This window comes from Etheostoma cragini, chromosome 1, assembly GCF_013103735.1.
Source record: "Etheostoma cragini isolate CJK2018 chromosome 1, CSU_Ecrag_1.0, whole genome shotgun sequence".
NCBI lineage: Eukaryota > Metazoa > Chordata > Actinopteri > Perciformes > Percidae > Etheostoma > Etheostoma cragini.
Window position 1 is genome coordinate 10,967,702 of NC_048407.1, and position 65,781 is coordinate 11,033,482.

Here is a 65,781-nt window from a genome sequence, read left to right on the forward strand (position 1 = left end):
CTTCACAAGCTCTTATTTCCTTGTCAAGGTCTTGCCACAGCAACAGCAGCCATAGTAACATGATTGACATTTATGTAGGCACCATTTCCTCTCAGAAAGAAGCACCATGTCCTCAGTCTCCTGAGGGAGAAAAGTTTCAGTTTAGCTAATGCCAAAAACGACTCCAGTAAAAGTGAGAAGCTGTGGCGATAAATGAAACTGTAATATATCTGGTAATAATAACTGTTGTAATATTCACAATGTCTCCCTGTGTTAATGTTTTTAAAGTCTGAAACTCATTTGCATAGTTGACTATAAGAAGCTTCATAGAGTTGCTCTCCTTTTTCACTTGTACTCATCAGTTCTCTCATAGGAAAATAGTCTGCTGACTTTGTTTTACAAGGTAAGGCATATTTTAGGAGATTATGAGACAATGCATATTGGTTAAACCTTTACAGTTTAGGATTGACAGAGCACAGTTTTTATCTCTCCTATATTGCTATGCAATTTCACACCAGACCTTTTAATGGGGAGATACCCCAGTAAATTTGACGTGTTGCTTTCTTTTTAGCAGGCAGTGCTTTGCTTTCAAGCTGTTTTTACTGCTATCTGTGGCAATTGTCATCTTAAAAGAAAAATCCCACTTTCAAAAATTTAACAGTAAACAACTGCAATTGGTTATATTTGCATCATGAGAAAGCTAAGCTGCCTAGGCTAAAATTGAATACTCAACTTGCACATGCATATAGACCTTAATAAACCACTTGCACATACTCCATATGTATATGCATACTCTCATGCATATACATACATACATTCATACATACATACATACATCTACATACTGTATTTATGAATGCATGCACATACAGGATATACATGCATACACATGTGTGCATGCTTGACGTGAGAATGTTTGTGAGTACATAATAATACATTTTATTTGAAGGCACTCAAGGACGCTGGACAGGGTATTCATACATTAAAAACAGCAAAAAAAATACTTTACAACAAAAACAACACAAAAAGGCAGAACAATAGACATTCAAGTGGAATAGGCAGTTTTAAACAGATACTTGAAATGGGGGAATGAATCACTGTTTCTGAGTTGGGGTGGTAATTAGTTCCAGAGACGGGGAGCAGAGCGGCTGAATCCTCTGCCCCCCATTGTTGTGAGACTGGCGGAGGGGACAGAGAAAGGATCTGAGGGAGCAAGAGGGAGTGGGACGCTGGATGAGATCAGACAAAATGGGGGAGCGAGATTGTGGATGGCCTTGAATGGAAACAGGAGGACTTTGAATTGTATATGGAACTGGACCAGGAGTCAGTGCAGCTGTTGGAGGAACGGAGTGATGTGGTGGAGGGAAGGGGTTCAAGTTATGATGCGGGCAGCCAAATTCTAGACCAATTGAAATTTGTGTAAGAATTTGTGAGCGAGACCGAAGAGGAGAGAGTCACAGTAATCCAGACGTGAATCTAGAAGTGTGGGGGGTAAGGGAGGGGCGGAGGGGATTGATGTTTCGTAGGTGGAAGTAGGCAGACCGGGTAATGTTATTGATATGGGTAGTGTGGTGTCAAGGATGACACCTAGACTCTTAACCTTGGGGGAGGGTGACACGGAGCAGTTTTCAATAGTGAGAGAAATACTGTCTGTTTTGGATAGAGTGGATTTGGTACCAATAAGGAGAACCTTGGTTTAATTTGAGGACTATTTGGGTGAGCCAGGTTTTTATTTTGGAGATTTGCGGAAGATATTGCCAAGGGGAAGCAGAGAAATTATGAAGAATAGGGGCCCCAGGACAGAGCCCTGGGGCACACCTGAAGTAACAAAGAAGGGAATGCATTTACAAGACTTAAGTTGAAAGAACTGGGTGCGGCCAGAGAGGTAAGATGTGAACCATTCTGACCAGTCTGATGGAAGATAGCCTTTTGAAGAGGGTAGTCTGACAGAGGGTGTCAAAGGTTGCACTCAGGTCAAGGAGCATGAGGATGGTGAGGAGTCCAGAATCAGCTGCCATGAGGAGGTCGTTGGGGATGTTGACGAGTGCTGTTTCAGTGCTATGGAGGGGGCGGAAACCGGACTGGTACTGTTCATACAGGTTATTGTGGGATAGGTGAGAATGGAGTTGAGAGGCAACTGTTATTTCAAGAATCTTGGAGTTGAAGGGTAGATTCGATATAGGACAGAAGTTGTTCAAGTTTGATGGGTCGGCACCAGTTTTTTTCAAAATAGGGGTGATGGCAGCAGTTTTGAAGGATGTAGGGACAGTTCCAGTGGTGAGAGAGGAGTGGATGACAGGAAAGATGAGGGGGACCAGAGAAGTAAGGCAAGCTTTGACAAGTTGTGTGGGGAAGGGGTTAGTCTAAAAGTAGATTGCTTGGATTTCCTGGTGAGTTCTGTGATTTCTGAGATAGCAGGGAATTAGAAGGAGGAGAATGAGTGTGTGGATGGGTGAAAGTCATCTGAGATGCTGAGGTGAGTGATTGATCCAAGATGCTGGTGGATGTTCTTGATTTTTTCTGTGAAAAAGGACGTAACCGAGTTGCAGAAGGAGGTAGTATACAAGAGAGGGGGAAGAAAAGCCTGGGGTTGGGTGATATTGTTAAGTAGGGAAAACAGTGACTTGGAGTTTTCTTTGTTGGCAGTGATTATTCTGGAGTAGTAGTGGGTTTTGGTGCTGGCAATGGAGTCCTTGTAACGTAAGATGTGGTTATTGTACATTGTACATTGTACAGTTTTTCTATGGAGACGTTGAAGTTGCCGACCTTTGGCTTTCATGAGACAAAGATCGGGGGTGAACCAAGGGGTGGAGACGGGAAAAGAAACAGATCTGTTTGTTAACAGTGAGAATTGAGGATATTATGGAGTCCAGTGTTGTATTGAGAGACAAGATCATCCGGGGTGGAGAGATTGTGAGTGTCGGGAAGGCCGGAGGAGTGGATACTTGATGTGAGAGTGGCGGGGTTGACATTTTTTATATTCCAAAATGAATTAAGGCTTGGTATTTTTGAGAAGGAGAGATTGAGTTTCACTGTAAATGAGAGGAGAAAGTGGTCAATGAGTTCATCCGTTCTAAGGTCAGAAGGGGTGACACCGGAGCAGCAGATTAAGTCAAGAATATGTCCTTTGGAGTGTGTGGGAAAAGTGGAATGTTGCTGACATCCAAAACTGTCTAAGCAGGAGGTGAAGTCTTTGGTGAGAGGCAGATTGAATTTGTCCATGTGTAAATTGAAATTGCCTGGCAGTATTATGTTTAGTGAGAAAAGGAGCAAAGTCATTTCACCGGCGAGGCTTTCTCTTTCTCGCGGTAGATTATTCCTCCACAGCTGGAGCCAGACAGATGTAGACAAACCCACTAGGAGTGGAGTTGTTGAGTTGAGAAAAGTCGTTGGGCTGTGGCCATGACTCGGTTAAACAAAGGAAATCTAGTTTCTAGAAATGAAGTACTGGATGAGATGTCCCTTGTCTGTGAGGTGACGTCTGATTTGAGTGTGAGTATGTATGCATTTATCTGCTTGCATGCATGTGTATCTATGTACACTATGTTCATATGTAAATGCATGTGCATGTACTGTATGTGCAAGTGCTTTATACTGGTGCATAATGTAAAAGTCAAGTATTCAATTTTGGCCTAAGCAGCTCCTCATAGAAAGCAGTGCACTGAAGATGAACACTATAGGAACAGTAGATTTCATTGTCAGCCGTCTGAAAAGCTTATTCTGTCCTGAAGCCATTTCTATTTACATTCTTTTTTTCTGTGTCTACAAAGCTGTACCAATGGCAGTGCTGATTTGTCTACACAGTAGAGCTCTACTCTCCCATTCTCTCCCAGTGTATGATCTTTACCTCTTGCTGTCTTTTGACTTCTCGCATGTAGGAGGTAAAGGCACAGGCAGCTGTTGCTTGAGAAATCTGTGAGCACTTATTGTTTTCTCACTGCTGGAGAATTGCTGCCCCTGGCAGAAAAAAAAATTAATCAACCTTATTTATTGTTTTTAGCCCTGAACAAACAAATGTGAGCAATAAGCAGATATTGACTCATTGTTTGCTTGTTTCATGTGTGAAACCAAAGCCACTCTTGTCTTTGTCCATTGAAAAAGTCTCTAGACCCGGCAACCGGTTGTCTTAGCCTATCATGAAAAAAATTAAACAAACGAGATAAATGCCAATTTGTAAGCTTTAGAGATTGTGTTGCCGTTGGACAGATTCAGGGTAGCAGTTTACCCCTTGCTTTCCAATCTCTATGTTAAGCTAAGAGGAAAATATTAGAGTGGTAGGATCTACCTTTTGGCAAAAAATAAAATAATGAGAGAAGCAAAAAAAGTATATTTCCCAAAATATCAAATGATTTGTTTAATAGAAGTATTAAAAGAGTACTCAGTCGATGTAGCATTGTTCCACTATAGACCAATGATGAAAATCAATGCAGCAGAACCAGAGATATCGTTTGTTTTATGGCACACTTTCTCCGCATACCTTAACGTTGCTCCACAAAGAAGCCCAGCAGTTCTTTCTGGGATTCGGGTGTGTTATGCAAGTTGCGTTAGTATTCTTACGCAGAGATAAGGAGCGGGCTACAGATGTATGGTAAGTATGTTCACTTCTTTCTAACCACCTAACCTCCGGCAAACAGAAAATGTGTAAAAATGGTGGAGGTCACTGGGAACCAAAAGCTCATCCATGAGCAGCTACCCTTCCCCTTCTGCTGCAAACAAATACCACTAGAGGAAATGGCTTTATGCATACACATGACAAGTAGCCGTGTGTGTCGTCCATGGTCACCGGTGGGTATCGACTGGTTTGTGATACTGGGTATCGACTGGTTTGTGAGGGAGGGTGACAATGAGCCATGGGTTGTAGTTATCCCCCTACCAACCAACCTCAATCACGAAGTATCACCTTGAGATTATAAGAAGAACTGTAGCTTTTTTAACGTGCAAAATCCCCCCTGAATTCAGTTTCTCAGATGATTTTGTATTTTAGTGCTGAGGCCTACAACACAAATTGTCTATGCTGACACCAGATTAGCTCTTAAAACAAATCATGACAGGTTTCCTTTCGGTAAAACTGGATGATACAATATATGCACCCAGTAAAAAGTGCTAAAATGTGTATGCTTGAGCTCAGTGATGGATTTAAAACTGAAAAAGCTGAGCTTTCATTCGGCCGTCAGGAAAAACTGCCTGCTTCAGCAGTTCTATTACCTCTTTAAAAATGAGCCGCTCTGTGATAATTGCCAGAAATATTAGAGTAATAAACTGTTTTCACCTGTTAAACAAAAGCTAGAAATCATATTCGTGTTTGCTGGGTGGACAGGTACGTCCCATTAATGTTGTTGAATTGAGCCTTGCTATTGATGACTGTATATCAAGTATTACCTTTGTGAGCTGCTTTCTATTAACATGTGTATCATTATACCATTAAAGCATTTATTCTTGATAAAATATATTGCCACATTGAATTTCAAAGTGGAACGTATGAATACAACTCTTAATCTGGATGGAGATGCTAGAAAGACAGTCAACTTCACAACTCGTGTGTTTGTTTGCACTCATTTTAAGTAAGAACAGAAGGTGTGGGGGTAGATTCCTTTTTTTTAAACTGAGATTGCTTTTTGGATACTTTGGTTTAAAGAGCGTGTTTTCCTTACTCATCGCCCAGCTTTCACTCTGTTATCTGGTTAAACAGAACTTTCTTTGGGCGCCCAGAAAATATTTATAAAATCAACACACCACTGTTTGCTTTCTGTGTCTCTTTGCAATGCTCTACTTTTTAAAGTCAATTTAAAAACACTGGAAGTCACATCACATGAATCTTTTATAAACCTGAGAGAGCCGATAAAGTAAAAGATAAAAGAAGCTCTGCTCACGGCGCACTCTGGACACTCAGATCAATCAAATGTCGGACAGACGGACTCATCTCTGTTAGGAATCTTAATCTGAGCGTCTGTGACTCAGCCAGTTCCTCTGAGGAGGGCATCAAGTGCCAAAATGCTGTTGTTACATGCAAACTAATCTGTTGCTTTTGCTGACCCACAGAAATGTTGAGAGATTCAACTGAAGCTTGTTTAGAACTCACTTAGACAAAGACAGGTTTATACATCTCCCTTATTATATAATGCTATAACCACATGCTCAAAACCAGAACGGAACACAAAGTGCAGACACAGAGAGGAGTTCAACAATCAATGTAAAGAAAAGAAAAATACAAGTCAAATATGCAAAAATGTGAAAAAATGGTGAACAGGGTGTGGAGGCTGGGAGCCGGTGTCCATGGGTAATGAAGGGACAAAAGACAGAAGAAAGATGAGGCTGAGAGTGGCAGATGAGCGGACGAGCATTGGCACGGCTAAAAGGAACGAAAGAACAAAAGGTCAGTCAAAACAGGAAAAAAGGCAGTGAGCAAAATTTAAAACATACAGGATACAAATGCCAGTCAGCCAAGTAGTTACCACTGAGGTCTGTCAGACGCCGGAAATTCCGCTGGATGACGCTTTTTTGGACGGATGTCCATTACATTCCGCTTTCTTTGTGTTGGAACGTTAAACTCCAGTGGATTTATAAGGATTATGTTTAACTGCTCCTCAGATCTCTGCAGGGTAAATCCAGACAATCTGTCCAATCTGAGTTACTGTTACACAATTTAAACAACCTTTAACTTAACAAACTTTAACAAACTTTAAACATACATTTTCCATTTCCCATTTTGCAGCAGTGGCTCTGCCCAGCGCTTAGTACCGCCCGAGAGGCTTGTGATAGGTTAAAAGAAATACCAATAAACCAGAGCATGTTTTTCTCCCATCCTGGGATGCCATGTGGACCACCCAGACCCTCCTAAGACGCGAGGAGAGGAATCAAGGTGAGGAATTGAGGATGCACAATCTGGAAACTGGGGAAGGGCTCGGGTTATATACTGCAGCAGGAGGAGGAGGGAACCACGCCCAGCCTCTCTCACCTGCCCAGACAAGGGAGACAAGACACAGAACAACAGGTGCTGGTAATATAAAGAGACAAATGAAGAGCCAAAGCTGCAGATACTGATGATGATGATGATGATGATGATGATGATGATGATGATGATGATGATTATGACACCTACACCTTTTGGTAAAATGTCCGTGGTGATGATTTCTTCTGGATAGTGCAATATATCATCTCAGGAAGGGAACTTATGGTTTGTGACTTTGATTGTGATTGTGATTTTTTAATTGAACCTGGGACAGCAGACAGAGATCTCTGTTTCTTGTCTGACAAATGTTTCACCACAGCAGCTGGATGGCTGGTGTGTTACAGGTCCATGTGGGCTGGGCACTTTTATGTGCATGACAGAATAAATAGCATAACTGATAGTCACAGATACTGTTGATCACATCTTGCTCAGTCTCAGTCTAACTGGAGCATTTGTACCTTGTCAAACACACTTTTCCACTCCAGCTCCCTCAGTCCCACTTTTCTTTGTTGTTGATAAGTCGGTGTCAATGCGCCACAAATATTATTAAACAAGACATCTTGCAGGGAATTAATTTCTAAAGCCAAATGCATTTAGGCCTGCATCAGTTATGTCACTTGGTACCTTGGCATTTGATTATTTCCCTTTGCTCTCCTTCTTCGTCCATAAGCAACGACAACTATCATTCTCAAGGACTTTGTAAATTAGCACTCTAACAAACTGCTTTAATCTGAATGATCTCTATGGGTTGTTTTGTGTATTTGTGGTAAAACCACTCTTCATTGGTACAATTTATATTACACTCTGCAAAGCTTAGTCTGATGCAAAATATGATGTTTTATTTTGTTTTTGTTAAGTGAGATCCCCTCAGATTAGTTGTTACCCTGGCAACAACTACTCTTCCTGTGGTCCATAATGTGACAAACACGTCCTCGGTATAAAGCACACATATCACTTAGTGACATTCCAAGGCTTTGGAAAAGAAATGGTTAGGCGTTGTCACATTAATAAAGCCCCCTCTCCCTCCATCTCTGCCCACGCAGCGCTGTCGCTCTTCTCTTTCTTGTGCCCGAGGTTGATGTCAGAGAGGGAGAGCACCATATTAAAGTGGCCTGACAATTCTACTTTTCCAAAGGTGGAAATGAGGGACGGACTTAGAATACCAATAGCCATAGATCAAATGAATGGTGGGGATTTTGAGTGCCTTATCTCACTCAGTCAGTCAGTTTGGAGTTGGCGCCTGCTACAGAGACCCAGAGAGAGGACTATGGCCTCCGAGATCCTCGCAGCTACCCCTCTGCAGGGGATAGAGGTACATCTACACACACATATTACATTCACTTTGCCTCCAATATGTTATTATATTTGTATAGCTTTTTTAAAGAATTTTCTACTGAAGCTGTGTTTTGCTAATCCTCTGCTGACAGACTTTTCAGAGAAACTTAATCCGACTCTAGTTTGTGTAGCATTTTTAAGGAGGAAATTTGATTTTTTTCTTTTTTAAGACAGGGCATTAAGCCCACTAATCCCTGTTTTCTGCTGCTGTCGCTCTGGAATGATTTCTGACAGGTATTAACAGTAGGACCGGTGTGTGAAGCTCTTCTTAACTAGCTCCAATGAGTCCACATTTTTAACTTGGAGGTAAGCAAAGACTTAAAAAGACCCAGAAATCTATTCAGCTGTAATGTGTTAAATCAGCCCTCGATGGAGAAAAGGGAGCCCGCGAATTTCCATTCAATTCCTTAGTTATTGAGCAGTGAGTGGGATTTGATGGAGAAGGCAGCTTGTCAACCAGAAATGTGATTAAGCTCTGAAATATTCTCTGTCTACTGCTATCTTCACCAAGCACTCCCTTCAGTTGAAGGAATGAAAAGGGGAAATTATCTGCTTTGAATTGCCTTCATATAATCTCAAATTTAAATTCTTGGATCTGTACTTTTGCCAGCAGTTCATCTTCCTTTCAACAGTTACAGTGCAGAATATTACGCTGCATAAATGGAAAAAAATGGATTTGCATGCTCTTTCCATGTTGAGTGAAGAAATGAGCTGTTAAGCCACATTTCCTAACACCTGTTATCACTTGAAATGATATTATTGATTTTAATAACAGTTAATGGTGTTCTGTTTCTTTTTATCAACATGTAGACGTACTGTTCACCTGAAAAACAGTAATGTCAGAAATATACAAAAACAAATTTCCTTCTGCAGGTTATCTTTTCTGCTACAATCAATTGTCCTGTTTAAAAATGTCTACATTTGTTTGGTTACCTAACCTCTAAAAAACCTTTCCAGTGGCTTTGTTTCGTGTCCCTGTCAGATAATTTTGCTCAGAACTGTGAAAAAATAAATAACAACCAATAATAATGTTAATAATAACAACACCCAGCTTGACTAGAATTCCTTGGCAAGCTGTATATAATCAGTGCACATTAGCTCACAGTGAAAATAAAGCTCCACATAACATTGTCCTCCCACATTGTCATTTTCACACAGTGCTTTAGGGAAAAAATATCCCCAGACATTCCTTGATTTTGTAATAGAGAAATATTAGAAGACTTATAGAGGCACAACAACGAATGGAGCATAAGGGAAATCTAGCTTAAACCATGTGTCTGCTGGTAGAAATGCAATAACTCCTGAGTGAACATAATATTATTACCATCTTCCTGATTTGATTGGAAAGATAATCACATTTTTGGGCTTAATATCTGACTTTAATGAAGAAGACAAAGAGTCCACAGCCATGCTCTGGGAGGCTTTGCATGGCATGGCCAAACATCAACCTGAGCATGCTTATATGTTCACAGACCATGCTAACGTGTTGATGTCCAGGTATAATGTTCACCATGTTGAGCATGCTAACATTTGCTAATTAGTACTAAATACAAAGTACATGAGCCTGATGAGAATGTCAATACTTTTAATTATGACATTTCTTCAGAAAACCAGATATTGGACAAATTAAAAAACTTAAGTGATTACATTGAAAGTTAAGGAATCACCGAAGTCATTGCATTCATATTGAGGGGGACACAAATGTCAATATCCATTGGCATGGCAATCCATTCAAAAATAACCAATTATTTCTCAAATATCACACAAACCCTCATGATGACACAAGAAAGTCAGAGGACCGCTAAAGTCCTTAGCTTTCACATGAATGTCTGTGGTGCTAATCCATGGAGCAGATGTTGATATATTTCCCTGAACAAGTGAAAACTTTGAACCTGCTGGTGGAACTAGAGGAAAAGTCAGAGGCGAACGAAGATCACTAGGATTCATCATCCGGGGACCATCAATGTCTGCAGAATATGCAAGGTAATGCATCCAATATTTGTTGAGGTATTTCAGTCTTGACCAAAGTGGTTACTCGACCAAAAGACATATGGCTAATAATAACATAATAATCATTGCAGACAATATCTTACTAAGGGTCTCAATAACACCTTAATGTGACATTAGTGGCGTTATGTATTCTTAATAATAATAGGAATTTCAGACAATTCTTTTGCAGCACATACAAAACATATGTAGAAAAAATACTGCCGTTCTCTCAATATCTTCTGTACATGCAACTTTGACCTTTAAATGCCACTATAGCAAAACTATATCTACGGCTTTAATGAACATACTCGACTAGGATATGTATAGCTCCCATGACAACATTAATACCAGTCAACTACAGGCATACAACATGTGACACTCAAAGAAAAAGTTGGAGAACACAGTTTTTTCCGAGGCGAGATGTTGCTGTCTTGCATCATGCATGTGCCCTGACATCCGTTTGCCTGTGATGATATCATCTTCTTCTTTTCTTTCTCATGGTGTATTTCATAAGATCTGGAATCAGATACTGAAGTGAGAGGAATGTCTCATTTATTTAAGTCTTTGCTGAAATGTCCTCATGCAGCCTCATGAAAAAGATATTAGAGCTCAAAGAAAAGCTTGAAATTGCACTTGATGTAACACATTTCAACATTGGAACCTCTTTTCTATCAAAAAATACTGCAGAGTACACTGCCTTAAGCAATGATGTGGGACATTTATTTCCTGTATTCTTTTTTAGTATTGCAGAGAGGTGTGGGATACTGTCCACTGAGTAGAAAGCAAAGGAGACTCTGGGCATATAGCTGTGCAGAGTATGGATTCTAGCTTTTGTCATATAGTCTCCGGAGGGAGACAAACCAAACGCTGTGAGGAAAACATGTGGACAATGTGAAAAATCAACACAGAAATGCATCACCAAATTCAGGATGATGAATTAAAGGGCTGAACATGAAGGGAAGGGGTGGGATCTGTGGGTATGTTGGCAGCCAGGATCAATATACTTTATGTAGTAGTGCCACTACTTTTGCAACAACAGTATTTTTGACAGCTTGACTTGACAGCGTTGTGTTTGTGAAGATCTTAAACAATTTCTGTCACTTGCATCTCCTCCCATTGCAGGATTCATAATTATGCAGAATGCTGTCATTAACTCCCCTGGTTATCACCAAAGGTTACACTTATTTGCCACACTGGAATCAACTGGGGAGATACTAGAGATACAATGAGCTTGGCTTGAACAAAGTGAATAATCCATTGTGTCAAGAGACAGAAGTGAGATACAACGCAGTGCATGAAACAATATTAGAATGCTGTGCAGGGTGTGTGATCCCTCCCAAGGTGCCATAATAAAGCTAATGGCTCATTTAGAAAACAGGATTGTTTTAATTAAATATTACTTTTTAAGCACTTCATCAATCTTGCTTAAATGGCATGAAATCAAAGGCAGGGTTGGTAACTTTTCCAATATACATGTTTTCATACATTGTTTGAAATGGTCTTCACACTCCAACAGCAACAAAAAAACATATTTATTTAATGTACACAAGAACACACACACACACAAACACACACACACACACAACTTTTAACACAAGATTTACTGGGTTTATGTCCACGAAAAGACATTTTCAAAATCATAAAATGTTCTCATAGAATCAGCATTTGTCACGTGAAGATCAGTAACTTATTAAATACAATCTGTGACTCAGTTCAGCTACAGCGTCCAACAGTAAACACTGAGATTTCAAAGTCTTTAACAATAGAGCCTGAAGCTCAACACTCTTGTAATCCCTCAGTATGTACACCTCACGTTTGAGTGATGTGTACATACTGGTTATGTTTCTGAAAAATGTGATGCAATGTAAAACTTAAAAAAAGTCAGATTCACAAAACTACAATAGTTCAAACTACCAATATTTACAACTGCACGTTGGACAATGACCCCTTGTGTTACATAATATGACGGCTCAGTGTTCTGTGTGTCTAAAGAGGGGTTTGTGTAAGAGAAATTTCAACTGCCAAGTACACAAACCTTGTGGATTGTGTGGCCTGACAAATAATGAAAGACATTTTTTTTTCAACACTGCTACTTTTCCCTCTGAATTTCTGCGATTGTAAAACATAAAATCCTGAAAGTTAAAATTGAACAGGAAAGTTGCGCTTTAAATAGCATCATTTTTCATTTTGAAATATTTATATGTATAATTATTTTTGTTTAGTATTTTATATTTTGTATTTAGTATGTAGTATTGTTTTCATTATTTTATTTTAGTTGTATTTTTTATATTTTTTATCATTATTTATTATTTATTCATTATTTTTTTCTCTGACCGAGGGCTTGGCCCTGACCGACACTAAACAAACAAATGCTTGGATCTGTTGTCATTAATTTCATTGGTTCGTAGATGTCTCCACAATCTCGTCCTATCTCGCGATACTGCACATCCTTTCCCAATGAGCAGCAGATTCTGAGCTGTATTCAGTCGCTGTTGTGGCTGAGAGGCAGCACAGTCGGTCTGCTCGGTTGAACCTTGGTTCAGCCTGAGGCAAAACAAGAATCTTTGAAACTAACCGACCAAGCGAAAATAACTATTTCTGGGGTTCCCTGAACCAACTCCGGCTCTGTACGATATCTTTAATCCTGCAGGTAAGGTTGCTAACGTTATGTCTTGTTGGCTCTCTCTGTCCAAACACTCGTGTGCAGTGCTAGCTGATATTTTCACAGTTCAGTTTCACATCAGCGAGGCAACATTTAAATCCCACTAGTCGTCGTTTCCTCTGCTGTCACATCTTAACGTTACCTTCGTGAAACGCTTGACCGTTAAAAGTCTTTAACACAAGCTTTAGCTTATCGGCTTGTATTAACGGAACCCGAGAGGGAATACAGCAACTTCAAAGCTCAGTGTCTGGAATGCCATACCCTGTTAGCTTGCATGCTAACGATACATCTGCTTAAAATAAAGTAGCAGTTTGCTGGCTCACCGGCCAGCTGGCTACGTCTTTCTGCCAGATCAACACCAAAAATATCAGCGTTTTACAACATTGTCCTGTTGGATAGCTTGTGATTATGTGTCTTTGCGAGGGAGCCATGTCAGTTTTTTTTTTGTGAATGGACCATATCAGAAACTGACAAACTTATAGTGTGCCACCGGTTAGATAACACCCAGTCGTCTCACTTAAGATACTTTTGCTGTTGTTTGGGATGTTTCTGTGTATAAGGGGTAAAGGTCATTTTCTTGTGTGTAGGCACTTCTCCAACCACAAAGAATTTCCGTTATCCAGTTTATTTCCCCCTACAAGCGCCACGCATTACTGCAGCTTGTCTGTTATTACATGTTGAAGGTAAAATACCACTTATGTGCAATTGTGCATCTTGAAATACAGTAATCAGAGATCCAATGATGTCAAATTATGCAGGGTATACACATCTTGCATTGTCTAGCCACACCAGTCTTTTATATATTTTCATAGATTTATTGTATAATAGCTTTTGTGTTTTAACTGTGTTTAACAGCTGTTAACAGTGTGCATGGTTAGTGGGAATTAGGCTTCTATGCTGACACAAGTTTTTGTACTCAGCTTTATTTTTATTACATATTATGCATATATATTTATACTTATATTGTGTATACTCTGATACTTTATTTTTGTAACCTTATTATATTTAGAGAAAGTGGTTGCTTGTTTGTGATCAGGCTTGTTTTGGGTACACCGGCAAGGAGATATTTGTCACTGACAGTAGCCTACAGTAAAAAAACAACAACTCTAAACGTGATTTTTTTAATTTTATTTAATTTTTTCACTTGCGGTGCTTATTTGTCTGCTCCGTGCTAAGTGTGTGATTCATGAATGTGCATTTCAGAGTGTCCTGGGCTCCTATTGTGTCCTCAACACAACAAATAACCTCATGTCTCTGCTACCAAATAGCTTGTTGAATAAAAAGGAGCGAGTAGAACAACTTAATTTTCATGGCTGATTTAGGGAGGTCAAGTTTTAAATTGTAATGATGAATGTTGAACATTAGGTCTTTCTGCAACTGCTATGATTTGGTTTTTATATGTCAAACTACACCACTGGCTATAACTAATAATAATAATAATAATAATAATAAGTAGTAAGTAGTTTTTGTGTTATGGCGTCTGACTATCAAATACCTCAAATGCTTTACATTTTGCTCAACAACCAGCTGAAGCATGTTTTAATATCTCTTACCAGAACTGTTGCACTCCAAATCAGTGTGAGCACAACCCCCAATAACCCACCTGGACTTTTGCTAAGCCACTGAGGTTATTTTAGCATGTCTGGCAGGGGTCACTACTAACAGTTGCCAAATTTAGACAACATTAACAATTCAATTTAGTCTGGTTGATGCTGTTGACAACCACTTTTTGCATGTTTTAAAACAAAAATAAAAGTATCGTTTCCCCGATTTGCTGAATCTCTAAATATGTATACGTGGTCAACTGTAATCGCAGTAGGATCAGCGCGGAGGCAGCTCCCCCAAATGAATGAAAAGCGAAAACCTGAGAAGTGGAGCAAATAAATCGGGTGATAGAAGAAACCCTTAGAAAAGACGGAATGCAGTATATGTGTGTGGAACAGTGGGGGGTAGATATTACGTTCTAATACTTAATAGGAAGTGAGGAGATTCTGAATTCAACATGAAATACCAACAACCAATTTCACCCCGAAAAAGAGTATTGAAATCTATAACTCTCAGCACCTGGCAAATGAATCCTTTAGCCGCTGGTATTGATCAACCGCTCTATACGCCTACTATAGATCTATTAAGGCCATTTCCTACTGTGGTGCCAAGTGTACCTTTTTAAAAGTTATTCTTCCATCAGAAAACACCGTCCAGCATGTGTTTTTTAAAATCCTATTCCACACCTTTCACAGATGTAGCATTAATCTCTGAGCATGTTGCTGTGTTGTTTGGTGTCTTTCAATGCCAGAGTCTACTTGCACCATTTCACCATATCCTTATAATTCTGTGGTATCAAACATTTCACCGTTACAGTAGTCTTGAACCCCTATTTCCACTTCAGGTTGTCATCTCCCGTAAATATTAGACATTGGGCCCTAACGAGTGTTATCTGCTGAATTTGGCAGAGTGCAGTTTTGTGTTGCACGGCTTTGATTTATTGTTGATGTATGCCCTTCCAAAGCCATTTCAGTCTCTTCTCTGATGAGTGTCCTTAATCAGCACATTTCAGCACACAGCATGAATCAGTCAAGTGTCCTTGTGACTTAAGTTGTCTCTTCTTGTTTCTAACAGGTACAGTACGCATTTGTACAGGACAGAGAGCTGTCAAATGGTGACAGTGTTTTATGATAAACTTTACTCATTTGTACCCCTTTTCTTGGGCACTTTTACAGCGTAGTGGAAGCAAAGTAGAAACCAGAAATGCAACTTTTCCAATCCTTGGCTGTATACACTGTTGTAATTACTAGCCTTCAACCTAAGACCATTGCTCTCTCACCTGTTCTCTGAATCAGACAGATGTCTTTTAAATAAATTTGATTCCCTATTATTATGCCTAAGCTTTTTTTCCAAAGTCTGAACATGTCTGTCTCAACAAGAATCAACAGCAGAAAGATCTAAGTCTAGGCCTGATTACATATTTTAGTGTGTGCGTGAAGCCTGGAGCTAGCATTTCTGAAGCATTGGTCACTGTTAGGCTGGAGGAAAATCTGATTCGTTTTTCAAATTGGATCTTTAAGACCGACTGTCCGCAAGTGTTCAGATCAGATTTGTGTGTTCAGAGTACATTACCAACCTATCTGAAAGGTTGGCTGTGGTAACAATGTTACGGCTTTTGGTAACTACATAGTTACGCTGGTGGCGCATCTTTCTATCTGCTCCGTACTTCTGTCACTCTTGATTTGATGTTGTTGTGTGTGTCGTCCTGTGTCTTCCGAGCAACAGTTCATTTCGAATTCCAAAGTAAGTATAGCAAATAAGTGTCATATGCACATTGTTTTACTCTCTTGTTCCAATACTGTTATTGTCTGTACTATCCACACCTTAAAATAAGAAGTGTCTAATGTTTTCACTGTCATGGGAACTAAACCACTTCCAACTTGGGCGTGCTTGGTGTCAACTTCCCGTTTGTCTCAACATGAGGGCTAGCTTTAATGCACTCATGCATTCAACTAGCTTGATAATAGGTTAGAGACATTGTCAACCTCTCCAATTAGTTCTTATTTGTATGGCAAAGATACTCTAGAATGCTTAGAATCGTCAGTGGTAATCAACTGCCCGGCCTCAGTGCCTTCATGGTTTAAAAGGCGAGTTCAACTTTAATTTCCTGACGACTCAAAAGTTCCCAGCCCAACAAGCACTTCCTAATGGCTGCTTTTCATAGTTTTTCTAGCCTACATTCTGTGTTAATTCTTGGCAGTGGGTTGGAGGGGTTGGACGAGTCCAGCCTCTCTGTGGGACACCACTGTTGTAAACTCTTGCCCTGTGACCCTCACAGTACAGGCAGCCATGGCCCGCTTCAAAGGCAACACGCAGACCGCTCATGTCTGCATACTCTGAAGCCACAACCCTCCCCCAGACACGTTCCTCTTCACCCTTGTCTATACTAAATACCAACCACCCCCTCCAACAAAAGAGTCCCAGTTGCTCTCAAGCACACAGACAGCCGATACGGACCTATGCCCCTCCTCAATATCAACCATACTTTTAGGCTTTTAGTGAATGAGTCTTTAAAAAAAAAATTTTTTTTAACACAGATTTTGTATTTAGCCAGGATTAAGAGACAGGCTTTCCAGGGAATTGTAACCCGGGGAGCGAGGTCCTCTGGTTGGCTGGCTCATCAACCCTGGATTTGGTTTGTTTCACGATTTTGACTCACGATTCGATACAAACCTCGATTCTTTCTTTTTCCTTAGGGGGTATGGAGGTTGGAGGAGAGTTTTTATTTTTCTGCCACAAGGCATCGTTTGTCATTGATTACATGTCACTTTGCAAACCACAACAGACTTTATTTATTGTTATTGAATGATTTCAATATTGATCAATCCAGCACCAAAGATTGTTTTGTACCTTAAAATAATGTTTCTGAAATCGTTTCAGTGGTTTATCAACCTGTTGGAATGAGACATAAAAATACTCGTAATGGTAACAGTAATGGAGAACTCCACTTCCTGAAAGGGGACCAAAGAGGAAAAATGCGTATGTGCCTTCTGTAAAGGTGCTGGTTGACATGTAGCCAATGCTAATGTCCTTGGTCCGTAACGTTAGCTAACTCTTGGTGGGTAACAGAAGGTTACGACATCGTTCAACACACAGTTATTTTTAGTATGATTGTTTTGACCACTGTTAACAACTCTGGTCTAACCCACAAATTCATCAGTAATGTTAACTGTATATAGATGACTAATGTAATGATAATTTAGCTAGCTAGCTCTATCTGTCTGTCTCACTCTCCCAGTGCGGGGAGGCTTTAGTTGGGATTAGAGCTGACAACACCCCCGGCCTGGGGACACATCCACAGTCAGCCCCCAGCCAGCTAGCAGCCATCCACTATCATTACACCCCCGGCCTGGGGACACATCCACAGTCAGCCCCCAGCCAGCTAGCAGCCATCCCGGTCAGGACTTAATTCCGGTGCTAAGGACGCTAACGGAAGTTTACTGAACCGTCGGAAACAGACCCAGGCACCAGAGTCAGAACAGTGGGCATTCGTAACATTACACCTCCAGTAACTTTACCGCGCCCCCCCCCCCTTTCGCTTTTAGCCGTCTTTACAGTTAGCTAAATTTACCGGACTAAAAGGGAGCGAAGGCACCAAAAGGACTAATAGTAATTTAAAGATTAGCATGGGATCTGGATGGAAGGGTCGTGTCTCGGTTCTTCCTGTTGGTTTCACATTGCATATCTTTACAGCCTTAGTGAAGGGCTTGCGCCTTTGCCTTCTGTTCTGTCTAACACAGTATCCAGACCCAAGACCCCCTCTACCCTGCTCCTTTATACACAAGGGTTAACCAGACATTTAAGCCAATATTGTAGTGTTGTTCTTCTCAGCCACAACTGTGTCTTGTGACAGTCTGACTTGCAAGTATCTATTCAATGGCAGAGAATAGTGATGCCACTGTGTTGTCTCTCGAGCTGTGTTCTGTGCAACCAAAGTTAATAACACTTCTACTGACCAGCTGAATGCTTCTCACTTCATTTACTCACTGCGGACTTATTGTGTCATTCACTTGTTCAAACAATTGTAGCCCATAATCGAATTGAGTTTTGAAAAAAAGTATCTTGGCACAAGCTACACAAACGGCATGTTTGTCTGCTCTGTCTTTAGTTGTTGGTGTTTGTGCCAATAGAGTGTGTGTGTGTGTATATATTGACACTTTGTTGTTGTTTTTTTGCTGCTTTATATTCATTTTGCATTTACCTAAAAAATCCTGTAAGTTTCTATCGTGGTCTTATAGCGCATTCCATTTTTACGCAAAATTTTGATTATCCAAGCTCAGATTTGAACAACCACTGAGTACCCCGAGCTAAAAATGCAACCCAGCTGCCCCGTGTATTAACACTTGTGAAAGCTGTAGTAACATACAGTTATTAGCACTTCTGTGTCATTTGTGTCTCACTAAATCAGTCGTACATATTCTACCTGTGATTGTTATGCTGTTTGTATGCACAAAAAAAAAGGTGTAATGCATTGATACAAACTGGCATTGCTCACCAAAATTGCGGACTACCGCTTACTGTGCCTCCGCAGTAGAGATTTTGGAACAGTAGGTACACTGTATTATATGTGGCAAACTGCTTCAGTTATACATGTATCTAAATAACTTTAAACGCTCATCTCTTGCTCTGACCAAAAGTAAGTAGTTTTTCGAAATTTAGGTAACTGCATATGTGATCTACTTTAGGGGCGACTTGTAGCTAGCACAATTATGAGTATAAAGAACAGGAATTTTCTTTCGTTGCCAAAAGAGAACAAAACTACTTTGTTAAATGTGGTGAGTTTAACACATAAACGTGCACTGGCACTCTGTGGGGTCGGTGAACCGCGCTGACCCGATTTATTGGCGGGCCGATATTATTGGCTGATATTAGGCATTTGCTGAACTATCGGTATTGAAATTTATGATGGCCGATTATTTTTTTTTAATGTGTTGTAGGTAGATGTTACCAGTAGTCTCAGTGTGGTGCGTAACCGGAAGGACGAATCAAACGTTGATTGGGATTGAAGATGGGGTGTTTTTATTAACCCAAATAAGGCCAAAAAGGCAAAATACCAAAAAGAGCAAAATCAATACAAATCAAGGACTTTGAAAACTAGAAAAGAAATAGACATGTGAGTCAAATAGATAAATGTAATGGCGTAAACAGAAGAACAGCTGCTCACAAATTGCCTTTTGACTGCAATTATATTGGCTTTCACTAGATTTACGTCTCACCACATCCAGCCACACTCTCGTTACTGAAACCTCCCTCTCAAATATCCTCGTAGCGCACCTCTGTAATGGACTAAACCATTCCCACTCATCCTACAGGGGTGGCTCATGTGGGAAATATGCAAACGGCTTTAAAAACAGACAAAACAGTACTCCACAAAATAAAACACGTGTGATAATATACATACACCTCAAACAGGTTTAACCTCCCCACAAGATATCTAGGTTTCACCACATAAACAGTTTAACATTTTAAACTGATAGCTTGCGGTCACCCCGGAAGACCGCCCGTCTATAAATACACCGGTGCATACGGCAAACTCCCTTTTACGATTACGTCAGGGGACGCAGGTAAGATGACACAAATGTTTGGATGTGATTTGTGTTACGATTAAATTTAAATAAATAACTGTTAGATTAACAAAGGAATAATGGTCTTGTGGTTATTGTTTCTAAGGAACATATAACAAGATAAAATGGTAATGATGAACAATGTATAAAGATGATTAACAGATTGTGGAAGTAATGGAGTCAGCGTTGCATGCATGCCTATCACCGTAGTTTTAGCTGTTAAATACGTGCACTAAAATAACTACGTGACAACAGTAGGACTATGGAAATGAATGGAGTTACTGATAAATTTAGACACAAAACCTAAAAGGTAACAAAACAAACATGTGTCACACACCCAAACACCATGAGAGTATTTTAAAGTCAGTGTTCAGACGTTGGAGGTACAAGTAGCGCTTCGCTACGGTGACGGCCGGTATAAGCACTGTCACATTATGTTTAATAAGTGATTCTGATAAATTAATATTATAAAATTATCCGATAGTCAACCATGCTACAAGTGTTGGCTTTCTTAGTTTGTCCACCAGAGGGCGCTCTACAGCGTCTTTATTGGCAACACTCTTTATATTTTTTTTGTTATTTTAAATTTGTTCAACGGGCTCTTATTTTGAGCTTTACATATTTATAACATATTTTTTATTTTCCTCTGTTCTGTAGTGACAATAAAACAAGTTATAATAACTCATAATTAACTACAAATTACCAATGTTAGGGAAATCAGTTTTTTTTGTTATGCGTTTCTGTTTTATTTCCGGATTTTTAAATAACCAAATATTTGTATCTGTATCGGCCTTAAAAATCCTTGATCGGTCGGGCTCTAATCCCCACGTCAGATTAGACCCACATCACTGTTGAGCTCTGAGTAAGGTATACTTAAGTCCAATTTCCCTCATCTTATTTCAGTATAAATTTAGTGCATAATGTTCTAAAGCCAGAATCAAGAATTATTGATCGGCAGGAGATTAAACTATATATAACAGTTTTTATAGCCGGATAATAGTTTGAGCCATTTTTAAGCACGAATGCTAAATCTTCTCTGGTTCCAGCTTCTCTTATTTGAAGATTTGCTGCTTTGCTTTGTCTTATCTGATAGCAATCTGAATTTGTTTTTTTTACTGTTTGTCAGACAAAGGAAGTAGTCCTCCTTGGACTCTGGCAAGTTATTATAGGTATTTGTCACTAATCTACTATAATTGATCAATGATAAATATAATAATGATAAAAGTAGAAGTACTGATTTAACTTCTGTACTCAAGTTAAAGTAGCAATTTCAGGCTTGGAAATTACCTTAAAGTCTAAAAGTAAAAAGAGCCTTATGAATGACAACCATTTTTTATGCAAAGCTACCTGGACAACATGAATGTTAATAGAGTGCTCGCTGAGAAACTTCAGTCAACAAAAGGCTCTTTATTCTTTCTATGCCATTGTCTACATTTTAAATGGATGTCTGCCAATAGGCCTAAAACATCCCATATTTATTGTGACAGAGACTGGGACTTCAGGTTAATACTATTCTGACTGAGTAGCAAGATATAAATTCAGTTATGATTCTTTGAGAATATTCTGATCCAATTGGATAAAATTCAGTATTGATGACGCAAACAATAACGGTAACTCCAGTGAAAGGATTTGAAACTTGTTAGTGAGGACTAGATTAGGACTGTATCTAAAGCTGACTCTGGTTTCCAACTTGGCCCAGGTGTGTCTGTTCAACACGGACGGAGACAACTTCTCTGTTTTGATGCTTCATTATAATCAAGTAACAGTATAAACGTGTGGTTCTGCAAAGAAATAACATTGTAAAGGCTACCATACACAATGATGGGTGTGGGTGTGGGTGTGGGGGTGGGTGTGCAAATATTAACAATAAACCCACTATTAATTACATCATCATGGTTTGAGGTGTGTGTCCGCGCTGTTCTCCAAAGTGCACTAACAGTCACACCTGATAGACGACCTTTAGTACAAAACTAAACTAACGAGGCAATTTTGTAAAATGTAAGCAGGAGAAATTACCGCTATTCGTGTTTAAAATGCAAGAAGTAAAATTAAAAAGTCTCCACAAAAATAAATAGTAAACTAAAAATATCTGAAAAATCGACTTAAGTACAATAACGATGTATTTGTACTTCATTACGTCCCATCTCTTGTTACAAGCCTACTCTATCAAAGCTCAGTAGCCCTCGTCTGTCACATGATCATTTTAAAAACAAACAGAAAAGTAAAAGTCTCCAAACAACAGTGACTCCTGCATTATGTAGTTAAATTATTGAACAGTTGCCAGTTTCAGCAGTTGACCACAATGTCGGTACAGCTCAGTTGAAGAGCATCACAGTCATGCTTTGGCCCTGCTCCCATGCTCAAAAGTGTGTGCTGCACTGAACTGTGATTTATTTAAATGTTTTTGGTTCCCTCTCAAAGCAGGAAAGTAGTTGTCCAGATATTATATTTATGAAGGACTTCTCTTTTCCACCCAGTTTGATAATTGAAGCGCTGAGTACATAAAACCGGTCGTGAAATGTCTCTGGGCTGCCATTTTACTTCACTCTCATAAGTGCAATCTACTCTTACTACCCACTGTGGATAAAGGATGTCTTAGTTAATTGTTTTAATAGCCATCTTTACAACTCGACACCCTCCAATATCGCAAAACTGGGAGACTCTGAAGCTCTCTCATCTTCCCTGAACAAAATTAGCCTTCCACTACCCTCCTTCGCTATGCCTCTGTGACATTCACACTTGATTAGTTTTGCAAATTATATTTTCCTGCTTTTTAAGGTAGGAAGCGCGACCTTGGCCCCAGAGACCCGCTAAGTCTTTATTGCATTGGCTGGACATTTTAAGCCAGGAGGCGGTCCCAGTAGTATTTTGCTGCAGCCAATGCTCATGCTTCATCTGCACTTGTTTTAGCATTTCATGTCTGGACACTTGGTTAAAAGAGTCCCCATTTGTGAGTTGATTTACAGTAAAGCTAGCAAATCCTTTAGCCACTTGACTTCATTTAGCTTACTGGTATAACAAAATGTAACAGTCCTCATAAAAGTTATTATTAAACCTGTGTTTGGGCTTGTATGAAATGTCCACAATGAAAAAAGTCTGTTTCTTACGTAAGGCTTTAACTGGGTTACATGTAGCAAAAGGCTGATATTGATTGCTCTCACGGTTATCTAACCATTTCCGTTTTTTTTTAATATGACCAAAAGGTTAGCTATAATCGGCCTTTTTCACAGGAGACATTTTGACCTGTCATTTACTAGGAAAAAGCACAGGTGTTTCTATTATTAACAGATTGGGAAATTACCTTCTCCCCAGCCACAGTGACTGGTGGAGGCCTAATTTTACAAACTACTTGTATTTTTTTATTAGCCACTTTTTCCGGAAGTCAAATTCATAAAAAAAACACTAGCATGTTTTGAAATACATAACACCCCAAATCCCCGAAAAAGTGATTCCATTAAGTCATGACCATGAGCCAGTATACACATACCAGGACCCTGAAGCTGAAGAAGCCAAATGAAATCATCAGTTTGACTTATTATCTATATACTGATAGACATTTGCAATACTGTAACTTCTGAAGAAGTTTGTCATGATTTAATGCTCATCTTTCAATATTTGAGATTGATGCATCATGTCTGGTTAATTATGGTTTGTAGCTGAACTCCCATTGCCATCCTGGGTTTTCCTTTTGCCACTAAACTGGTCAGGAGATATTTTGCTTAAATGGTTTGAAAAAAAAAACATACACATGTTTTGACCAATCAAAAAGTAAAACCCACGATATACAATATCTGTCAGATGACATGTAGTACCTCCTATTTGCACTCTTACACTAGAGATGTCCTGTGCTAATTTATTTGAGTGACGAGGTACTTTATGACCTCGTCATGGTCATTTCTTTTTGCAAGAGAGGTTTATAATTCCTTTTTTACATTTTATTTTACATCTGCCTTCTCATTATGAATGCAGCTGAAGTCTATAAGGCACAGGAATGCTGACTGCAGAAAAAAGGGAGTGAATTGGCTGTCTCTGTACAGATCCACATATGAAGAAGTGCAGCTAAATGAACAGGCTTTGCTGTACCATCGAAGCACATGTCTCGTCTCCACTCCGCTGCTTCTCCACTCCCAGTACCTACTGTACCCGAGCCCATGCCTGAGTAGCACATTTGCCATTCAGCTCAGCTCTGAAAGCCCTGTTAGCAATGACGAATTTGATGGACCAAGGCTATCTCAATGTCATATCTTCAACCCGCTTTATCCTTCTAATGTAAAAAGGACACCGTGATTATACAATCAAGTGAAGAGCCTTGGTTGTGGTTTGCAGGCCAGAATAATTCTCTCTCCGTCTGTCTGTGTACTCGCATTTGTTGGACCATGTGGACACAGCGTACCTTTCATTTCTTCAACCATCTTCTTGAAAAGGATGATGTTTGTTCATATCCAAAAACCTTGTTGCCCGTTTGGAACCCATGATGTCTGTTTCTCGTGGGTGGGCACAGCAGAGAAAGGGGAGGTAACCTTGCCCCTTATGAGGCAAAGATTCAAAAATGGCACATCTGAGCTTTCATTTTCTCAAATGCAGAACAGGATATCCAGGGCTCGGTTTACACCTATCACCATTTTTAGCCATTGGGGGACCATTGGCAGGCTGGGGGAACTCATATTAATGGTAAAATAACCTCATTATGATTTTTTTATGCCTTGGGACCTTTAACATATTCCTGTGTGATCCTATACACACTTACGCCGGAAGGATGAACTGAAAGGGTAGGAAATTGCCTTAGAGTTACGGAGAGAGGCAGAATGGAGCAATTACAGGGAAGGGAGAAAACATATGATTGACAGGACACTGCTGCCCTGACTGGAGTTACAATTTGCTTGGAAAGGCCACTTATTGGTAACCCTGCAGAATATAGCAAAGACAATGTCAGCTAGAAAGAACCATTTAGGCGTTCCTCTCCCATATGCCAGACATGTTCAACATTGTTGCTGGATTTCTGGTAAATTCTCCACCTCTGGGAGACAAACGTGCTTAACATGTTAACTCTCACGACAGACTGTCTCGGATACATCAATTGTGACCATTTAGATCTTGAACTTTCTTTCTCAAATTGAATATGGAAGTCTGGTAATAAAAGATTGAATTAAAAAACTTTTAGTCTTCTGTGACTGAATGAGACGGTAGAAGGCTAAATCCAATTTCATTGCAAAGTAACGGTTCATTTTCACTGCAACAGGACTGCCGTTATCAAATCAACAAGTTTGGCTGGAGTTACACCAAGAAAAAAACATAGTGTGTTTAAATCTTTGAGTCAAACTTTTTTGTTTCTGCATTCATTCCTGCAAAGGCCGCTGGTGATCCAATCATGTCATGAGGAAGCTGGCCTTAGATTCCTCTTGGAGAATTGTATGCACCGCTTCCTCTCCTGCAAAGGAATAATAACAAAGATAACTGCTCTGCTTCCTGCCTCAGTCCCATTTCCTTCTTCATAAGGAAACTTTATCTTTTCGTCCCCACACCTTCAGTACTGTTCCCCCTCCCACCAAAGCACAGACCCAGAAACAGAATCTCATGTCATCCATAAATCTCCGTACATTTAAGTTTCCATAATTCACACGATTCCTTTTTTCGGCACAAAAGCCGATTCTAAAGACAATATTCTTTGTTTTCAAGTAGTAGGGAATTCACGCGGAACCGTCGCAACTCTGTTAAGCCCGCCCACCGACTATATACACGATGTGATTGGCCTGACCAGAATTAGTTTTTTCCAGTTCACAAGCCAACGGAGAGTTGCTAGACTGACCCGGGCTGTTATATACATTTGCTTCCGCTACGGTGTGTCTACATTTCTACGCTAATGCGTTACTTAATAATGCTGTAAATGTGGCCTGCATTTGGACATTACTGGACGTGAGACCACTGCCTAACTTGAGTGTGCCTGTTGTGATAAATCACCTGAAACATTATGGTGTCCCACTTTCCTCTTTTCTATTTTTGTCTCACGTGGAATCAGTTTTTTTCAGTCAGAAGTCCTGACATTTTAAGAACAAGTCTCTCTGATTGAGGAATAAGGAAAATATACGCAGAATTCTGAGAGGAGAAGAGTACCACCCTGCCACCCTCCTCTCTCAGAAACACTTTGTTCCCCCGTCTTTATTTCTTCATTCCATCATATCTGCCGATTGAGCGATATATACCATCAAAGCCTTTTTTGAAGCTTCCCACTCTCTTCCAAAATCCTTTTGATTTTCGACAGCATGAGCTGCTTAATATTCCAAACTAGTCGGTGGCCTTTTCAGAGAACTAACAAGGTTCTGAAGATGCAAGTCTTGTCTCCATGTGAAAGGCAGCCGGGGCACAGCGTTCTGCCTTTTCCAAGCTCACGCCGAGGTGTGTGTGCAACCAACAAGTTCAGAGCTGTACCGTCGGACACACAGAGGCCAGTAGGACATGTTCCCGTGTCAGTTTCTTTCTGCACCAGCGCCCATCCTCTGTCCCTTCAAAGACAAAACATGTTTATGTGCACTCTAGGTATGGCTTTTTTATTCAATTATTTTAGTTTTTTGGAAATCATAGTTTTTTTGTTTTGATTAATTTAATTTACATTTTGTAGCCTAAACTATGAATTAATTGAATGAATTACACGAATTAACTCATGGGCTCTGTGCATCACTGTCTCTTCTTTTTATAATTTTCTAAAATGTATTTATAGTTTAGTTTTTTTCTGTGGTCGCGCTCTGTCTTTCTTTTGTTCTGTGTCCTGCTTAATTTTTCTGATGGATGATTGTGTGTTTGTTTAAATTTTCTGAAAAAATAATAAACTGTTAATCATAAAACAAATATGTGGGACTATGAGCTTCGATCTGGGATAATAATTCTGTTATTTATTTATATATATATGTGTGTATGTGTGTATGTGTGTGTGTGTGTGTGTGTGTGTGTGTGTGTGTGTGTGTGTGTGTGTGTGTGTGTATATATATATATATATATATATATATGTATATGTGTGTGTATGTGTTCTTACTTAAAATACAGGGCGTATAAATTTACACACCCCTATGTTAAATTCCCATAGAAGCAGGCACATTTTTATTTTTAAAGGCCAGTGATTTCATGGATCCAGGATGCTATGCATCCTGATAAAGTTCCCTTGGCCTTTGGAATTAAAATAACCCCACATCATCACATACCCTTCACCATACATAGAGATAGGCATGGGGAACTTGCCATAAGATCATGCAAATTAAATCAGTTATTAAGCTAACTGAAATAGCACCATGCCAATCTGTATGGTGAAGGGTGTGTTATGATAGGGGGTTAGAAAGAAAATTTGTGTCTTTAAAAGAATGGATTTCCCTAAATCTTTTTGAATTAAGGCATTAAGATCAAGTTCCAAAAGGTGTTTTTTTTATTTTAAATCTACTTTAGCATGGGTGTGTAAACTTTCTCAAGCCACTGTAATTAATAATTTGTCTATGTCGTTAATTACTGTTGCTAAAGGTTTGCTGTGTGTTTTATTTGTTGCTTCTGTGATATAAGTTATTGCTGGAATCCAATGGTGAAGTCTTTCCATTGGCTTCCTTTGCAGAATGAAAGCGGAGTTCACTACAGACAGCACCACTAAGTCTTGACAGGCACCAAGGGTATTTACTCAGCTTCCAAAAAACTTCCCAACTCTATTTTACTTTCATCTTGGCTCCTCTTGCTAGCTTGCCTTTGACGCCTCCCACTCCAAGTCTTATTCTTTCATCCTGTTTCTTCAGTTAAGAGTTGCAGTGCAAAGCAGGAGTGGCTCTTGGAGACGCTTCATTTTTCACTTTTTTCTGTTTGTACTGCGTTTGCACGCCGACTCCCCCTGCCTCCCCAGGGCCTGTTTGTGCATGTTCCCTCACCCTTTAACTTGGACAATCTAATGTTAAAATAACCGTGATCTAATGACTGAATGCAAAAAGAAGTGGAAGAATGTTGTTTTATGGAAAAATAGTCTCTGCATGGGAAAGAAGAGAGCAAACCGGGGGTTTATAGCGGAACACAATCTGGGCACAAAAAGGGAGCGACAGCCCCTAAATATATGCAAAGTACCACTAAATAACGTCACAATTTACTGTTTATATCCCTGAACACTTGTGACAACCACAACGCATCTCCTAGCATGTGATGCAGGCCCACTGAAACACTCTTTGTTTGCTCAATCCAGTGTGAAAATGACCCTAATGTTTTGAGTGTTGGGAGGGGTTGGCATGGGGCCTGTGCTTTTCAGAGAATATGCCTTGCGTTGGTGACTAGATTAGGCGCCCAGGTTTGTTGTTTTTTTTGGGGGGGGGGGGAATTTTACTTTGGAAAATGGAATATGTTGTTTTCTGGTCTATTTCTTTAATTTAATTATACAAGTATCAACATAGAAATGTTGTATTTTTTTATTGCAGTTCATAGATGTACCCCAGATTGTCTCAATTTAATCGCTTTTGACAGGTTAAAATGGATATCCCATGAGCGAGTTTCAATTATTTTTAAAAAGGGCATGTAACATTTGGTATAAAACATGCAAAATTTAAATGATTTATTCTCCTTTTCAGTGACATATTTAAACTTGTAGATGTAACTTTGTTTTGGTTCTTCTTTCATCTTTGTACGCACACACTAATTCATTATTTAGGTAATATCTCAAACTAAATGCCAAGTAGCCCATTTCCACAGTTTTAGCTTCTCAAATGTGGGGATTTGCTACTGTGTGCGTGTGTGTGTGGAAGTGATCACATTTCATCAGGTTGCTCTAGCTCTGTGAGCAAAAAACTCTGTTACTTGAGCTCTTCACTTTGCAAACAGAATTCTTGGATATTGCTTCGGGCATCAGATGGTCAACGATGCCTGGCACCGGGGTGGCATCAGTGGTGCGATCATTCAGTGTTTGGCCAGCCAATGACTCCCCAGAGAAATTGGATGTGTTATGAATGCCCAACAGATGGGTCCCCATCTCTCTTTTTACCCCAACCACAGGTCTTGATAGATTGCTGCTTGTGTCAGGATGGCAGCAAATGAGGGGCGACTAAAATAATGAATGACCTAATATCACTTGAGTCAAGTCGCAGTATAAGGAATATCCTCAGTCTAATGTTCAAAATGCATTCACAGGAGACAGCCATAAAGTTGATGTTCATGATTCATATGCAAAGTGTCAACGCTTTGCGTGAGAGAGGTCGATTAAACGGGGCAATATGTAAAGGTTATGAAAATGGTGTCAGCAACGTGCTAAGCTTTGAGAGCCACATGCTAAGCCACCTTGAAGAGGAGCTGGAGGGCTTCTTGGCTTGCATTGCCCTTGATAACGCAGCCTTAAGAGATTATTTCTAAATCTCATACTTGCCTGGTTCAACTTCACCTTTAGAAATGAAATTTATGTCTGACAATGTAATTACAGATTATTTGATTATATTAGCCAACAAGTTTGGTTTTCTTGTAGTGTTTTTTTTAGCAATAGTTTATACCATGGCCACATAAGGTGCTCATTTCTGATTAAAAGATGTCAGAACACTTAATTCAGAACACCTCAAACAGTCCATTATTCTTCACAACCCAATTACACTAAGTTTTTAAAGTTTTGAAAACCAGACTAAACTATATTTTACATATATTGTTACAATAAAAAATACAGTAAACTGACAAAAATGATCACATTATTTAAATTGAATCATTTAAACTTCTTAAATCTATATCTGCTTTCCTCCAGGACATTTACTGTAATAAATCAACATATATTTGATTCCCATTGACATGCAGGGTATAGTGGAAAAATGTAATAAATCATTTAAAAAAATTACAAATTATTGAGAAAATCAATGAGGGTAGCAGTCAAATATTTCACAAGTCCCCCCGTTTCGCCATAACTCAGTGTACCGAAATGCGTGTGATCATTGTAGTCATGTAGTCATATGGCTTTTGGTCTCGACCGAGTCAAGGTGTCTTTATTATGTTTATAATAATATTGGAGGGAAAGTCAAACAGCTTGGACGGGGATGTTGTTTAGCTTTTCACAAGTTTAGTCAGCTGGCTAATACTACTCCAACATTTGCTAATGTTAGCACAACTGCGTTAGCCTAGCGTGGTAGGTAATTATTACGATTGCCTTCAGAGTTTCCTTTATCTGTGTCCATGTTGTCAACGTAAGAACTGTGGCATTGGAGAAGGTGTAAATCTCGCGCCAGGCCATATCCATATCTGCAGCACGTCTCCATGGTAAACAGCTTCTGGCATGTTAGATCAAGGTAGTTAAGAGAAGTCTGCAATTCACCAATAATTGGTGGCATTAGCCTCTATATATGCTAGTGGGTGCACCAACCTCCTAGGGGCTGAAAACAGGTGCCCTTAAATTGCCTGCCTCATACTTCCCTGCTGGAGTACCGCGTGCAGAGGGAACACCCCTTTTGTGGTCAAACAAAGAAAAATTATTTTTGGTGCCTGGAATGTGCGCACTCTGATGGACAGCGCCTCCAGTTACAGAGCTGAAGGATGAACTGCCATCATTGCCAGAGAACTGCCAAGGAGGAGGATTGATTAGAAGCAGTATCGGGGGAAGACTGAACCTTGACAGCCTGAATGAAACCACCCCCCAGCAACTACTTCAGGACTCTCTTGAGGAAAGTCTTCAGCAAGAATATCCTGACAACGTCAAAGAACACTGGGGCCTTCTCAAATACACCATCCATGACTCATGCTAATCCACCCTTGGTTATCAGTCCTGGAAACATCTGGACTGGTTCGATGAAAATGACACATAGATAGAAGAACTAATCTCCATAAAACAAAAATCCTTCAGAGTGTGGCAAAATTATGTAACATGTGAGGCCGAAAGGGCAGCACACTCTAGAGCCAAGGCTGACATTCGGAGGTTGATGAGGGAGCTCAAGAACAATTGGTGGAGAGAAAAGGCTCTAGAACTACAGAGACTGGCAGATTCAGGTGATATCAGAGGCTTTTTCAATGCCGGTAAGGCTGTCTATGACCCTAGCCACCGCAGCTAAATTCCCTGCAATCAAAAGATGGACAGACTCTCTTAAAAGACAATGACTCCATCAACGCACATTGGAAGGACCACTTTCAGGAACCAGACATTGGCGATCATATCCCGCAGAGTCCCATCAGAGAAGACATGGGGGAACTTCTACCCTAACTGAGGTCCACAACCACAACAAGGACCATGGCTCTGGCACCTCATCCACCATCTACTATGCAAGATCTGGGAAAGGGAAAGAGCTCCCCTCAGAGCTCTGGGAGGCCCAGTTTTTTACCATATTCAAGAAAGGGGACAAGGCTGAATTTGGAAACTACAGGGGCATCTTGGTCTTGTTAACAACAGGTGAAGTCCTTGCTTGTGTCCTCGCCAACCGCCTGCTACCACTATCTGAGGAGGCACTCCCTGAATTACAGTGTGTGGCTTTCGTCCATTCAGGGGAAGAACTGACATGATCTTTTCTGATTGCTAGCTACAACAAAAGTGTCGGGAACAAGGACTGCCTCTGTACTAGACCTTTATAGACTTGACAAAGGCCTTTGACTCCGTGGATCGGCAGGCATTGTGGAGCATACCATCCAGGTATGGATGTCATGACAAATACATCTGTGTACTGAGGCTACAGGATGACGGCATGTCAGCCACAGTGCTCAGCGAATGTGGCTCTGAACCTGGGCAACTTACTGTAGATACTGGCGTCAAACGGGGATGTATCATTGCACCCCCCACCTTTTTTATTTGCCATCTTCATTGCAGTGAAACTCCACCTCACTGACCAAGAGTTGCCACAGTGGTCCCAATACTTACAGGACGATGCCAGGCTCTTTTACCTGAACAGGTTCAAAGCCAAGAGCAAAGTCAAGAATACCACTGTCGGGGAGCTGCAATACTCCGATGATAACGCCATTGCTGCACACTCCCCTGAAGACCTCCAGGGCATCCCAAGGCATACAGAGCCCAGGTGTTGGCCTTAAACATCAAGAAAACTCAGGTTCTGTATCACCTGCAAATTTATCCAAAAAATTGAATCATCACTCAAACAGTATTAACTAAAATAGAAATGTTTAACCTTCATGAAGTCAGGATGCTTTGCTGGACTGTCTTATATGACTTGTTAAGAAACTAAAATGTCATAATTTCTTCTGATGTAACAGAACAATAAAACACTTAGGGTAAAACTGTTACACATTTAATCTGGAAACAAAAGTGGTCTGAGAACCACAATTTGGCAACTCAAGGTTTTCTTTCTGCATGTCTTTGCTTTAAGAAAGGCTACTAAAGAGAAAATCCTAATTGAGAATTCTAATGGCATATCCACGCTTGCAGACTCAGCTCCTGCAACATTTTGTGTGTTAAGTGAAAAGCAGATACCACAGATTGTGTAATGGTCCTTTTGGTTTAACACAGAATATATGGTATTTTGAATGGCCACAAAACCGGTATGTATAGACCATTGTGTTATTCTTGACTATCTGCTTTTGGCTTCTGTATAAGTAGATGCCTGCGCAGCCTCTCAACTGAGATGCTTCTTTAAGCAAGAAAACACTATATCCAGATGTTCAGCGAGAAGAGATATCTAGAATGAAATGTTGCCTAGAAAATGCATTGATGGCAGGAATGGTGCAGGATAAGCTCCAGGAATAATAAGTTGCGCTAGGCTGACGTTGACTCTCATTTTCTACTTCTCACCATCTGCCTGCAGCACACCTGCCTCAAAAAAGCAGCAGTACGCCCATACAGTACTCAGGGAATATTGATTAAGACTGCTGACATTTCTACTTCCTTTTCACTCTGTCTGGGTACAGCCTGTGCCATCTTTCACAGGAAGGCAGGTTACACAAACGCCCGCATCCTCCCTTTGTGCCATCGGAGCATAATTATGTCAGAAAGATTGAATGTAATTTGTTTCTTAGACCTTAAATAATTTGCTTCTCTAGCCAGTGTTGTGGTACAGTAAGTCTGATAACAGACAAAAGGCTGAAAAACCGATCTCTCTGCATCTAATGTAGCACACCAGCTGTAGTGTGGTAATGGTGGTGTTTTGTTTCTAGCCACAGGCACTCTGCAATATTTACTGTCACATTCTTAAGGTCTGGCTTTAACCTGTAGTTGAGAAAGAATGATAACAGCAAAAATGTGTATCTAAATTAAGTTTCACGCTTTGACTTCTGTAACTTATTCTTAATTGGATTGCATTCTTTTGTAAGATATTAATGTCATATTTTTGGCCTTCTGTCTGTCAGCTATGCAATAACAGAGGGAGCTCAGCTGGTTTTATTTCTACAATATCGAATTTAAGTGCTTTGTCAATGAGCACATTTCATAAAAAGATCAATATTCTCTTTGATATGGAGATTTAGCACCTTCTTTAGTTTTAATAGTCTGTTTCAACAGGGGCTAGAAATACATTGGTGAGATTAATTGCATTGTAAAGTATCCATGTCACTCTCAGCGCATTTGCACAGATAGATTGGTTGTACATTAATGACCCTGCTGTCAGAAAGCCTATAAATTCATCATGGCTGCAATTACAATTATGTATTTGTTTCCCTCGTTTAAATTTATAGTGTCAGAATCTGTGGAGCATTGATTTAAGGTTATAATTGCCTACAATGAAAAAGAATTGCAACAGTTGATAATTGATAGATAATATAATTATAATATAATAGATAATAATTTCCCTCAAACGTTTGTATTGAAAGCTGCTTAGTGTGCAGGAGCAATCACTAATAAATGTGAAGAATGTGGAGCCTGCATAGACTAAGATGTTCAGATTACTGAAGAAGTCATTCTTCTGCATAATTATCTAATCATATTTAAATTTGTCAGCCATGTGAATATTTAACATGTTGGAGACCGGCGACCTGGCCATTGTTTCTAACTTTCCCTCAATGCAACGTCACTCTCCACTGTGATTCGACCCAGAATAGCAATAAGCAAACATTTGAAATTGATGGAAATGAATGTGGTTAAGTAACAAATGTTAGGTTGGTGGAAACTTTGGTTTGGTTGGACGTAAAGAGCAACACAGGCCTATAGGGAAGGGGTTCCCAACCTGTGAGTCAGGTGGACCAACAGAGGAAGTCACAAGATGAATCTAGGAGTCATAAATTGGAGTCAAAAATAATAAAATACAAAATTCCGCTACGTTATCTTTTTTGTTGTTGTAAAATACAGTACAGTGTACCTCTTAAAATGACTCTAACAAAACAATCAGAGAAGGGAAAAAGACTAATATTCATCTCATTGACATGCAGCTAGTGACAAGGGGGCACAAGTAGAGCTGGGTGATATATCAATGTTGTATTGATATCACAATATGAGACTAGATATTGTCTTAGATTTTGGATAAATTGTTATATCATAATATGGTAAGTGTTGTCTTTACCTGATTTTAAAGGCTTTATTACAGTAAAGTGATCTCCTTTTCTGAACTTACCAGATGGTTCATGCTATTCTATTATTTACCTTTACCCACTAAGTCATTTCCGGAGAATATTTATCAAAAATGTCACTGTGTAATTAACATTTTGTTGAAGCACCAAAGTAAACACTGCAATATCGACATTGAGGTATATGGTTAACAATATCATGATATTTGATTTTCTTTATGTCGTCCAGCCCTAGGCACAAGTAGATATGGCTTTGAATTAAGGATCAAGAGTTTAAAAAAGAACCAATGTTCTAAGGGCTGCTATCCGGGGCTTTGGGTCTTGTTTAATGGCAAGCGATAAGACTTGAGTAATCTCATCAAGTTATATCAAAGTTTAAAGGCTACTTTATACATAACACATTGTTCACGAAGAGAGAAAAAAAGGCATGAATTGAAACAGCATGAATCAAACCAATGAACGACAATACCTAGAAATATGTTTTTTGTGCCTATAGGTTCTTAATCAGGCCTTTTTTTTAAATATATACGCTCATACTTTAAGCAACAATGATGGAATTCCACTTTCTGCTCTGTCATGTATAGATGCTGAGGGAACTGAAAGCAGAAAATACCTGAGGAGCTGCGGAAAGACGGTGGTGAATGTCGACAGGATGTCCAGCCAGTGGGCCGTTTCTTTGTGAATGGATTAGAGGTCAGTTTCAGTATCATTTCAGTCCTCCAGTCAGGGCAAAATACATTGGTACATGCCCCAATTGGTATACACAGAATATATATTTATGCTAGGGCTGCACAATATGAGGAAAATATGCGATAACGTTGAATATTGTGATAACGAGATTGCATGGAGATTACTACGATAAACGGTTGTTAAAGTGTACTCGGCTCTGCCTTTCCACGGCTTACAGTATCCTGATGAAATGAAACAAATTGCCTGTTGAATTTAAAACAAATGAAAGTAAATTATTTTCAACATTATTTAGTTGAACAAATTGAACATTGAATTGAATATGAAAGGCACTACTAAAAAAAAAAAAAAAAACTAAAAAAACCACACTGACACGTACATTGTAAAGGTATACCAGTTTTCTATTGGTATTTTCTTTAGAAAACAAAAAATCTCTTTTGCAATATGTTGCTGCCTTTCACAACGTCTTTATTTCGGAAGTTCAGATCCAGTGAAAATAAAAATGACAATAAAAAACATATACTTTGGAGCCCTAATTTATAAAGTTATATATTTAGATGACAGTTAGCATTGAAGGTCCCATTGCATGGTGCTCTTTGGATGCTTTTATATAGACCTTAGTGGTCCCCTAATACTTAGACCTTAGTGGTCCCTTAATACTGTATCTGAAGTCTCTTTTATATAGACCTTAGTGGTCCCTAATACTGTATCTGAAGTCTCTTTTATATAGACCTTAGTGGTCCCCTAATACTGTATCTGAAGTCTCTTTTATATAGATTTTAGTGGTCCCCTAATACTGTATCTGAAGTCTCTTTTATATAGACCTTAGTGATCCCCTAATACTGTATCTGAAGTCTCTTTTATTTAGGCCTAAGTGGTCTCCTAATACTGTATCTGAAAGTGTCCTTCCCCAAATTCAGCCATGGTGCAGAACGACAGCCAATAGAGCCAGTCCTACAATCAGCGTTCCTTAGTATGTGCCATATCTGAGTGTGTAGCTTTTGAGGAGGATGGGGGGGCAGGGTGGAGAGGGGTGGGGGGTACGTGGCCTTGGCCAACTGTCACTTTGCTCGTTTGACAGCCATGATGTGTCTCTGTCTCTCTCTCTCTCTCTCTCTCTCCCTCTCTTTCATGGGTGGGCCAAATTCTCTGGGCGGGCAAAGCAGAGCAAAGGGGAGGTAAGATCGGCCCATCTGAGCTTTCATTTTCTCAAAGCAGAGGAAGAGGCACCCGCCTCATACAACACTTATAGTTATAGAGTTATAATCTCTGGATAATGGTAGACCACGGCTGATGTTTGAGAGCGCTATGTCACATGGTCAGTGGGCTGTAATCATTTGTGTATTTTGAAATCATTAACAATCCTAGTGAACGTACTTTAGACCAAGAAAACAAGTTCAATACTTGTTTTCATGGTAACAATGTCAATACATATTGCACAACTCATTGTACAATTTGTTTGATAGTCAAGTTATAAGAAGTCACTTTATTGTTTCAGTTATGGAATGCTATTGTTCAATACAAAAGAGTTAAGGATGGCGTTTAGCCAGTTGCACAACTTGGCTTATTTGTTAGTTGTTTGGTAAACACTAAGCTCACAGGGACAAATTAAGAGGGGCGGGTCAATGCAGAAAGGAAATAAAGATAATTGTGTAAGTTGATTCTAGTTAGAAGGAACTGTTCTGGTGCTTTTGTGTAATAGTACTCCAAAGGGTTGGGCTTCATGTCTACTTAATTAACTGACATAAACATGAGATGCACTGTCATTAGAAACCAATAATATCATATATCACAAGATCATGTTGCCCATGCCTAAAAACAATAGGGACTATTTAGAAATTGGGGACAATCAAACCCCCAAACCCACAATGGATGTACAGTGCTATTTCCTCTCCAACTTCTGGAGATGGCACCGTTTGTATTCTTGTTGCATTCTTGATTTTTTTTTTTTTTTTTCTTAGTTTATGCGTACTTTTCTAGATTTAAATTTTATTTATGTTGTAGGACAAGGCAGCTGGCATGACCTGCCTCTAAAACGATGCGGAAGGTCTTGTTTACATTAAATACATTTCCTCTCTTGTCTCCTCTCCATTTGATTAAGCGTTTGCTTAATCCCTCAGTAGGCCTCAGCTTTAAGCTTGTTGGTAATGACCTGCTTAATCCTTCTACTAGAGATAAAACGCACAAGCGCATTAATTTTAAAGCAGTTTACTCACTTCTAGGCTGCATCTAAAGGAAGCTTTTATCATTGAGCAGTGATGCAACTTTATTTGTTGCTCTGTTGTGTTGGTGAAGGTTAGCTGAGCATCTGCGTCTCTTTTAAGCGATGCATGAAGAAAGGTCGCCGTACCTTCCTTGTAGGTCTGGAGTAACAGAGGTTCTGGTCTTTAGTGTGTATTTTACAGATTCATGATGGATCATACTCGAAACCAATTGTTTCACTCTGAATATTTAATAAATGATTAATCCTTTAAGTTATTTTTTAAGCAAACATTCTCTGGTTCCAGTTTCAGTTGTAAGGATTTACTGGTTATTTTTGTCATATGGTATGGTAAACTGAACGTGTTTAGGTCTGTCGGGCAGTATAACAAGTCATTTGTAGACGTGATGTTGGGCTTTAGCAAATTATGCTTTTTAGGGCTGCAATTAAAGTTTTTTTCCAGAGTCGAGTCATCTGTTGAATATATTTTCTCGATATTGTTTGGTCTATAAATGTCCAAAAATGGTGAAAAATGTTGATCAGTGTTTATCAAAAGCAGAAGATGATGTCCTATTATGTCTTTTTTTTTTCACAATTCAAAGATATTCAGTTAACTGTCACAGAGGAGAGAATAAACTAGAATTTATTCACATTTAAGATTTTTTAACTTTTGTCTTGAACCATTGACTCATACCAACTAATTGATTAATTGATTACACTTTGCAGCTCTAGTGATTTTCTCTATTTTTTGTCATTATCTAGACCAAACAAATCAACTACTGTAGAAGATATTCTGAAGATTTGGTTATTATGAAACTAATTGTCTGTTGCAGCATTGGTGTCTTTAGATCCTCCGTTCCGTGAACATGCGGACCTCTCTGCTTGCCGTGGCTGCAGCTCTGTGGTTTCAGTCAGAGAGAAGGCCTGAAGACAGTTGTAACTGCAGACACTGCACAGCATTTATAAAATAACAATGGTTAACTTGCTGTGGCTACTAAGTTTACTTTACAGACAAGCAAGCAATTCACCTTGACTTATTGCCATATTACACAATCACAAGAGACGTAAAGGCAAATAATAGAATAGTTACAACAGTCTGGTATGTTCAGAAAATGACCTCACTTTTGTTGTAATGCAGCCTTTAAAACCATGAAAAGACACCAGTTATGCCATAATATGATATTATGATATCCAAAATCGGAGACGATATCTAGTGTCATATCACGATATCAATATATTGCCCAGCTCTAGGGATAAATATGCAATGCTATTTTTCCCCTGTCAGTTGTTGCCTTGAATTCACCTCTATGCTTACACAATATCATAATCAGGCTCGCAACAGACACCCAAAATATATATATATATATATATATATATATATATACACACATACACACATACACACACACACACACACACACACACACTATCCATCTTATCTCTACTGGGGATAACATATCTCCCAGCTTTAGTAGCATGAGCTGATCATTTACAGACAGTCTAAAATACCCTACCTTACTTCACCCGTTGAGGAGAGCGGTGAAAATGTCAGGAGTTTAGTTAGGGCTACAACACCTGCCTCTCACGCATACACCGGGCTTCTGCTCCAATAGCTCCCCAAGGGTGGCTCACGAGTACTCTGCTTTTATTGCTGTGATGATTTTTTTACACCAGAGGACAGCAGGAGAAGAAAAACAACTCCAATCACCCATCCCTATGCCCACTGCTGCTGCAGTTTCATCGTGTTGTAAATGTTGCACATTCTGCACTGGGGACCAGGACAGAGATTAGCAGCTGGTTTTACTCAAAGTGCATTCAACTAAGTCTCAGTGTGTTTTTTGCTGACATTTGATTTCATGAAAACACAGCCATTTCTCATCATTAAAAAGACCACTGTAGTATTAGTTGACTGCTAGAATCTCTCCAGCTTTGTTATTAGGGATTTCGGTGGATCCAAATATTTGCATTTGTTGACTTTGTCTGTCAGAATTAATACTTGTAGTTTAAAGCCAGGGGCTCACTTGCTGCGTTTTGTGAAGCAACCATGGGTGCACCCAGAGATCCCTCATATGTTAAGTACATCGCAGCTCAAAAAGCAAATGCTCACAATCAAAGTCTCAAGCCTTTGCTGATCTGCAGAAGCAGCAAAAAAGCTAGACATGCGAGCACCCTGGGAATTCACGACTGTGAAGTTGCTCATCCTTTTATCAGTGAAGCAGATGTTTGCCCAAACATCTACAGTGTAGAACTGTCCTCATCAGGACTCACCAGCCTGAGACCATTAAGCTCAGGTGGGATTTACCAGCAGATTGTAAATGTTAACATACTATACTGAATGTCAAACTATTGTCATTTTTGATAAATCTGATGCTTATTTTCTCAATTGATGAATTGTTCGGTCATCATGGACCCCAGAGCTACTGTAATGTTGCAACAATTACACGTCTTATGGTTTGTGACACAGTTGGTGAAATATTGATGTTTGGGTGCACAAGGGGAACTGGATTAGATTCAGTAAAATAAAAAAAATAGAAAATGCCAAAGCTTTCCTTCATACCTTTCTCTGGCTTGCATGGTTTGGTTATTCAGGTGTCCACAAAGAAAGATTCCATCATATGAAAATCTAAAGACTCAACGAGTCACTTGCTGCTATTTCAGGCTTTCAGTTTTTTGGAGGCGGGACACTGGAAAAGCTATTTTTGTTTTACAGTGGGTTTTTTTCTTAAAGTGTCAAGCATAGAAAACTTTTGTCCTAAACCGTTATTGTCTTCATACTGCTGTCCAGGTACATCTGTATTTTATATGTTATGTCACTGTAGTTTTCCTTCCAGAGGGATTATGTCTATACAACACTTTCTGAGTTGAGCTGATAACAAGTGGATTACACAAAGCTCTGTGCATATCTTTTAAGCAAGCCCTGATACCTAAACAATAAAACAAAAATGATGCGAGTTACTGTTCCAAAGCTTTTTCTGATACTCCACCACTATGGTTAATGTCTGAAAACAACTTGAAGGTGGCCTTGGTTAGGGAAAGATTGCCTTTTATGGTAAAAACATAAATAAAGTGGGCAATGGTTCAGAAAGCAGGTTTAGGGAAAACTTGAGTGTTTTCACCCTGAGATGAGGGGAGCTGTGGGTGTTCTGTTGTAGAGAGGGAGGTTAATCGAACCTGAGAGAGAGGGGTAAGAGAGATAACTTAACCTCGGATCCAGTTACTATGGTAACTGAGCCTGTGAACCTAACCTGGTCGGGTGCAGGGTTTCTACTCTCAATCTCCTTCCTCTGACACAGCGCTCTTTCTTTTCCTCATTCATTCATTCATTCTGAAACAGATGCATTTGAGCGCTGTTTGGTATCTGCATGAATAAAAAAACAGGTTTGGTTTAATAACTCTGTTAGGAAGAATAAACATTTTCCTCAAACATAGCATGTCCTTTTTTTTTTTTATGAAGAAGCTGTATTACTTTACAGTGAGTAAATCATGCGTCGGGAGATGATATTGAGGCCTCGACTATAGAAGGATTTTAATTTCAAGATAACTACCTTTTTGAGTGGTATCGTTTTTCTTCATTCCCTCAGATATGTAGCCTACATAACCTTTTTTGTCTTCTATAATGTCACCCATTGACAACTATGTTTTTTTTTGTTTTTTGCAAACCGTTTCAAACATTGATGAGGGGGGACATATTAGTAATGCCACATGCAGAGCCATCAGAAAAGTGTGTATCGCTCTGAAAAATTTTTTAAACTTAAAGGGCCATCAAAAAAGGAGTTCCACAGGATTCCAGGTAAATGATGTAAAAACCCTTTTTGAAATAAATGATTATAAAATATAATTCTGTTAATGATATGGTGCTGCAGCCCCAGCATGGGATTAGCAGGCCTAGGACTTCGAAATGAAATGGATTATAGATTCAAAAGCATTCCACCAGTTATCACCAGGACACATTATACTTGTCATTAAATAGGAAATTTATACACTATATTTGAATTTACGGATTGACTCAAGCAGCAAGTTTCTCCAAAGCCAATTATCGCTCTTTGGCAGCAACAGCTGTGTTGCTTTATTTATTTTTTTGAAACAAAATATATGTTCAGACTCGCTGTATGTGAGCATGAGAATTTCCCATTCCAAAGGAGTAAAGGATGCCGACTGATTTGTTTGTGTTCGTTGCCATGGTGAATCGTAGTATTGTGGCTCCATTCATGCTGCCTTTTGTAGTGGTGGAGCACGCACTTAACTCTGAGTCAACCTACTCTGTTATTTGAACCAACTAAAATCAGTTGTTCTGGAACTGTAAACTCAGTTTCCCATCTAAATCAACTCCGAGTTCAGGGTTAGTTTGTTAAACCCCGGGCCCCAGAAGACAAACTGCAGGCTGCAGTGTTGTATACATACCAGTTGTACTCTCAACTATTCACTCTGACCTCCACCTGCGCTTTTGAATAAACAACCCACAAACTGTTGTTTTTCTTCTAATAGATGTAAATGAATTTGGGTCAAAAATGCACCAGAGACAATGCAGCTACTGTCTGAGCAACTAGCTAAATGCTGTCTTATAATTAACTCATGCAAAAGCAGCAGATGGGATTTACACAGTTATGAGGAGCATAACTGAATTATTGTTGTCAACTTAGTTAATAGGACATAAAAAACAGGCATTCTGAAAAAAGACCTGCATTAAAACAACGCACTGTCCTGTGTTGGTGGGGGGGGGTTGTCTATTGGAGGTTGCACTGTTTAAGTTTGAGTAAAAGATGAAGGCATTTTAAGATTTAGCAGATGCCAAAGCAGTTCACATTCAGTAAAAGTTATAATGGCAGCAATTTTGTCATTCATCGCAACAATCGCAAGGTAACCAACACTGTATTCCAGTGACAAAGTAGTCCACCAGGAAGGTACACTTGCTCATATTTGATTGGTTTAACACAGCGTCCTGCCATGTGACATTGCGTTGGGATGCAGCAAATTTCAATCCAGGTTTGACTTTCTTGCTGGATGATTCTGCATTGTTTTGCCACCTCTCCCCAGGGCTTTGTTAGCGTGTAACATTCACAATGAATAGCATCCTATCGCTGTCCCAGCCTTCAAGTCCATATTTTTTTGTATGGACTCTGTTATGTTCCAGACTCAATACACTTACCGCCTGCTTTCAGTGCTCTCCTGGAATCGGTATTACAGTACGTTTCCCCCCAGAAACGGGAACAAATCTAACATGGATTGAGTTAAAATGGAAAAGCAACAGAATAAATGAAGCACTGACCCAGGTTTAGAATGCATTTTACTCACTGATGGAGAGCCCGTTTTCAAGAATACATGTCATGTCACTACCTTGCTGTTCCCACAGCAGATTAGCCTTTTAGTTTTTGCTTACTGTTGCGTGTCAGTTTTGTTCAGGGAATGGGACATGGCTTAGACGAATCGTCTCGTGGTCAGCGCGAGCCATTAGGATACTCGCCATGCTGCAGGGCTTGAGCCCATGTCTATCCACCTTGAGCCTGAGCTCAACAGCAGCAACGAATCACTATATATATTTTTTTTAAAAACGAACCTTATTTATAGTTACTCGGGTCCTCTCCTTTGCATTTTTAGCATTGTCGGAGCTCCTGTCCGCCCATCGTCAATGACTTAAGGACGGTCTCCGCAGAGGTCCGGCTGACTGAAACACATCCGCAAAATGTTTTAAACTACAGCTTATAAGGAAGGAAATAGTTACTTTTTCTACGTCTCTTTTTTTTCCTCTTTCTTGTGGAACAAACATGATTTAGTTGTGCATTTTGTTCTGCGCCTATTTGAGTGGACACATCTCAACCCCTTTATTATACAAACAAAGCCTCAATTCAGTGTTTGGCTTTTATCATTTTAAAAGCCTTGATTTAGGGGGAGGCTATTCTTCTTCTTCCTCCACAACTTTCACTCCCTCAACATTTTCTTGTTTAAGCACTCTGGAAGTCCTCTTTCCTATTTAGTAAGAGTCACCTAAGCAATTTAACTTTTTCCTCTGTCATCAGAGGACCGGCCTCTGTTGTCAACGTATAGTGATTTTTTTTTTTTTTTTAAGCCATGAGCTGTAATTAGTGGGGAGGAGGAGACCTCAGTATGCATCATTGATTTTTCACTGGCTTGGTGAAAATGCCAGAGAAACACAGAGGACATGAAAACATGGATCCTGATTGATCGGTGTGTGTGTCTGTGTGTGTCTGTGTCTGTGTGTGTGATTGAGATGGACATCTCTTTTTCAAGAGATACCTGAAGTCAAGTTATTGCTTTACTTTTTATAACCACTACTAATATGAGGGAACAGACTTTTCCCTGATCTTAGATCTTGAAATTATTAAAGAAAAAAAAAAGAAGAAATTATTGTTTAAAAAAACAAAAAAAGTTATGTTGTTACATACAGTCATACAGTCATCTTTCTCCAGCAAGCCAATTTTGTTTTATTTTTTTTGAAACGTCATGTACACCAGAATCCTGGTATCAGTAACAGAGGTAGGGGATGAAAGATTTTTCCAGGAAGAATTCTCCTGGAGAAAGCTAATGCCTTGTTCCTGTATACAGGGTTCACATGACAAAGACTTCAAACAGGGCCCGCTCTAATAGAAATGCTGCAGGATTAAAGGAAAAACCCTTACACATAGCAATGCATTCTTGTTTCCAAATGTACTTATTAAAAAGTCTAAAGGTCTAGGGAAGTCTGTTTCCACTGCTAAACATTTGACTATGTGTGAACTTCAGACCAACTGTTGCTGAAAGAACAAACTGCACTGTATACACACACACACACACACACACACACACACACACACACACACACACACACCATGTCCATCTCACTGCACCGTAAGTGTCTGACCAAGTGTTCTGACAAAAAAAAAATAGCTTGTGACGTCATGGCTCCAAGTCAGGAGTAGAGGAGAAATGTGATTACTCATCTGCTGCATCCAAAGGCAGGTTTTACAGTTACCCTTTCTCTTTTATGCATGTAAAACGCTCACCCTTATTGTGGAAGGTGAATTAGATGTTATGTACCGACGTTACGTCACTACATGTAAATTTGCACCTTTTCCACATTACCCCTTGCTGTCTAATAATGGTGATTAAGTGCCATATCCTGAGAGTGTTTTGATGGTTTAATGCTTTAAAAAATATACAAGGCTGTAAGGCCCAAGTGCTGAGAGTTGTAGATTCTCAACAAATGGTCGATCGTACATGCTTCTAATCAAGTCTTGTGTTTGTGTCATGCAGGCCAGTTGTGACCATGCGCTGCTTGGCTGCTCGTGTCAACTACAAGACCCTCATTGTTATCTGTGCCCTCTTTACACTCATCACTGTGCTGCTGTGGAACCGCTGCTCCAGTGACACCTCCCTACGCTTCCTTCCCCGCGCTGCCTTGGTAGCTCCAAGTCCCAAGGTGGGGGATGCTAGCATCAGCAGCCAGCAACACCCTCCACAACCTCCAGAGCCCCCGCCTGTTGTTGGGGTTGTTGCAGGGATCAAGTATGAAGAAATTGACTGCCTGATCAATGATGAGTCTACAATCAAAGGCCGGCAGGAGGGCGGCGAGATATACCTGCCCTTCAGCTGGATGGAGAAATACTTTGAAGTGTACGGCAAAGTGGTGCAGTACGACGGCTACGATCGGTTTGAGTTCCAGCACAGCTATTCAAAGGTTTACGCACAGCGTGAGCCCTACCACCCCAATGGAGTCTTCATGTCATTTGAGGGATACAATGTGGAGGTCCGCGACCGTGTCAAGTGTATAAGTGGAGTGGAAGGTAAGACCTTTTTTTTTTAATTTATGTATATCACGAGGATGAGGAGAAGGGAGAGGGGGGGGCTGTCGGGGCGGTGTCAGTGTGCAGACATTTTTTCCTATAATTACACAAGATACAGGAGCATAAAATAACATGCATATACAGTCAATTTACGAAAAACATGGAAAACATTTATTAGGTACAGTGGCTTGCATAAGTCTACACACCCATGCCAAAGTTGACTAAAATGTTGAATAAAAAACATTTTGTAAATTGATCTTAATGCCTTAATTAAAAAAAATAGGAAAGTCCTACCTTTTAAGGACACCAATTCTTTGTGAATGAATAATGTGTTGTAAATAAATAAATGTTCTTCCTTTTAAATTCAGGGGGTATAAGTATGCAAACCCCTATGTTAAATTCACATAGAGGCAGGCACATTTTTATTTTTAAAGGCCAGTAATTTCATGGATCAGGATACTATGCATCCTGATAAAGTTCCCTTGGCCTTTGGAATTAAAACAGCCCCCCCCACACACATCCATCACATACCCTTCACCATACATAGAGATAGGCATGGGGAACTTTCCCTAAAATCATCTATCAGGGCAAATCAAATCAGCTATTAAGCTTACTGTAATAACACCATGCCAATCTATATGTATGGTGAAGGGTATGTGAGGATAGGGGGGGGGGGCTATTTTAATTCCAAAGGCCAAGGGAACTTTATCAGGATGCGTAGTATCCTAGAACCATGAAATTACTGGCCTTTAAAAATAAAATGTGCCTGCCTCTATGTGAATTTAACATAGGGGTGTGTATACTTATACCCCCTAAATTTTAAGGAAGAATATTTATTTATTTACAATACATTATTCATTCAAACAGAACATTAGAATACTTGTTCAATTTCCAAAAGATCGTTTTTTGCATGGGTCTGTAAACTAATACAAGCCACTGTATATTTCACATTACAGTTTGGATTTACTTATCAATGGTACTTCCCTTTCATGGTGCCCAAAGCTACCCACCAGTGTATTTGATTTTAAACTTTGATTCTTTTTAGGTGTTTAATAAACTCTTTGTCAAAGACAAATATATGATTTGCTTAATGAGGTTTATTCCAGAAAAGGGATGCATCGTAAATGATCTTGTTTGATCTGTGAGGAAGTGAATCAAGTCTTGATTAAAAAAATAGATCAGATTTCAAAAGCAGCAAATCAATCTCTTCCACCCATTTCCACACACTATTAGCCTTTCTAAAACCCAATCAAATGTGATTTGTGTGAAGTCAATATAAAAATGTATCTTTTCTTCACTTAGTCAGAGTCAGCACGTTGTATAGATATTGTGTTAAGTGAGTGTATCCCTCCCTGTTCCTTCACACTTTGAGACCATCCTCAAAGTTGTTTTCTCTTCAAGGTTCCTTTTTAAATAATTACCAGGAAGGATCAATAGCTCATTTTAAAAGGCTATTAGTTCAAACCACCTTGTCATCAATATAGTTCCATGCCCCGCTCGCTTGAAGAAGTGACCCTGTATAAATTACAAAATAGATATTCATTATTAATCTTTTAATTGGCAGTGTCAACTGGCAATGAAGGCTGACTCTTTCTTTCAGGCCAGAAAGTGGTACTTAAACATATTGTGAAGACTACGGGCAACCACCAAGTTAGAGCTGTCAATCTTCTTCTAAAATATCGTTTGAATTCCATTTGTTATTTTGTTTTAATATTTGAATATTAAATGTTCAAATGCAGCTATTATTATGGCATTTTTCCATTAGATGGTACCTGCTCGATTCAACCCGGCCGCAGTGCCCCGTCCTCCTGTTTCCTTTGCAGATTAAGCACCCCCTCATGCAGGAGGCGAGCGTGGTCGGTCGCCATAGCTCCGGCGCAGGAAACTGCCGTTACACACAGAACGTTGAAGGTGTGTTGTTTTTGATTCTCGGAAGACAAATTTAGTTTCAAAAGAAGCAGGAGGCAGCAAAAAAAAAGAACTATTTAAAAATGTCTGGTTTGTTCAGGACACCCCCGTCCGTCGCACAGTGATTAGTGAGGATTCTCTCCAACTAATCAGCAGTCTGCAGCTTTTCACATCACCTTTGGGTACTGCCTCAGCTCGCTTGGAACCTCAACGGAGGCAATACTAGAAAAATTATAAGTTCCAGGTACTTTTTTTCATAATGGAAAACCAAAAAAGGCGAGTAGAAGCGAGTAAGCAGGTGCCATGTAACAGAAAAACACCATAATATGTACTAAACTACTCAGGCTTATGCATTATCTTATATAGCTTATGGTGTCAATGCCACCATAAGCATGTGGTTGTTTTTACATGTTCTGTTCACTAGAGTGACTTCTAACTTTAGCCTGGCATTGAAGAGGACATATGTCATGGCGCATTGTATGCAATTTTGTTTACATTAATTTTTCCACCACAAGCACACAGCAACAAACACAAATAAGCAGAAAACTCTGTAATGAAACATTCTCTAACAAGTGTAGTGAAGCGTCTCTGTTGTAAAGGCTAACGGTGCTCGGTTAGCACTATGACATCATGTTAGAAAGCACAGCCAAAACAATTTGTCATTAACTAAGTAACAAACGATGCTATCAACATTGATAACTAAGACAAACTGTGCTGTCACTTCTGTTTTAGTGTTTTATAAGCAACCCGTTTACTGCAGATTATCACATTACTGAGAATACAGCTATTAGATTGTAATATATGAAGTCGAAGCTAACTCTGACAGCTGTAGGACAGCTAACATATAAACTTTGTCTTTCTTCATGAAACTCCCAGCTAAGCTAACGTTACTATAACTCGCGACGCAGTTAGGAAACACGAACGGACTAACTAATGTTAACAGAAGCATTTTGTCCAGTTGCAGCCCGTTGGCTAATTAGCTAAGTTGCTAAGGGTCTCCGTTCTCAGTCTAGCACCAGCTACAATGAAGAGGGAGAGATGAAGAGACGTCTACAGTCTTAAATGAAGCTTGACTGTGTAAGACATATTTTTATCAGTTTATTTTCCAATTTATAGGTATGTAGATCTTTTAAAATACATGTTTATGTTGACAAGTAGGTTATGTATGTTTGCCCTCTTTTACATATTTACTGTACATGGTGACACAAATCTGCCTTTCTGTTCATTACAAAAACATATATAGTTCTATAGTATCTATATCTCAAAAATCTGCAAGACTTTTTTTTGTAAATCTGCTTTGCACTCTTTCAGAGGCGGTTATACTCACATGGATGCAGAGAATACCAAATTATGAGGCAGGTCAAAAAGCCCGGTAACATATTCGGTGGATTAGTTCCGATGAGTTTTGCTAATTTTCAATAAATTGCATTGTTTTATTTTTGTAATTCTCATTATTATTTTTTTATCTGAACTGTTTTCCACTTGAGGACTTGCTACAACACATATTAGAGAGTGTACATATATAGCAGGAACTAGGTCAGTCTGGAATCTAACCAAATCTGTTAGTACCTCTGGGCTGAGCAGCAGTGAGCCCAGTTATTCTCACCCTCTCATTTCCTCTAGACCATTTCTTTTAGTCCAACACAGAGAAAATACATCTGCCTATACCCACATATTTCCACACATAGACACACTATTTAACAAGGTCCATTAATTAAGCCCAAGGCTCCTTTAGCACTCCACACACCCGAGCATACACACCTCTCTTGAACTTAGCATATTTTTATAGGTGAAAATAGCAGTTCATTAATTAGCCTGTCACAGTCCAATTCACCACAGGGCTTAAACAAGGTCATGAGCATTTCACGTCTAACACACCCTGCTACCCTTGGAAACGTTATTTAACAGGACCCTCAGCAATGTTCATTAAATGTCGTGATGGTCCTTTTACATAATTCCACCATGCTCTGTTGGGATGTAACTTATGTCAGGAGTCAAAGCATTTGACACGAACCCAGAATGTACTGAGATCTCAAGCTCAAGCAGTCTTGTTTCTATAAACTGTAATACTATTTGGATGAAAAAAAACTTTAAATTGAGAGCATTTCAGATACATTAGTCTGAAATTCACAGCCAGTCACTGAATACAAAAGTATGCTCTCAAGGTTTTTATTATTAGAAAGGGTCATAAAAATGCAGCACTTTTATATGCCATTACTGTAGGGCTTGTAGTTTTATGGCAGAGGATTAGAAATTGAGGTCTTACTCTTCCTTGTTGCAGCACAGCCTCCATCAGACAAAGAATAAAAGTTGAGAATATTAAAGCTCCAGCCGCTGGAGCGCTACCATTAGTGGAAGTAGTTAATCCTCTCTAAAACCCTCTTAATTTACGCGTTTTTTTGTGTCTGGCTTTTTCTTTGAACGGTCTTTATCTTTGCTCCTGGGTTCTACCGCAGAGCGCCATCACTTAAACATTTGCACAAACCCATGGACACAATCCTAAAACACATCTTATAACTTTTAGTGCTTAATAAAACACACATACTTTTACTTATACTCTTGGTGCAAAGACATACATGACATGGGATCTATTGTTACGCAACATCGGCATATGGTCAGTGGCAACATAGCAAAATAAATATAGTATTATTCCCCCAAAGTGTTCAATAATGTACCTAGATCACCCAGCTATAATGCTAACGTTAAGCTACATTAAGCTATTTTTGGACGAAAGACTGCAAAAAACCTCATGGAAACAGTTCTGAAGACTTAGTAGGGTCTTAATTCTCCACAAAACAATTAACCCTTTCACATGACACATTAGTAATTTAGTTTAACAATAATATTGTTTATTCAAGCTATGTCGTCTGCCAACCTTCATCCACATGTTAGTTTTGTTGACCTAACTAGGTAAAAAAAGCTTGGCTAACAATAAGATGGTCTAGCACTTCTGCTGCTAAATTGCTCAGTAGGCTTAGAGGCTTCAGATTTTTAGAAAAGTCTGCTCTCGGGAGTCATGAAATATGTGGAGGCTTAACAGTCAATTCCACATGGATTACTTAGTGCTATTCAGTGAGTACTACAGCGTTGCAGTGTCATTTGACTGTCATAAAGACATTCATCTTAAGTTGTGAAGGGAGACGCCAGTAACAAGACAAGCATGGAGAAAAGTCAGCCAAGGGATTGGGAGTGTGCTAATTTGAGTGGGGATGTATGAGAGTGAACATATCATATATATCAGTTTTTAATCAGGAAGTGTTTAGGATGACTTTACTACTTGAATGCAGTGTTGGGAAGGATACTCTCAAAATGTATTCCGTTACAGAATACAACAAAGGTCATTTGTAACATATTCCATTACTCAATCTTAGTAACGTATTCTGAATTGTGTAGGAACGCGACCATCAAATACTGCTGACTAAACATGCCTATTCTAGCGTGTTCTTGTACAAAAATATAACGATTAGCTCATTTTAGGTAATGCTAGCTAGTAAGTCAAACGGCGCTAGTCAGTCTTTCAGCGGCTCTGGAGCTAGTAAATCAGCACACAGGAGAATGTAAAGTTAACGTCAACTAAGCAGCTAGCTTCTTCAACTATAAAATAGCAAGGTGACCATTAAAACTACAGCAGACCACTACCCTTGGCTATTATAAAAAATAACTTACTTTTAAATGCTTCAGGTTGGAGGTAGAGTAATGTGGAGCTGAAAGGAGGTTGGTTGCTGACAAGCAGAGGTTGCACTGCACAGTTATGTTCAGTTACATTTCCCTCTGTTCTGTCTTCAATGTGAAATGCTGTTTAAATTTCCAAGATAGAAACGCATTTCTGCCCTGACTCTGTTGTCCCGGCTTTCTTTTCATATAATAATAATAATAATAGATTTATTTAACAGCGCCTTTCTGAGCACTCAAGGTTGCTTTACAGACAATACAAGACAGATACAGGGAACAGAAAAGTGTAAGCAGTTATAACAAAACAAACTAAACAAAAAAATGGATGGAGTTACCTTAATTTATTTAGACAATGAATAAGCTTCTGAACAGAACTGCAACTGATTCGAAATACCAACTCTTTAAATTGTAACTGTAACAGAATACAGTTACTCATAATTTGTATGCTAAATACTAACTCCGGTACATGTATTCCATTACTCCCCAATGCTGCTTGAATGTAATACTTGTCATCGGTCCATGCTACATACTACATACATATTAAAATGGGGCATACATTAATTTCCCACCAGTAATATGAAAATGCATATGTTGCATTGCAACAATGCATTGTTGCTAACATGATTTTAACCATGCATATTGCACCAGTAACTCTATTCACATAGGGACTTGCACTGATAATGTCAGGGAACATTAAATAATTCTTTTTACCTGACATTGACAGCCAATAGCTCGTAATAACTTGTAATTTATGTGAGCACACATTTGAGCACTTTGTTGTCTCTGTTCATTAAAATAAATCAGATCCAAAGTAATAATGGGCGAACACATGAAATGGCTCTGCATGCAGCACAACTTCAGCTTTGTCTGGCATGATACAAGAGTGCAGGGAGGAGGGACTGCTCACATTACTTATTGATATTCATCTTTATGTCACTTTGACTTTAGAAAGGAATATAAATCTATACAAACATGAAAAATGTGTGTGGATTAGAGTTAATATATGTTGATGGGCTGTCCATTTAGGCTCTCTGCAGTCAAAACACTGCAGGGAGCAGTTGGCAAATGTGGAAAATCTTCCGTGACTGCCACTCTACAGTTATAAGTAGCTGATTGTTTTTGTTCAATGAATTTGGTCTGTCTGAAATAACTCTTTACAGTAATGCACATGCAGTCTATGAAAATAAGGGGATCAGGGCTGGATGGAAGGTTTTGGTGCAGCTCCTCACTGACAGGTGAAAAGTGACTTCATGCTTTAAAAACAGGAAGACTAAAGGTAGATGTTGAGATGTTCCAGATTGGTAGACAAATTGGAAAATAATTAGTAAGCTATTTAAACATTTGGTTTATTGCAATTTATTGTCAATCAGTGTCCTTATACCTGTCTGCTCTTTGTTTTGTAAAGCACTTTGAGCTGCATTTTGTTGTATGAAATTTGCAATATAAATAGTTTCTTATTATCAACATTAGACACACCATTACTAACTGTATGGTCTCTGGTCAATAAGGACAACTAGTTCATATTCACAATCAGTTTATTCTTCACCTTCATTTTTGATTAAACACCACATTTACAGTCTTTACTGCTATTAAAAAAAGATTAAGCTATCTTTCTGTGTTGAGTAATTCATTAACTGAATCCATACACTACAGAACAGCAAATAATAAAATGAGTCTTGTGCATGATGTATCCTATTGGGGAAACAACACAAATGGCAATGAGCAAAGTACAACTAAATGACCAGCTTAGTATGCAGTGGTGATTAGTTTGAAAGGAGGCCTGTTATCACCCTGCCCTAACATGAGTATATTATGGTCTTCTTTTACAAAGGATGAGGTTAGGTTGTACATGTGCTCTCTCACAATGTCTTTAAGTGAACTATCTGTTAATCAGAGTGATTCTTCTGCCTGAGCTATTTCTGGCTGTGTGAACAGGGAAGCTCGCCTCCGGTGAAATGCAGTCGATTAGCTTGAATTAATCCAGACCGTGCAATCATTTACCATAGCTGGTGGTGTTTTTGTTTTGTTTTTATTTTTTATGATTCTTTTTTGTCTTCTTTGTGTGTGTTTATAAAATAAACTCAGATTGGAATCTTTATAATTGCTGGTCCCATCCAATCACTGGAAAGTCCTAAAATGTGTATGTTTAATATCAAAAATTCATTTAAGACCAGTTTTAATATGACTCTGCGCCGAACACAGCCATGGCCAGAGGCATTATGTTTTCAGGATGTCTGTATGTCTGTCTGTCCCATTCTTTTGAACGTGGCGTCTCAGGACACCTTGGCACGAATGTCCCCTTGGACTCAAGGATACACAGCCATAACTCAAGATTTCCTATGCTAATCATGCCAATATTTCACACTTTTATTTAATAGAATAAAATTAGGTAGTGAAGACATTTTATATCCCAGAGGTCAACTTTCACTGTGATCGGATGAATAGCTTCAAAGTCTTCACTACGTATATTATATGAATCTGGACAGACATGTTTATAAACTACAGCTTGACTGGTTGGTGGAGGCACACAACCACAAGGTGGTAATTCTAGTTATGACGGGGGTTATGATCTCAATGTGACACTTCAAAAACAATAAGCTGTTATGCCATCTAAAAAAAGAAAAAGATAGAGTGCTAAGAGCTCAAAACAAGATACACATATAGAAGTAACAACCATAAAAATACAACCAACCCTAGAATCTTCATCAGTGGGCTTTTGCCTATAGGGAAATCATTGTCTCTTTTCACTTGACATCATTGTCCTTATCCTCTTTCTCTACATCCCTCTTTTCCACCCAGGTGTGCCTCTGTCCACTCAGTGGGGCCCTCAGGGCTACTTCTACGCCATCCAGATTGCTCAGTATGGCTTAAGCCACTACAGCAAAAACCTGACGGAGCGCCCTCCCCACGTGGAGGTCTACGATACAGCCGAGGACAGAGACAGCCGGGCCAGCACAGCGCCCTGGAGTGTGCCGAAAGGTTGCGTCCTCAGCCGTGTCCTCGACAAGACCCGAGCTACCTCCGTGCGCCAGTTCAGTGCTCCAGGTACGTAAGCTTTCCATGAGCCCAGATGGCCTCCGGGCAAGGAGCTTATCTCCTGTTAGATGTGGCTGTTGGAGGCTCGATATGCAACTACATCCTCAGGACAGGATGATAGTCTGCGGTGAGTCACCGCCACACCACGAGAATACTGGCACACTGTGGCAGTTGACAGCGGACCCACCACATGATGACAGATTCCTGAAAATGCATGATGATTAAAGAACCAGCAGATGCGGCATCGCGCATATCATCATATTTTCTTCTCTGAGTCGAGTTGTCACATTTCTGCTGTCCAAATGCATTGTGAAGCTTCCCACGGATGCTACAGACAAAAACCCATTTACTCAAAATTATTTTCAAAACAGACTCCTTCTTTTTTCTTTTTTTTTAACAGAGCATGAATATTAGTGTTTGAAATAACTGTCCACATGTTATCAGCTGTAGCCAATTAACCTTAATTCTGTTTTAGTCAAAGGGCAGAAAAGATGTCAAGGCTGTTAGGTTAGTGTGCTATTTGCAAACCATTGTACCTGCCGTATAGGCTGTAGTGAAAGGTAGTTAACTATTGCCCTTTTGTTTTTCAGAAACCCAATATATGATGCGATGTTAAGTCTTTAAGAACAGGTTACAAATATTTGCTTTACAAAATGGCTAAATAATTTCCTAAAACAGCTGGGAAATGCAATTTTATATAAAAGTGTATGTACATAATAGAGAATTTGTTTCTATTTTTAAATGCAAATAATACAACTCACACAGCAGCAGGACAGCGTATTTTAGATTGAGTCTAAAACAAACAACATGTTCATTGTTATGAATATGCGTGTCACCCAGTGCAACATTGATGAGTTTTTTGTTGTTTGTGGACCACAGTGGAGGTCTGTGGCACAGAGAAAATAGCTATATTAGGATTTGGCTACATAGCGTAGAATCAGCTTCAGTCTTTTCATGGTATTTTTTGACAAAAAAAAAAAGAGCTTATTCCTTTATAGCATGTAAAATAAATTATGTTTATATTCCAGGCAAACTAGCCTTATATCCCTGGGTCAGGTTTTCCAGGATTGTGAGTGGTGTGTGCTGTCAGTGTGTGAAGCTGTGGTGTCAATTGGTGGTCATCAGTCAGATATCATTAGCTTTAACATTAGCAGAAGGGATGAATCTGTAATGTTATTAATATGACTAGAATGTAATACTAAACAAACCATGTACATGTTTTAATCTCTTTCTGTGTCCCCTTTGTTGAGCTGCTGCCTCTCCTGTAATTCACCCCCCCCCCTTCCAAACTCTCATCAACAATTTCTTTCCATTTCACCGCTCCACACGTTTCTTCCCCTCTCTGCTCCTCGCTCACCGTGCCTTACAGCATCGACTCGCCATCATCAGCTCTCTTTCCTCGCCATCATCGTGTTTTCATCATCCCTTCTCAGCCCTCCCTCGGCAATCTTCATTCTCCATTTGTCTTTCTCGTCTATACCCTCCGATTTCACTCAGTTTTCCACCTCCTTTCACTCATTTCCACCCACTTATCAGCCCTCAGCCCTTTTTGTGCTTCGAAAACATTGCAATCATATTCTGTTCTGTCATTCAAACTTTTCCTGTTTGTCATCCTCTGCTGTTAGTTTTTCTTTCTGTCTCTGCCTCCCTCCACTTCCTCCTCCTGTCTCTGCCTCCCTTCACTTCCTCCTCCTACTCCCTTTGCTCTGTTATGGTCTTTTTTTCCCCTCCTTACTGTATCTAGGGCACTGGTGTTGAACAGCCTCTCAAATCCTCTGACAAGTGGATCAATCGTCTGTCCCCTGATAATAACCTACCATCTACCATCCATCAGCAGCACATTCCTGCACGAACACTCGCCACCGCTAAGCACCTTTATTTTCCGAATCCCCCGGTAGTCGTTTGATTGTTCAGAAATGCAGTTTGTACAAACCCATCAGAATTAGCAAGGTGATCTGTGTACGGAGATACAGTGGAGAGACAGCTGTCACCCGCCACCTTGAATGTTTAAGTTTTATTGTCTCTCAACACTGAATCTGAGTAGATTTAAAGTGTCTTTTTGACCTTTAAAGTCGTAATTGACGACACCTGTTGTTACCATGGTAGCAGGAACACTCCTTGAGCAGCTCAGAAACAGACGAGCAACTGTTTGTGTATATTTTGCTTTTTTTTATCAAATAACTTTGCTTCGTTTTAAGGAAAGCTGACAGTGAGTAATAATTGCAGCTGTTCCATTACTCCCTTGAAAAAATAAAAAAGGCCGAATGTTGAAAATGACGGTAGTCTTGTTATGTAGACGCATTTTTGATGAGTGATGTGGACGCCGCTAATCCAGGTGACAAATGTATTGCATATCCTGTGAATGCTTCACAGTAAAAGCCGCCATGTATGTGAAGCAGCAGCAGCAGCAGTAGATGACGCTGGAACTGGAATGAACTGGAATGAATGGTAAACGGTGAGGCTGATATCAAAACCGTTCCACTGGATTCTGGCACAGATCACTTTCCTGTGAATCGCTGGTGTTTAGGCAGCAAATGCTGAGCATAAAAAGTATTAAAACATAGGATTTGGGTTCATTAAAATCTTCAGGAATACAACTTTTATGTCCAACTAAAAACGGACCTCCACTGGCCAAGTCAGTGTCCGAGTCCCGATCTCAATCCAATCCATTATTAGTAGCCGGACTTCACTCATGGTCACCATGCAACCTGATGGAGCTCGAGCAGTTTTGCAAAGAAGAATGGGGAAAATGCTATACTCACCGGTGTAAAGGCTGCCAAATGTGCTAAAACTTTATGCTTTCATTTTCATTTGCTATTAATTTAGATCACGTTAAAGGGGCTTTTTATGTTCATCATTGTCAAACATGTAAAATCTTCTTTACTTTCAAGCAGAGAATCTAATCTGATGGTTTCAGCTTGTCAAATGTGGGGATTTTGATCTATTTCTTAGTCAATTAAATGCAGTGAAGTTCCTCCCCGGAGGATGTGAATGAATAATCAACATGCATTGACTGTTGTCGTTTGGATTTTTTGCATCCTCCAACACGTACTGAACATGTGTTTTCAAGTGTTCGTTGCACTCATGTGCACATGCATTGTTTTGATGCTGACATATTTGTAGCTCTGTGTCATCTCTGTCTCCTGCCTTACTGCTAAACAGACAGAGAGCAGAGCAGAGGAGCTGGAATCTCGTCTGTATTCCTTCTCATCCTTTATTGATGCCAGAGTTATCCAGGGGCCAGAGTACAAATCCACTTACTCTGTGCATTGCCTTAAGTAATGGATTTATGAGTGCATTAAAGAGCCGTAGTCATCCAGAGGCCCCTGCCAGACTGTCTCTCTCCTCCGTTCTCCCTCCTGATTGACAGTCTTTGTGTCTCAGACGGCTTCGACTGCTTCTGCTTTCTCAGCTCATGTCATGTGAGATCTGATTCTCAGTTGTCTTCTCACTATTGGCTCATTTTCACTCTTCGGCCCCCTGGCTGGCTTTAAGGGCACCTAATGTGGCCCATCGTGCTTTTTACTTTTCTTGACACAAACTTCTTTTCACCCTGTGGGAAGCCTTGATTAGAGAAAGGTTTGGGGAAGGTGTTTTGTGCTGACCGAGTTACATGGCTAAAGGAGAGATCATTTTAGAAGCAGCCAGTGTTTTAGGAGGTTGAAATGAAATCAGAACAGCAACTAAAGTGCTGGCACCGGTCTGATATAACGTAAGCGGAGCGGTGGCCATGTGGAAACTGAAGAGCAACTGGGTTTCTAACTTTGAGCTTTGAAGGGAAGAGATGTGGCGATGCAACGGGAAAAGTTGCTGCAGTGCCTCAACTTCCCCTTTCACTCTCTTCCTGTTACTTTGTTCTTTTCCTCCCGATATTCCCTCCCTTCTGGCCTCCTACTAATTAGGCTCTGTGGGCAGTGACACATCTGTACTGTACATCCCATGAGAATCGTGTGTATTTGAGGCTCACAAACTCACACATACACACAGAGCTAGGCACTTCACAGAGGTAATAACGTTACACGACCCTGAGGGTTTTGACCGCAGAAGTCATGACTGTTATTGATCATTTGAGAATTTGACTACAGAGTAAATCTTGGGAGCATGAGGAAAAAGACAACATCAAAGGAGACAGACGCACTGTAACAGGCTTCCAGTCAGTCTGTTAAAAATAGTCCACTGTGTCACCCAGTAATCGTCGGAAGTTTGTGCAGTCTGTCTGTCTTTTTTCAGACCGGATGTACTTGAAGAAACAATATAAATATTTTTTTTACTTGAATTTGGGATTCATTATACACATTAACAACACTCGCCCTCTTCTCATCCTGGCCCCACAGAGTCATCAGAAGGCGTGTCCCTCCAGCTGGGTAACTCCAAAGACTTCATCCTCAGCTTGGACATCAAGTTCGCCTCCAACGGCAGCGTGTCGGTGATCCTGGAAACCACGGAGAAGGGCCCGCCGTTTACAATCCACTACGTGACCAGCACGCGGCTCATCGCCTTCAAAGACCACGAGATCACGTACGGTGTCGGGCCACGAAGCGTCTGGAGCACTCTGACCCGGGACCTGCTCACTGACCTCAGGAAGGGTGTCGGGCTGTCCAACACCAAGGCTGTGAAGGCCACGAAGGTTGGTTTAGGTTTACGTCCAACGCTTGGTGCTAAAAGTACTAATAACTATCTAACTGAGCCAGAGCTGCAACAGTTAGTTTATTAACCAACAATATTTATAATTAATTACTTGTTAATTAGTTTTTCAAGCAAAAATGACAACCATTTCCTTGTTTCAGCTTATTAAATATGAAGATTTGCTGAATATTTTGGGCTTTTGGATTAATTGTTGGTTGCAGCCCTAGCCTAGACCATAAATAGTTAATCATAATTTCCCCGTCTTAAATCTGCATTTCAGTTGGTGGTTTGAACAAAACTAATATCACGCTAAAAATTGTAGCAAATTTTAGATTTTTTTGTAAAATGTTTGTAGATGTAGGTTTTTTTTTTTATAAAATTGAACTTGTGTTTCTCCATTTGACACTAATTCCATGTAGAAAAGTCAAACAAAATGAACGCCAAATCCTAATTCCAGCCATAATACAATTTTTGGTGTCTGTCTCTGTGTCCGTTGTCCTGCTCAGATTATGCCAAGACGGGTGGTGCGATTAATTCTACATGGGCGTGGCTTTGTTGACAATGTTACTATCTCCACCACTGCCCACATGGCCGCCTTCTTCGCCGCCAGCGACTGGCTGATGCGCAACCAGGACGAGCGAGGTGGCTGGCCCATCATGGTCACCCGTAAACTGGGGGAAGGCTTCCGGCCTCTGGAGCCCGGCTGGTACTCAGCCATGGCTCAGGGCCAGGCCATGTCCACCCTGGTGAGAGCCTACCTCCTCACCAAGGACCAGGCGTACCTCGACGCTGCGCTGAAGGCAACAGGACCCTACAAGGTGCCTTCAGCGCAGCACGGGGTCAAAGCCGTGTTCATGAACAAATTCGACTGGTATGAAGAATACCCCACCACGCCCAGCTCCTTTGTCCTCAACGGCTTCATCTACTCCCTGCTGGGACTCTACGACTTGACTGAGACAGCCGGGGAGAAGCTTGGCAGGGAGGCGGGGCAGCTGTTCAGCCGCGGCATGGAGTCGTTGAAGGCCATGCTGCCACTCTTTGACACGGGGTCGGGGAGCATCTACGACCTGCGTCACTTCATGGTGGCTACAGCGCCCAACCTGGCACGCTGGGACTATCACACGACGCACATTAACCAGCTGCAGCTGCTGGCGTCCATAGACAACGCTCCCATCTTTAAGGATGTGGTCAAGCGTTGGAAAAACTACTTAAAAGGGATTCGTGCCAAGCACAACTAGACAAACTGTAACCGTGTGTGTGTGTGTGTGTGTGTGTGTGTGTGTGTGTGTGTGTGTGTGTGTGTGTGTGTGTGTGTGTGTGTGTGTGTGTGTGTGTGTGTGTGTGTGTGTGTGTGTGTGTGTGTGTGTGTGTGTGTGTGTGTGGGGCACAAATTTATTCAGCTGCAGCTCTCAACAAGTTTCTTATGTGCTCTGTTGCAGATTCTATATTTTCTGCAGCGCTGACTGTAGCTTTCCCCTTCTCTTTGTTTCCTTGAGATGGTGTTCGAATTATGCACGGACGTGTGTGTGTGTTTTAAAGTAACAATATACAACATTAGAGAAAGATGACGCTCCTTGAATTGTGTAAGCTGAATCATATTTCCGACATTCTTTGATGCATCCAACAGAAATCTCTTCTCCACTCGTATTTTTCTTTACCATTTCTTCCCAGTATGCAAAGTTTATTGAAACAAATAAACTAAAAAAGAAAACTAGAATTTAATTTGAATTATTTGGAGAAGAATCTTCCAAAACAAGTTATCCTAATAATATGAAATAGTTAAACGTTTTGGAAGTATCTCCTCCCCTGCAACATTTTATTTTTTACCCCACAACCCCGTAGTAAGAACAATAAGTCCCAGCTGTTAGATGACATGAATAATTTTGCTATCATCCCTTTACAGAAACGCTGAAGAGTCAAATACTTTATGCTTCCAATCTCTTCCCCTTAAAACCCAGATGAGTAGTTGCAAATCATTTTGGTGGGGATTATGTTGTTGTCTTTTAACGGATTCAACTCCTTATAAATATTTGTTCCTTTTAATATAAATATGAAGTCATGGGATTAGATGCCTCTCAAACTGCTTGAAATCAGCTCTGAGGAATAAAGACATTTCGTTTCAGATGGTTAAACCACTTCGCTACCAGTAGGTCTCCTTGGCGCCTTCCCACAATTCCACTGTGTTTAGCTGACTGTATGGCTGCATCCTTAGTCACGTGAGTGTTGGATTTCAGGCTGCAGGTAGCATGCTGCCACTACATGGTACATTCCCCAAGATAAATAAGAATGTATCCTAGTTATCCATCAGTGCTGTCGTTGCCTTTTCATGAGATGTTTTAAGATGACATGTCCTTCTAACCCCACTAAAGGTTCTTAGTTCCTCACAAAAAAAAATTATTATTCATTTGCCACGGCAAAACCACAGCTACAAACCATTAGCTCTGCGTCACGGTTCTTCTTATTTGCTTTGTTTTGTAATGGGTAAAAGCTAGAAACCAGTTAGGGTTTAGATTGACTGATCCAGATATATTTAACTTCATGGTGTGTTGGCTTAAAGTGGATTCCCAGCAGGGCTGCACGATATGAGGAAAATATGCAATATGCTGTCATTTGTTGAATAATGATAAAACGACTATTACTTGCGATACATTAACGGATACTACAGTGTACTCGGTTCTGCCTTTCTGCCGCTTTGAGTATTCTGTTTAAATCCAACAAATTGTTGAGTTGAAAACAATGAAATGAAACCATTGTTTTATTGAACAAATTGAACACTTAAATGAATAAAAAAATAGAATTAACAGTTAAGTTTTAAAGTGCTGTTCAATGATATTTTCATTAAGAAAATCTCTTGAGTATGTTCGATATGTTGCTGTCTTTGTGTTTGTCCACCAGTTGATATTGCGATGACGATAAAAAAAAACGCAGCCCTAATTCCCAATGTGCAGACTATCCTGCAAATATGAGCCGTCTCTGATAATATTGTCAATCATTTCTTCAGTTATTTGCAGTTAACTATTCTGCCTACAGATGCAAATGAGTCAATCTGAACTTTCTGTGGCACATTTAAAATTTGATTAATGTCCCTCATAAATAAGATAAATCCAAAAAGTAAAGTCCACTAACATCGTCATGCTGATTGGTCAAAATAAAAGCCCAGCAGTGTCATTTTTAACCTCCCTTCACACCACAAGAAATAAACACAGGAAGTAATCCCTTGACCGGCCATTGTTTAACATTAAAATCTTTACATCGCTTTCATTTTCCTTTGTTTGAACATCCGCACCATTAGTTACATTTCATTTTGTTCATTTAGATGTCCCGTGGATGACCTTTTTGGAGACATTCTGATAAGCCCTTCCTCTGTAATTGGTTCTTCCAGATAATAATTGCACGAAACAAGTGTAGGTGGTGGTAGATGTATGTGTTGTGTATTCGGGGAGAAAGACGTGGGCAGCAGAAGCACAGCTGCGTCTCGCTAACCTGTCGTTTTATAACATTTAAATAGACAATGCTAGGAGTGCTGAGGGTGGAGGGCAGTCCTTGACGAGCATTAAGAGGCCGTCGGTCCCAGCAGGCTCTCTTTGCTCCTCTCAGCTGTTGTGGGTGCATGAACTTTGCTTTTTTTAATCTGAGAGCTGACCTGTTGACCGCTGTACGGGGAGAAAGAAAGCTCGCCAAGACACTAACAATTCACTCGGCTAATAGGCTGGAGAGCCTGCACACAGTCAGGGATGAGTCAGCACTCCCAGCAAAACAAAGTGGAGGCCTCAGCATCAATAAGGCTTTCATCGATCTACCTTAAAGATTATTAATGGAGGAGACTCCGGCCCGTTTGTTCTCCTCAAGGTGTCAATGCGGAATTTTCTTTGGTCATTTTCATGTAAACTTTGAGATGAAACACCATTTCCCTCCTTTGAAGTTGTCTTAGTGCGAGCTAATAAGACAAAATCAAAGAAGCGTGGATTCTCTCCGTTGTAATGTTGGATACAACACAAGACGAGCCATGCTTTTGTTTAAACTCGTTACAAATTCCTCCAGGTGCGTCTACCTCACCTCACAGTTTCATCTATAACGCAACTTTGTGTGTTCAGAACTAAAGAAGGATTTATGATTGAGTATTATGGCTACTGTTAGAACAAAATAATCCGAGATCTCAAAAACTTGTAATATTCAAGAATAAAGTCACAATATTAAGAGGAAAAACAAGGAATGGTTAACTGTTCAATACAGTATATGCAGTGCACATGTACTGTGTTGTTCAGATACTACTTCAGGAAACATGCACTTGTAATACAATCCATCTCGTTGCATCATCAAATACACCAAATTGTTCTTGAAGCACTTTATCCTTATACGACTTTAGTCATGTAAACTTATGACTTTATTCTTGAAATATAAATTTTTCTTTTTTTTACCCATGACTTTGTTTCCCAAAATCATTTTTTTTTTCGTAGAGGTTGTAATGTAGATGCAGTTGATTAAATTGAAGTTCTGTTTTTTAAAGTTAAAAAGATAAAATATTATCCCAGAGAAGCAGTACGAGTGCATGTTTTGATAATGCCAATTTTTTAGTTTTCTTCATTTCCTGGCGGTGTCTTTCTCCCATGAACTCTTCTGTCATTCTTTGCCATTTCGAGACAGGTAGAATATATTTAGTTTAAAACGAACATTCAGGAATGGAAGTTTAATAACTGTCTTTATTTTGTTTATACCAAAGTCATTGATTCAATTGTATTTGAATTGGTCTATTTTTGTGCATAATGATTTCCATTCAGCATTTAATGATGTTAGGTCTCCATGGAGATGTCCCAGAGAGACGCTGCCTTTAGAGAAATGCTAGTTTTTTCATATGTAAGTTGAATAGATAATAGCAAAAATAAGATGTGTAAAACTTGCTTATCGTAAAGGGGAAGTGTGCAACTAGAGATTAGCATCGAGTCGACCACCGTTTTTAAAGGGAAATGAGCCCGTAGCTGCAGTTTTTCTGTTTTTAGTATGTATTTGCCTCATTTGTTTGAATAATTTGCAGAGGAGTAAGATGTTTTACTAGATAGACGAAAGCACAACTGACGTTTATTGTCACATCTTTTCTTGTATTTCTTCCAGATTGCTTTGTTTTTCTTTTCAGGACAATGTGCCGCGCCTTCATTACGAAAGCTGCTATCGTTGTTCACTGTGTAACCGGTATGAAAGCTTCTTTTTCCTTATTTTAGTGTTTCTATTTTTCAGTCTTTCCACGATCCGTTCAAGACTTTAACAAATGACCCCGGAGGTCAAATGTGATTTATGCAATAACATGTTTACTGGGGTCGTAGCACCACAGGAGACCCAGAGCGGATCTGCAGACTTTGCAATTCAAGCACAATGTGCAAATGCTACCATTTTTTAGTCCAATGAAGAGAGGTGTTTATATACAGAGTAAATCTTTGTGCTTTAAAAATGTGCTTTTTAAAGGTGTAAAAAATAAAAGCATTTTTCTTAAACTTCTGGTCGAATCACTTCCTCTGTGACGTTGAATGAAGGTCTCCGTACAGATCTATCACTGCTTTATTATCCTCTATCCATTTATGGTTTTCAATTGTTAAGATTTCCACTTTGTGTTTGCCTCGTCTTTTGCGATCAAAAAACTGAATATCTGTATTTGTTGTTTTTAGGCTCTTGGTCGGGCGCAGCAAGTGAAAGATTGGAAATCTTGGACATTTTTTACAATTTTATAGATTAAACAATGAATAGATTAAAAGTACAAATACACATCAGATTAATTGATAGGTACAGTGAGGGAAAAAAGTATTTGATCCCCTGCTGATTTTGTACATTTGCCCACTGACAAAGAAGTGATCAGTCTATAATTGTGATGGTAACTTTATTTAAACAGTGAGACAGAACAAAAACAAGAAAATCCAGAAAAACGCATGTCAAAAATGCTATAAATTGATTTGGATTTTAATGAGGAAAATATGTATTTGACCCCCCTCTCAATCAGAAAGATTTCCGGCTCCCAGGTGTCTTTTATACAGGTAACGAGCTGAGCTTATAGGAGCACACTCTTAAAGGGAGTGCTCCTAATCTCAGTTTGTTAGCTATATAAAAGACACGGAAGCAATCAATCGATCAGTCATATTCCAAACTCTCCACAAGAGCTCTCCATGGATTTCAGGGACAAGATTGTAAACCTACACAAGTCTGGAATGGGCTACAAGACCATTGCCAAGCAGCTTGGGGAGAAGGTGACAACAGTTGGTGCAATTATTCACAAATGGAAGAGAAACAAAAGAACTGTCAACCTCCCTCGGTCTGGGGCTCCATGCGAGATCTCACCTTGTGGAGTTGAAATGATCATGAGAACAGTGAGGAATCAGCCCAGAACTACATGGGAGGATCTTGTCAATGATCTCAAGGCAGCTGGGACCATGGTCACCAAGAAAACACAGTACGCCGTGAAGGACGCCTGCAAGGTCCCCCTGCTCAAGAAAGCACATACTCATGCCCGTCTGAAGATTACGAATGAACATCTGAATGATTCAGAGGACAACTGGGTGAAAGTGTTGTGTTCAGATGAGACCAAAATGGAGCTCTTGGGCATCAACTCAACTCGCTGTGTGGAGGAAGAGGATGAATGCTGCCTCTGACCCCAAGTACACCATCCCCAGGGTCAAACATGGAGGTGGAAACATCATGCTTTGGGGGTGTTTTTCTGCTAAGGTGACAGGACAACGTCACCGCATCAAAGGGACTAAGGACGGGGCCATGTACTGTCAGATCTTGGGTGAGAACCTCCTTCCCTCAGCTAGAGCATTGAAAATGTGTCCTTGATGGGTATTTCAGCATGACAATGACCCAAAACACCAAGGTAACAAGGCAACAAAGGAGTGGCTCAAGAAGAAGCACATTAAGGTCCTGGTGTGGCCTGGCCCGTCTCCAGACCTTAATCCCATAGAAAATCTGTGGAGGGAGGTGAACGTTCAAGTTGCCAAACGTCAGTCTTGAAACCTTAAAGACCAAGGAGTCAAAGTCCCTCCTGAGATTTGTGCAAACCTGGTGGCCAGCTACAAGAACCGTCTGACCTCTGGGATTGCCAACCAGGTTTTTGCCACCAAGTCCTAAGCCTTGTTTTGCAGCGAGGTCAAATGCATATTCCCCTCATTAAAATGCAAATCAATTTACTACATTTTTCACATGCGTTTTTCTGGATTTTTATGTTATTCTGTCACTCACTGTTCAAATAAATCTACCATTAAAATTAAAGAAATCTGATCTGATCTGATTCTTTGTCAGTGGGCAAATGTACAAAATCACTAGGGGATCAAATGCTTTTTTTCCCTTACTGTAAATGTTAGTTCCCACCTCGGTACGTGGTTTTTCTGCCTCCGTGCAACCGTCCTGGGCGGCGCTAAGACCGGGTACGGCGCCGCCCTTGCAAATTAGTTATCGGAAGGGGGGGGGGG

The 65,781-nt window shown here is 39.8% G+C and overlaps 1 protein-coding gene across 6 annotated transcripts; it reads left to right on the plus strand.

The window, feature by feature from the left end:
• The first annotated feature begins 12,697 nt into the window (after positions 1-12,697).
• On the plus strand, positions 12,698-60,039 carry glceb (glucuronic acid epimerase b). 6 transcript variants are annotated; one of them, XM_034880981.1, is made up of 7 exons: positions 12,709-12,902; positions 27,615-27,669; positions 35,011-35,129; positions 44,567-45,091; positions 53,471-53,716; positions 58,042-58,334; positions 58,840-60,039. In XM_034880981.1, exons 4-7 carry the CDS (start codon positions 44,575-44,577, stop codon positions 59,569-59,571), a joined length of 1,788 nt encoding a protein of 595 aa, XP_034736872.1. In that variant the 5' UTR covers positions 12,709-12,902; positions 27,615-27,669; positions 35,011-35,129; positions 44,567-44,574; the 3' UTR covers positions 59,572-60,039. The 6 variants fall into 6 exon arrangements, with proteins under 6 accessions (XP_034736892.1, XP_034736859.1, XP_034736868.1 ...); XM_034880985.1 differs by lacking the exons at positions 12,709-12,902; positions 27,615-27,669 and adding exons at positions 27,769-27,779; positions 32,863-32,866; XM_034880994.1 differs by lacking the exons at positions 12,709-12,902; positions 27,615-27,669 and adding exons at positions 27,769-27,779; positions 32,863-32,866 and having other exon boundaries at positions 35,011-35,119; positions 44,562-45,091.
• The last annotated feature ends 5,742 nt before the right edge of the window (positions 60,040-65,781 follow it).

What these genes read in the sequence shown, in the direction of transcription:
- glceb (XM_034880968.1), top strand. Translation starts at nt 44,575, where the DNA reads ATGCGCTGCTTGGCTGCTCGTGTCAACTACAAGACCCTCATTGTTATC. An exon ending in GTGTATAAGTGGAGTGGAAG is followed by an intron (nt 45,092 to 53,470) that starts GTAAGACCTTTT and finishes TTTTCCACCCAG; the next exon opens with GTGTGCCTCTGTCCACTCAG. An exon ending in GCGCCAGTTCAGTGCTCCAG is followed by an intron (nt 53,717 to 58,041) that starts GTACGTAAGCTT and finishes CTGGCCCCACAG; the next exon opens with AGTCATCAGAAGGCGTGTCC.